Genomic DNA, 64,296 nt, shown 5'->3' with positions numbered 1-64,296 from the left:
ACCCACTGAGCCACCCAGTGGGTTAAGCCGCTGCCTTCGGCTCAGGTCATGATCTCAGAGTCCTGGGATCGAGTCCCGCATCGGGCTCTCTGCTTAGCAGAGAGCCTGCTTCCCTCTCTCTCTCTCTGCCTGCTTCTCCATCTACTTGTGATTTCTCTCTGTCAAATAAATAAATAAAATCTTTAAAAAAAAAAAAAAAAAAAGAAGAAAATCTTGGTGAAATTAGTATGTTTACATATCATCTCATGGCCTTATTGTATAAAAATATGGCTGTAATTGTATAAGAAGAAAAGATCACCTACTCAGTAATTTTCATTTCTCTCAGTTCTGTATAGGAAAAACACATTTAATGCATTGATGTCTTTTGAAAATAATTTTACTGACATAATAGCTTAATGCTTACTCCTACCTGGAACTGAACTTGGAATTACATCTATGCTCATACAGCATTGATTTTGCAACAGACTGATTTGTAATTGCTACATTTTTACAATAAAATAATCTGCACATAAGAAGAATGGCATTTGATTTCTTTGGGCTCCATATATAACTTGGACTCTTAGTCTGAATATCATGTATTTTCAGATGCTTACCCTTAAAACTGAGAATACCAATATTACAGGGATACCATATTATTTGTTTAAACCAGTAGCCTTTACACACAGTTTTCTAAGACACTCTGGACCAGAACTTTTCATCCTACTGGGAAAATAGCAAATTTTCCAACTTTGAAAGTTACTTAGATCTCTTGTCCATTAGTTCACTTCCTTATCTGTCTATGAATTTTTAAATTAAGAACCTCTGGTTCTTTTCTTTTTTTCTTGCCTATCATCTTTGCCTATCATGCTTAAATGGAATACTCTAGACTTGAGCTCTTGAGTACTGAATGAAACCTTTTTTCTTTGAAAATCCTTATTCCCGTCACCTCAGCTCTTCAAAACCAGTTTTACTCACTCTCAGAAATTGCCCCAGATCTTGGGCTACAGTTAACTGTTGGACCCCTAATAGATACAAATTTGCAGTCCTTCAGCTCAAACTTTTTTTTGCCCCCCCGCCAAATTCTCCTGCCTAAATCCTTCCTATATTTGAGTGTGATTGGAAACTGTTCTGTTTGCCAACATAGAGAGGAAAATTGTCCATTTGTGCCTACTGGTGAATACTTTCAATTTAGTGACTTTACTGTAGTTCTGGCTTTTTATATGATTAAATATATAAGATAAACTCATAAAAATTAATGTAATTTGACATGGGGGAAGGAGTTTATTTGAAAATTGGTTATAAACACAAAGATGGGTTTTTGAGATAATTTTCTGCTTTGGTCTATTCTGTCCTCTAGAAATAAGTTAGTAGTTAAAAATCACATATATCTAACATGTTTCTGGTATGTAACAATCTGACACCTATAAGTGTCTCCACTTTTGTCCCCTGGAGACCTCTTTTTGTAATTTTCAAAGATAAATATTGATGAGGTTAACTTCCTCAGGTTTTGCTTCTGGGCAGCAGTACCCAATTATATTCCTTTTAGGTGACATTAAAATATATCCTGAGAGTTTCTGAACCAAATTCATAAGGAGAATAAAATTAGTAAGAGGTAGTATGTTACAAAGGCTTTAGAACCACAAGAGACCAAGATTCAGATTCGTGCTCTGCTGTTTTCCACCTGTGGTATTTGAGCAAGTTGCCTCACCTCTCAGTATTAGTTCCCTCATCGCTAAGTGGGACCATTAATTGTTCTATCTCCATAGGATTGTATGGTCATTATTCAAAATACTGATTTTGAACACCCCTTCTTTCCAGCTCAATACCCCAGGGCCTCATCTTGGTCAGCTTCTGCCTTGTAACAAAGCACTTCACAACTCAGTGACTTGAAACAATAATCATATATCACTCATGTCTCCAAGTCAGCTAGGGGTTGGCTGATCTAGGCTGGGCTCAGCTGTGGCAGCTTGTTGATGTGGCTCTGTGTCACACGTCTCTCATCCTTCTGAGACGCATAGTGATGGCTAGTTCCTAGTGATGGCAGAAGTGCAAGAATGCAAGAAAGGGAAACCTACTCTTTTTTCTTTCTTGGGAAATTGAGATTGCACGAGTGAAATCCCAGTTGCACAAGTGTTTTCTTTGTTTGTGTTATAGCCACTAATACTTCACGGGCCAAAGCAGGTCATGTGGCTAAACCCAAAATCCAAGTGTGAGAAATTGTACTCCATCCATGGAGGTGACTCTGTGTGTGTGTGTGTGTGTGTGTGACTCTATCTGAACATTAATCTACCATAGACTTCCCCTCCCATTAGTTCTTCCATCCTATTGGGATTTCTAATCAATTCTCAATGGTCATCACCCTCTTTGTGTCCTTATTTCCCTTCTTACTTTGTTTACATTTGATCTAGTTCTAAATAATAACTACTCCAGAACCCAGCCTTGGTCAAGGATGCCTCTCAATGACTCAATTTCTGCACTGGAAATGACCAGGACTAAAGCAAACCGCAGCCCTTTTGACGGGGCTTTTAAACATTTGACCACAAACCTCAAGTGGGCCCCCAGTGCTGCCTGGAAATCTGTTTTTCTCTCTTTGGTAAACCCTTCTTCTTGGCTCCCCCTCTCCCTTCAGCTCCTTATTTTGCCAAGGATAGAATAGCTTCCTTATCTTTTCCTCCACCAGAGTCTTCCAACTTGCCAGCATCGACATCACCATGCTCTCCTTTCCTTCCTGTTGACAGAGATGAACTCTGTTCCTGCTGAAGGCCAGACCTCATGTGTGCACTGACCCCATGCCTTCTCTCCTGCTCTTGGATCCCCCTTCCTCTCCTACCTCATCCCTGTTAGCTTGCAAACCTGCTCTTCCAAATCTCATCAAATCCTCTCTTGTCCTCATAGGGCTCTCCTGTTATTGCCTCCTTTGTTGAAAAATACTTTAAAAGAATTTCCTTTACTTACTTGCTATACTTCTTGTCTTCTGTCCTCCCTTGAAACTACTACAATCATGCTGCCCTCGCCAAGGTCACCAGTGGCTTCCATGCCACTAAAATCCAATACTCTCATGCAGTAGTGCCATTTCTGGGTATATATACCCCAAAGGAGTGAAAGCAGTGACTTGAAGAGATTTGCACCCAGTGTTCATAGCTACATTACTCACAATGTCCAAAAGGTGGAAAAAAACGTAAGTGTCCATTGATGGATGAATGAATAAACAAAATTTGGTATATCCAGACAATGAAATATTATTCAGGCTTAAAAAGGAAGGAAGTTCTAACACAGGATAGAATATGGATGACCCTTGAAGACATGACACAAGGGAAATAAGCCAGATGCAGATGGGCTAATATAGTATCATTCCACTTACATGAGGTTTCTATGGTGGGGAGGAGGAAACACTTAGTGTTTAATAGTTACAGTGTTTTAGTTTGGCAACAGGAAAAAGTTCTGGAGATGGATAGTGTGGTAATGTTTGCACAACAATGTGAATGTATTTAATGCCACTGAATTGTATACTTAACAATGGTTAAAATAGGGGTGCTTGGGTGGCATAGTTGGTTAAGAAAGTGACTCTTGGTTTCAGCTCAGGTCATGGTCTCAGGGTCATGAGATTGAACCCCATGTCCGGCTCCACACTTAGCATGAAGTCTGCTTAAGACTCTCCCTCTGTTTCTGCTCTCCCCTCTGTTCTCACTCTCAAATAAATACATATTTTTAAAAAGTTTAAGATAATAAATTTTGTATATATATATATTTTAGCACAACAAGAAAAATCCAATGGTCCATTCTCATTCTTCACTCATGTGGTCTCTTAGCAGTGTTTGACACAGTGGGTCACTGGAAACTCACTCTCTCTCTGTCTCTCTCTCTCTCTTTTTTTTTTTTTTGCATAAGAGCTTTTTTGAGATATAATCTACATACCATAAAATCCAAACAAAGTATATAATTCAGGGGTTTTTAGTGTATACAGAGAGTTGTGTAGTCATCACAATTGATTTTAGGACATTTTTGGCACTCCCCCTGCCCCCTAGAAACCTTATACAATTAGCAATCACTCACCGTTCCCCCACCTGAATCCTGCCCCAGCCCTTGGCCATCACCCATCCAGCTGCTGTGTGAGATTGGCCTCCTCTGCACATTTCACTTACATGGAGTCCTACAGTGTATGGTCTTTTCGACTGGCTTCTTTCACTTACTGTAATGTTTCCAAGGTTCTTACATGTTGTAGCATGTGTTAGTACTTCATTTCCTTTTATTGCCAAATAATGTTGCATTGTATAGATATGCTGTGTCTTATTTGCCCGTTCATCAGTTGATAGACTTGTGGATGTCTCCACCTGTTGGCCACTATGATATGAATAATGCAGCTGAAAATGTTCACATGCGTGCTTTTGTGGGGACACATGTTTTCATCTCTCATATCCTTTTAAAGGCATTTTCACTTAACCTCTGGCACACCACTGTCTAAAGATCAGCTCCTGGCATTATGTTATGTTACGTTATGTTACGTTACATTATGTTATATTACTGATTTTTAAGATTTATTTATTTGAGAGAGAGTCTGTGCACGAGTGGGAGAGGCAGAGGAAGAGGAACAGAGAAACTCAAGCAGACTCCGTGCTGAGCGTGGAGCCAATGCAGGGCTCAATCTCACAACCCTGAGATCATGACCTGAGCTGAAACCATGAGTCAGACTCTCAATTAACCATGCCCCCCAGGTGCCCCTCAACTCCTGGTATTTTAAAATTGATTGCTTGCTCTTCTGAGAAGAGGATTAGGTCTGGGCTTTTAAGCTCTGGGAAGGATCTTGTTCTTTTCAAAATCAATGTTGGAATTTTGGTTTAAAAATATGTTAATTTGGGGGCACCTGGGTGGCTCAGTGGGTTAGGCCTCTGCCTTTGGCTCAGGTCATGATCTTGGGGTCCTAGGATCGAGCCCTACATCGGGCTCTCTGCTAAGCAGGGAGCCTGCTTCCCACTCTCTCTCTGCCTGCCTCTCTGCCTACTTGTGATCACTCTCTCTCTCTGTCAAATAAATAAATAAAACCTTTAAAAAATATGTTAATTTTGTGTTTCCCTGATAAAGGAGTATCCTTTTAACTGATCTACTAAGGAAATGAGTTTTAAGAACTTAGCACGTGCTTTTCTGAGAGGAACATGGCCAAGTTGCTTGGCCATTTCTTAGCCTCTTAGTTCATGGGACTGCAAATCAAGTGGTCGAATTTCACTTTAAATGAGCTGATAAGACAAATTGAAGGCTTTAAAATCCTTACCAGAACTTTTAAAGATGTGAAAGGTTGGTAGAGGTGAACTCAAAAAGTTCTGTATACTTTTGAATTTTGGACAATTTAAAACACATAGGAATATACTGAAAGTTTTCTGTGGAAAGCTGTATTGTGATCTTTTTTATAAAGGATCTTAGTCCCTCATTTGGCTGCTTGAGAAGTGAATTTTACCTTGTTGTTTTAGGTTTTTGTTTTGCTTCAGTATTGTTTGCTGAAAGTGGGGTATTTTAAGCAGCTCTTTGTATTTTCCGTTCTTCAGTGAATTGTGTCATGAAGCTATATGTTTAAGTAAAGTTCACAGTTTAAAGAGTATAGTGGGCTGAATGATGTCCTCCAGTAGGATGGCCCATGTCCCCCTCTGGAACCTGTGAAGGTGACCTTATTTGGAGAAGAGTTTACAGGTGTCATTAAGTGGAGGGTCTCAGGATAGGATCCTCCTGGATTATTCAGATGGTTTCTAAATCCGGTGATGAGTATTCTTCTAAGAGACCAAAGGGGAGAAGGAGGGGCAGGTCACATGCAGATGGAGGCAGAGATTGGAATCTTGTAGCCATAAGCAAAGGAGGCCTGGAGCCACCAGAAGCTGAAGGAGAGAAGGAAGGATTCTGTCCTAGAGCCTAGGGAAGGGCATGGCCATGCCAACACCTTGATTTCAGACTTCCAGCCTCCAGAACTGGGAGAGAATGAATTCCTCTTGTTGTAAGCCTCCAAATTTTAAGCCTTCCATTAATTTGTCACGGGCAGTACTAGGAACCTAATTAGAAAGAGGATGCTGATTCATGGTTTTGTAAAGGGAACACTTCTTGAGTGGCTGAGGGAGAAATGCTTTTGTTCTGTGAATTGCTTGAGGCCCCTGTTACTCCCCCACCCCAGCTGCTCTGCCCCCACTTCATTTCTCTCCGTCCCCTTGCCTCAGCTTCTTGGTTCTGCTCCTTCCAAGCTCTGCCCAGAAGTTCCTCGTTACTTCCTGTTAGAATATTTCCAATTTTCTGGACAATCTCTTCTTTTAGTGGGACTGTGGGTTTTGATTTCCATTGACATGGTACTTAACCTCTTTAGATGGCCAGGACAGGGGTCCCAAATTCAAAATGTACAAGCATTCTGGATGTATGAAAATCAAAACCAAAACCAACCATAATGATGCAAGAACAAAGCTGAATGTCTGGAAAGAGGTATGACTGGTGACCAAATGCTGTGCCTCAAGGGGCTGTTCTTACTTAGCTCCAGGAAATTATTGCCACAATGTATTGAGGAACTAGTGTTGACAGATTTGATTTTTTAAAAGAAGCTGGAAATCTGGATTTTTCTGTAAATCCCCTGATTTTTAGATAAGGTAACTATTCATAGTAAGAAACAAAACCAAACCTCAAAACAGTTAGCAAAAAAAAAAAAAAGTGCATGTGTGTGCAATTTTGTATGTGTGTACCAAACAAAAATATATCTCTAAGGTCCTACTGGCCCATATATTCCATTTTGCAAGGGGACCCTCTGTCTTAGGATGTAGAGGTGGTGGGTAGGATCATTGCATATATTTCTTGCATCTTTGGGGGCTTTTTAAAAATCTCCATCTCCAAAATGCTAAGCAACAGAAGTGTCCTCAAAGGTTTTATAGGTCGCTATCGCTTTCCTGAGCCTGCCTTGCCGAAATTAACAACACGGGGACACTTGAACATGTTAAATATTTTATTCACATTGTTTACAAACTATATCCACCTGGAAAACACATGAGTCCAAAAATAGATTATTTTACAGTAATTCACATTTTTTTAAAAACAAATTGCTACGAAGTGAAGCTCTAAGCACGGAGGTCCTCAGCCTGTCTCGTGGTTCAGTGCCTGGTTGCACAGAGCCCCCCAGCTCTACTGGGGTAGCAGTCCTCAGGGCAGACAGCCTCATTGCACGTCACCAGTGGCTTCCCTACCAGTGAGCGATGAGGAGATGTCAGTGCACACTTTAACCCGTGAACATTTACTGATAGCAATTCACCGTTCCTTCTTTTGTCAAGGAACTAGTTTTAGAGCTTGAGTACATGCCAGGAAGACAAAACAAAGGAGACTTTTCACGTAATCAGCCATTACAGAGTTATCAGGACCTGGCCCGTTCTATAAAGGTTGAACGTCTGGGCTGCAGACAGAATGAACCAGCTACAGTTTTGTGGTGTTGACGGCTTGGATCAGAAACAGTAGTGATTTGGAAATTGGTGCGAGGATCTGTGGACTAACTCAGCTACCCTCCCTTCCCACCACCACCAGGAGAAGAGGGGAAACAAACTCAGTAGGAATTAATAATGTGCCTAATTTTAAGTGTGTGGCCCTAGAAAGATAGCCGTGGGAGTTGGCTGAATGCCCCCAAAGATACCGTGGTTCAGAAGCTTATTATTTCCCTATGCTAAATCCAATCATGCCCTCCAGAATGGGGTCCAAAAAAAAAAAAAAACAAAATCAAAATCAACAAAGCATGTCCCCTTTTCTTTTATTAATTAAGAAACTTTTCTATGGCATTTGGCTTTAATGATTTAAAATCTACAGTAGGTCTGTCTTACCCATATCTCACTCCCTCCTACCAAACTAACTACCAGAGAGTCACTTTTCCTGTTTTTCCTTTGCGAGCTGCCACAGTTAAATATGAGAAAACTTTTGAGCCTTTGGAAGGGGAGGCCCTGGTTGAGTTTCAAATGGCAGAAGTGGGTCCTTTTTCTCAGAGTAGCACCAACAGCACGGGCTATCGTGTTTCTGCAACTCTCGATTAGGGAAGGAATGTTTGATCAGGGAACCACAAAAGACGTTCCTTCCTTCCCTTGGATAAGAAAACACAGAATTCCTTAAAGGGTGGCTTCACCGTGGGAGCAGACAACAATAACTCTGAATCCGAATGAAAGCTGAGAGGTGGAGAAATGTTAGCACATTTGCAGGTTAACACAACGACACAACAACAACAAACAACAACAACGAGACTTTCAAATGTCTATTGCGATGCGATTGTTTGAGAAGACAAGAAATCCGTAGAAGGAGCTCGATGATGGAGCAGATCATAGCTTGTCTTCCTGCCACCCGTGTGCATTTTTTCCAAACTTGTACACTAGCCTTCGGTCGACCCGTTCCAAAATTCCCGTTTTGTAGTAGTACCTGAGAAAGTCAGCAGAAGAGAAATGTGGGGAGACACGCACCCCGGGAAGACAACAGAACAGAAACACTCTCCTCATTCCTCTCGGGTGACTAGGCTAGTTTTTGGTAACCCTGGTATTTCCACACCCCGTTATCAGCTTACACTTAAACCTTTCCCAGACACCTTGAAGGCTAAGCCTCACCACACTCAGATCAAAACGCATTTTGTGTGTGTATGTGTGGGACGGCCGGCATTCAGAGTGATCCCCAGGGCCACTGCCAAGAATGAGAAGGATGGCGTGTCCGTTTACAAACTATAATCCCACCTGTAACTAAGAACCAGAGTGTTGTCTCATGACCTTTCGATTATCAAGGAAAAAGCTGCAAAAACAGTTTAATTTTCTATGGCTGGCAGTTTTGTATAACTCTGCCCGAAGGCTCGTGGTGTTTCACGCTATTAACTCACCTCAGAGCTCGGCTCAACTTTTCATACGTCATTCTGTCATTTTTCTTCCTTTGTCCCCACATCTTTGCCAGGGCTTCTGACTTTACTACCCGAAAAATACCTTGTTCCCTATCTTCCCATTCCAGAATACCGCAGTTTTCTTCAGGAGAGAGAAGCAGGTCTCGCACAAATTCCCATAGATGAGAACTTTGGAGGCCTTTTGAGAAAGAAAATAAAAGTTACTTAACAGTTCAAAAAAAAACTCTAAGAGTTGTACCATTTCTCCTTTAACTCCGAGAATTGCTACTTTTTAAATGGGGATATTTTCCATATTATGACCAGGTGCTCTACTTGGACCTGCATTGGGCTATGAAATGTTTCTCTTCTATGAAAGCAATTGTAAGGGACACCTGGCTGGCTCAGTCAGTTAAGTGTCAGCCTTCAGCTCAGGTTATGATCCCAGGGTCCTGGGATGGAGCCCCGCATTGGGCTCCCTGTTCAATGGAGAGTCTGCTTTCCTTTCTACTTCTACTGTCTCTCTCTCTCTCAAATAAATAGAATCTTTAAAAAAATAAAGCAATCATAAAACACACATACAGGGACAGCAAATTTATACCAACTAGAAATACCGTGGCTCCCAGCCTGTCCTTGCTCTGTGGAACTATGGAATAATTCTTAGGAATTAATAAAATGACAGTCATATGATCTTTCTGACAGACAGTATGATGGTACTAATATCCCACAGCCATGCCAGTCTGGCAGACTGATCCTACAATGAATTTTTTCATGAGAAGCTGGTGTTTCTTTTGGTCCATTAGAGTTGTCATTAAGACCGGTTCTAGTGTCCAACCACCTGGGTTTGGGGCCTGAATCCACTTCTTTGTAGCTCTGTAATCGTAATCTCTCCAGTTATCTGTAAAATGGGACCCGAGGGTTACCTACCTCATGGGAGAAGTTGGAGGATTATGGTTTAACAATAAAGTGACTGGCACCAAGTGGGGCAGACTTGATTCGGCCCTGGGTAGGTCTGTCTTAGGGCCAGGAAAGGCTATGAGAATTGCCAACACACGACATTTACTATCGTCCCTGAGGACTTAAGAGAGAAGGATCCTTGGGGCGCCTGGGTGGCTCAATGGGTTAAGCCTCTGCTTCGGCTCAGGTCATGATCTCAGGGTCATGGGATCGGCCCCGCATGGGGCTCTCTGCTCAAAACGGAGCCTGCTTCCCCCTCTCTCTGCCTGCCTCTCTGCCTACTCGTGTCTGTCAAATAAATAAATAGAGAGAGAAGGACCCTTAGCAGACCGGGAGAAATAAACCCTTATTCAGAAATTCACCATGGTTAGACAATTTCTTCGCTTCGCCATTTTAATTCTCACAACACCATGTCCAAGTGAAAAGAAATGTAATTCTGATAACAGTTTATCTGCTGTTTTCTTTGGGGAACCCCTGGTCCCCTTCAAATGTTCAGTGTCCAAACTTATTAGAGTGCTTTGTCTCCTGAACGGTTTTAGGAAATTAGAAATGAGGAAGGGCATCGCTACACTTACTTGTTCTACTATGACTGTGACAGTCTTGACTTTTGATGCCACTTGTTTTCAAGCAGTTAGAATCAGCATCTGCAATAGAACGAGTTACAGCAGTAGAACGAGTTCAGACCTCCAATCACACCAGAATGAGCCACTATGAACTGGACACCTTTGTGGTAGGAGATCCCACAGGAGGCGCTTTGGGGGTCATTAGGAAGTCGGAGGGGTTTGCCTTTGAAAGGGGCGTCATTTGCATTCAAATACAAGGGACCTGCCTGGTGCCAGGTTCTGGGCTCTGTGCTGGGAAAAAGCGAGAACGAGACAGTTCTGGTCCCCATGCACTTGGAATTCAAGGACTCGTGGGCAAGGTACAATACAAGTCAATCAAGTCACCCATAGTGAGTGTTATGAAAGCAGCAAGACATGGGGTAGAGAATGAAGGGTTGGTGGGGGCTGCCCGCTTAGAGTGTCCAAGGAGGGCCTCATGTGCAGGAGGCATCTACGCTGATGTGAGAGGGTGGGAGAGGCATCCAGAGGGAAGGAGCAGCACAGAGAACCAGTGAGGCATGTGATGTTCCCAGGGGTGGGGGGCAGGTGGTTAGATGATGGTGCTGGGGAAGCCAGCTGCCCAGAGAGCCCACGGGGCCTTCCTTGCCAGCCCACAGTAAGCACTTGGGATTTTGTTCAAAGAATAAAGTGAAGACTTGGGAGTTTGACAAGATACACATTTTAAGAGAACTCCTCTGACTAGTGTGTGGGGAACACACAAAAGGGACATGAGTAAAAGCAAAGAGACCAGAGCTTAGGAATAGCAGGAAGCAAGGCATCAACTCAATACAGAACTCCGTCTAAGTAACAATCTGAGACATGTGCACAGCATTATTTCAAAGGAGTATATGATTCCAAAAAAAAAAAAAAAAAAGAGGTAGTGCCCAATCTCCCCAGCCTTGCCGCTCCCCTGGCTCACTTTGCTCTGGCCAACTGACCTCCTGCCTCTTTCTGAGACTCCCCCTCACCTTCTACCCCAGGGTCTTTGCACGTGCCCTCCCTCTGCCCTAAGGCCCCTTTCTTTGGATATCCATGGGTTAGGCCCTCCTCTCAATCTTCACTCCAAGTCACCTTCTCAGTGGAATCACACACACTTACTCCTACCCAGCATTCTGTGTCTACTTCCCTTATTATTTTTTTGGCCACAATACTTATCATCATCGAACATAGGATATTGTGTGTTTATTTATTTAGTTCACTCTCTGTTCCCATCAGAAGTCAGGGATTGATGTTTCCAGAGGTATCCCCCAAACACGTAGCCCTGAGCACAGCACATAGTAGGTGCTCAGTAACATCCTGGGCAGCCGCTAGACCAGATGCTAGTCTATAGCAACCATATACATGGTATAGTCTAGTAGGTATATTATGTCATAATCTGGATGAAAGAATAAGTATGTTGTCAAGGAAGGGAATGGTGTCTCATGTACCACACTGCTGCCCAGGGCAATCTCAGTGCCACTGGCTCATGTCATTCCCTGGCTTACCGTCCTGCGGTTACTTCCCCATTGTCTCCCAGATGAAGGCCGCCATACTTGTTAGGACTTTCACAGACTGCTCCCCTTCTCTGCTGCTGCTGCCCAACTTCTTCCCTTCTGTTGGTTTAGAGGGTCCCAGTGCTGCTTGGCTTTCTCCTGCCTCAGGGCCTTTGCATGGCTCCCTGCTCCCTAGTTCCACTGAGCTAACTTGTACTCTCCGGACCTCTTCAGAAAGTCTTCTCTGAACTTTCCATCTGGGTTAGATCCCCTCTCTGTTCCACACACTAGTGTGTTCCTTAGTATCACAGCACTAGTCCACACCAATAAGGACAGACCTCATCTCTTCTCTACTATAGAGCACTTTCTAAATGCCACGTGCCTGTAAAGTGCTTCACATACATTATCTGTTTCAGTCCCTGCAGCCACCCTATATGGGACTAGAACTACTTCTATTTTATGGAGGAGGAAATTGAAGCCCAGAGAGTCTAAGAATTTTATCCAGAGTCGTGGAGGCAGGGCTTGAACCAGAGCAGGTCTGTTCTCAGAATTACTACTCTATCTTGTCTTTCATAGTAGGTGTTCAGTGCATACTTGGTGAATAATTATTAGCTGTGTTTGGTGAGTGTTTAGCATCGCCAGGCACTCAATTTCACCTGTCCTTGTGATGAACTTCTATTTCTGTGCCCATTTTACAGAGAAGTAAATGAATGCACAGTGAGGCTCACCGCAGCTCATGCACTCATTCGCTTATCCATTCATGAGCGTTGAGCCACAGTGTGCTCACTGGTGCCGGAGGCACAGGCCAAAGCAAGTCACTCTTCTTAGGGACTTACATGCAAGTGGGTACAAACATCTAATGAACAAGCAGTAACTGTGGAGAATACTGAAGCAGGGTTAGGGTAGGAAGACCTCGGGGGTAGGAGAAGGGGGGTAAGCAACCTTGCACTCTTAATTAGAGCCAGTGGACAAGACCCCTAACCAGGAGTGGGCAAGCAGCGAGCCCCGGGGAAGTTTGCAGGACACAGTTCTGGTCACGTGCCTGGCCAGGGGCAGAGCCCAACTTTGCACTCAGGCCCGCTGGCCTTAAGCCCTCGGCTCTAGTAGCCTCGGCGCATGTCCGGTGGAACGAACAATGACAGGAACGCGGGCCTTCAGCTTTCAAGGTGCCCTCTGCACCTTTCACGGGCTATGGGCTGATAGCGCATCGATGGGGAACACCAGGTCCATGCACCCAGGCAGGGATGTGCAAAGCCCAAATGGAGGCCCCGGCGGACTCAGCTGACAGAGCCGCCGGGCGGAGGGGGTGCGAGCGCTTGCGCAGGGCCGGAGGGGGTGCAAGCACGTGGGCAGGGCCGGCAGGGCCGTGACCGGAAGCGAGCGGGCGGCCCTTCTGTCCGCGGAGCGCCGTGCTGCCTGGCGCCACCTGCAGGGCGCACCGAGCGCTGCTTCACCTTCGTCTTGGAAGAGCAGAGAACGCCAGCAGAGGCACGGGATAAACCCAGGTGAATTCTGAAGCAGTGAAGAAGACCGAAAGCTTGCCCTCAAATGCCAAAATGGCAAGAAGAGGGAGGGAAACCTCGTCCTTTTCATGTGTGGGATTTCTCCTGTGTGCCGCGGATGAGGGATCTTTGGCTTGGCTGGCGAAGCCCAGGATAGGTAAGTGTGACGCGGAGTTGTGTGGCCCGTGGAGGGTTTCTCCTTGTGGGTCTTGTCAGAGATGTCCCTATGTTGTCGGCTCCCAGTTCCCAGTGGTGGCTTTGATGCTACTCCCGGGTCCAGCTCACTCTCCTGGGGGTGGCCGTGGGGGCAAAGGCATAGTAGCCGTCACCGGCACAGCTGGGCTGAGAGGGGTCACCAAGTCACAACCTCCATGGCAGCCCAGGGTCCCCACTGAACTCCCCTGCAGATGTCCCCTGCGCACTGGCGACAGTCCCCCTGACTCTGAACTATCTTCCTGTCAGAGGGGTCCCCGCAGCTGGGCGGTGCCTGGTGTGGGGCAACATAGCCTGGGCTCTCTGCTGTCTGTGTGACTTGGAGAGGTTCGGTGCCTTGAGACTGGAGACTGTTGAAAAGTGGCCACAGGATATATTCTTGGTCATTGACTGAAGTCCCGAAGCAGAGACGGAGGCTGGAGGGTCAGTTTCCAAAGCCAGCTCTTGATGTCCCCCAGGCCATGAGGGCTGCTAGAGAGCCCCCGCTCCGTGCCAGGAGGAGAAGACCTAAGCCTCAGAAGAGAAGGCTCCTGGGGCAACCCGAGGCCTGCAGGCTTGGTTTTCTGGCATTTCGGCAGAGGGGGTGGGAAAAGGGTCCAGGGTTGGGGGGGAGCAGAGACAAGTGGCAAGTGGCTGGGGGTTATCACTTGGGCCTTCCTGATGGCTTCAGAGCTTGTCGGGGCTGGGCCCTTACCACAGGTACTGAGTTAAAAATCATCTTGTTCTCTGGGTCACTGCAGACCTGGGCGCAGACCCAGAAGAGTCTGGAGCCTTGGATCTCAGCTGAGGTGGGCAGTGGAATGACGGGAAGGGTTTGGAGGCATGTGCACCTGTGTGTGCGTATGTATGTGTGTACATATGTACATGTCTATGTGTCCATAAGTGCATATGTGTGTGCATGTGTACATGGGAGTGCATACGTGTGTGCATGTGTGTGCATATGGTGAATGGCCCAATGTATAGAAGCACAGACTTCGAGAAAATGAGTTGGAATCTCATCTGTACACTTCTTTGCAAGTTCCCGCTCTTCTGGTTTCCTCAGATGTAAATGGGGGCAAGCATCCTACCTCAAGGAGTTAGAATGAGGATTCAGTGAGTTAGAGCAGGTAAAACCCTCTGCCGGGCGGTGCCCGGGGCACAGGGCTCCATAGGTGGTCAGGGTAGATGTTCATCTTTGCTGCAGACTGATGGGAACGCTGCTGCAGCCCTAGGATGTCAGCTGTCCGTGTTGGCCCGGCCTTGGCCTCTGGCCAGCACATCTCCTTTCTGCGTTGGGGGTGACCGAGATCACGAAACAACAGCCGGGCCATAGGCATCGTGATCATACATCCTGGATTTTCTAGAACAGGCTCATTGGATAATCTGTCAGTCCATTGTCTTCATTCTTATTAGACCACATGTTGGGGGCTCTGCTTTGGGAGAGCTGTTGGGGAGCCAGAGATGGGCCTCAGGGGCCCCATGGGAAGACCACGGTTTCCTGGCTGTGGCAGTGGAGGCCGCGATTTGGCAGAGCTGTGGTGCTGCTTTTTGGTGTGCTCACGGACCACTTAGCCCTGAATTTGGTCTAGAAAAGGTGCCTCTCTCCTTAATAAGCCTGGCAGGGCCTACATGGGGCAGAGCCTGAGGCAGCTGCCATCATGAAGGGTTTGTCTCCATAGAGATGCCAGTTCAGAGCCTGTGTCTTATCACCACCTTTATCTCCAGAAAATTCTCTCTGTCTCTCCCATCACCTGGTCTGGGCCTCCACCATCACTCTGCCTCTTGGATAGCAGCCTCCTGGCTGGGCTCCTTCCTGACCAGATACAGCAATCTGGAGGGAACCTCTTAAAATACAGATAAGGTTTTATTGTTTTCATGTTTCAGTGGCTTCCAAGTCTGCTCAGAATGAAATCCAAACTCAAAAGCTGTATGTGACCTGCTCCTACCCTGCTCTTGGCCTCAGCTTCCATCCTTCCTCCTCTTGTTATTGCTGGTGATCTACAGGGTGGTATCCAAGAGAACCATGAAGCTGGAAATCTGAGCAGTCCCAAATGGTAGCCACTAGCTGCCTGTGCTATTGAGCACTTGGAATGTGACTCAGCAGCTGAATTTTCACTTTATTTAATTTTAATTAAACGTCATGGCTGCCTGTGGCTACTGCTTACTGCATCGAGCCTCCTGGTATGAGTTTTTTGATTCTTCCTCAAGGACTCCAAACCCGTTCTTGCCTCAGGGCCTTTGCACTTGCTGCTCATACCCTGTACCCTTTTCTTCCCTCTTCCTGGCTAACTTTTGCTCATCCTTTAGGCTTAATTTAAATAGCTCTTCCTCCAGTTCTTCCCTTGTCCCCAGTTGAAATGTAATCTGTCCCCCATCACACAACACGTCACCCTGTCCTTTTCTTTTGTAGTATCATCATACTTAGCCATTGCAAACTTACGACAGGGATTATTTGTTTGATGTCTTTCTCTCTCTCTGCTTGCTTTATGAGGGAAAGACCAAGGTTGCACTCATTGGTGTGGTCGTGGCAGGTGCCTGGGCCTGGCTCGTGGTAAGTGTATACTACATGTTTGCTGAATGAATGAAAAGGGAAAGGCAGGGATGCATGAGGGGAAGAAGTGCTTCGGATTTAGCCTCACCTTCCTAACCTTGTCACCTTTAATCTCTAAGCCTTAGTTGCTCTGTGGTACAAGGACTTGTCTTACAGGGTTATGAGAAAGATTACCTGAACTTTACCAAGATTCTAGCATGGGGCCTGGCTCATTAGAAGCACTTGGTGAATGCTAGCTGCCATCATTATTATTACTGTTATGTTATTTATTATTATTATTATTATTGCCATGACTCTAGTTGGGGTTAGGTCTATACTCAGGTAACAGCTTTTAAAGAACTTATGGGACACACTATCTCTGCAGAGCTGTGAGGGAGGCAGGCTGGCAAAAAGACACCCATTTATAGGCAGAGACACTGGTCAAACTCTCCGCTGCTCAGGAGTACGGCAGGTGCCTGCCCTGGGCTCGAGCCCCTAGACAGAATCAGTGATGGCCCCTGGGTCTCAGTGGGCTCCTTTCTTTCTGGGGGGGGCTTTGCCTGGACTGGGCTGGGTAGTTCAGCAGGGTTTGTACGCCACAGACCACTGTGGATGGATGGGAAGGGGTTCCAGGCCGGGCCAGGAAACTCCATGGGAGCTTTGCTTACAGGCAGGAGGAGAGGCTCTGCCCTCTGGCCTGAGAGTGGGGAAACCTCACGTTGAAGGCAGAGCTGCTCCTGGGAGGGCCGTGAGGGTCTGTGGGGCATGGCGGGCCTCTCTAAGTCTGCAGCGTGGGCTTGATGGACCTAACTATTCCTGTGCTAAAACTCTGAATGAGATAACCTGCTTTAACCAGATAACCTGAATCCTCAGTTGATTGCTTGGGACTCTCAGGACAGGAAAAATAAGTCATAAGAAACCATCCTTCCATGTTGGTCCCTCTGAGGCCTCGGGAGTCCCCCCCACCCCAATACTCTGTCCTCCCTCTGCCGTTAAAGGGACTGAAGTCCACAGAGGGAAGGGGCCTGCCCAGGACCCACGTCTCCCAGTGACCCCGAGGCCAGGGCCATCTGTGGCACTCAGGAACCAAAAGCAACAACATCATCCTGTTTAAAACAATGAAAGCCTAAACCTCCACCTGCAAAAGCGAGACAGTGTTAATTCTCAGAATCAACAGGCTGCTGGAGGGCCTCCATCACCTTAGAATTAAAAAGCTTGGTGAGCTCGTATGGAGACATTGTCCACTGCAGAGCCCCCTGGGGTTAGTCATTATGGTAATTGTTGTTCACAGAGAGCCGTACTTGGAGCGTCTGGGTCACGGACACTTCATATGTACTGTTTCTCTAACTCACCACAACCGGGGAGGGTCGCTCCGTTTTACAGACGGGAAACTGAGTCTAGGGGAGGACGAGGAATCCGTACACCCAGACCCCACGCTCTGCCCTCCACATTTCCCCTGCTGTCTTCTCCTGGTCTGTGACTGTTTTAGGTCATCAACTTCTTGGTTGTGGTCAAAAAAGAACCGTCAAGCCCATGCGCCCACCGGCGGCCTTGGGCACTGCCTTGGGCCGCGTGAACCTAGTTACTTACAGTCTTTGATGGCAGCCTTGGTCTCTTCAGTGTCAGTAAAGAAGGAGTAACCTGGGAAGGAAAAAGAAGTCCACAAACTGTACCAGACGATCCTGGTTTCCCCGCCTGGAGAGGGGCTGCCTGGGAGAAGGGGGACACTTAACTATCCCCTCTGCTGGGTAGTTTTATTTCAGAAAGAACCTTCGAGAACACCTGGCTCTTACTAGGTCATGTTGAAGGCACCTTTGAGAGAGGACAATCTCCTAGTTTTTAAAGGGCTCCCGCAGCAGGGCCCGGGGCCAGGCAATCCAGCAGGGGGACCTGGGCCCTGCTGAAGTGGGCTGTGTCACTGTCTGCAGTGTGACCTCACTCAGTCTCCGGGTAGCATGTGACAAGACTCCCACTGAGTGAGTTCCCCTTCCGCTTCAGCTCACAGGGTCTGTGGTCTTCGATGGGGCTTCCGATCCCTTGGGGGTTTGAATGCCATTATTATCCGTCAGAGGGGCAGACGGACATAGGAGGCTTAAAGGTGTGCAAGAATCAATGAGAGGCTATAATAAGAATTTGGGAGATTATGTTGGGGCCTTGGTTTGCTCCTCTGAAGAATGGGGTGGGTTGGGTGGGGGGATTAAGAGTCTCACATCAAGTTACCACAAGGAGGCACAGGCCAAGGGACACGTCTTTTAGCTTGGTATCCAATAGGAGTAACTTCCACTGACTGAGGAAATATATATATATATATATATATATATATATATACTGTTTTATTCAGAAAATGTGCCATTTTCTGATGGGTTCTGGTCAGCCAGGGCTCCTGGGTACACTCTGCCTGGAGGGCTGCCCAAGAACAGGTTGGAGGACTGACTGATGAGGGACCCATTCCACTCCCACTGTGGAAGCCACCCACGGTCCCCTGTGCTCCCTGCTGGCCTCACCCTCCAGTGACCAGTGTCCCCTCGTTTCTGGGCCCTCGAATTCTATTGAGATGCCTCCTGAGCCAGATATCACACTGGGCCCTACCCCTGTGTAACTCCTTCTGCTGTCCGAACTGCTGGAGTCCTAATCCAGGTAGTAAAAAAAGGCCTAGGTAATAATCAGATTACCATCTAATTTATTGTACAAATGCAGATGCTTTTGAGAATGAAGCGCTGGTAATAATTAGTCTGTGGTAACAGGTGAGACAGCGTGTCCCAGGAACACTGAGATGCTGTAAACTCTGGTCTCAACACATGTATTATGATCGCGATACACAGTGTACATTCCTGCTTGAGGAACATTGAAGGAGGAATTTCCGTGTGGAGCGGAGTGGTGTGTAGGTAGATCTACTCCACACGGTAAGGACCCTGGCCTGAAATTCCTCCACTGGAGTTGGCCTAGTGACCCCAGGGATGCCTCAGAATAAGAAGAGGCAAAATACGGCCTGTTGGAAAAACAATTGTGTTTGGCTTATTTTGTGTGGGTCCTGAGGTGACGGTGCCCAGAATAGGGATTCGGGCATGTAACAGTGTCAGGGAAGGGAGGCGCCCCGGCTGAGAGACCCCAGCACAGGGGCTGCAGGGGTCTGGAGACAAACTTGTTTGGCAAAGGCTGGCGATGCCAAGCTGCATCCCCTTTCAGGATAGAACACGTCCCTCTCTGTGGCCCGGGGATTCTCCGGCAAAGCGGTTCCTTCAGAAGGTTCTGAGTGGAGCCCCTCCCTGAGCTGCTGTGATTTATTCAGACTTTCTCCTTTTTGCGGAGGGCCCACTCTATGCTCTGGGCCACTGCTCCTGGCACGGCACTGTCACTGGCTGTAACAAAGCCAAGACTGGACAACGATGGACAGCAGGTATGTTGGTCCCTTCCTCACCCCTGGTGGGTCATGGTTCCCAGGTCAGAAGCTGAGAAGTAAGTGGCCCAGGGCCAACATCTATAGCTTTCCTGCCCTTGGGCACCCATGATGGGGGAGAGCAAAGGGAAAGCAAAGAATTTTAGAGTTGGAAGATTCTCTGTGCTTTTCTGGCCAAACAGGAATCCCTGCCTCAGCATGCCATCAATCAGGGGGCTATTAGTCTGCTTGATTATCTCTAGTGATGGGGAGCTTCTTATCTTTAGTATCTTCCTGAAGCAATCTTTAAAAAAAAAAAGAGGCTAACTTTTAGAAAAGTCTTTCTTAAAATTGAACTGAGATGTATTTCCTTTATTTTTTAAAATATCTTTCCCCTTGGTTATATTCATAATGACAAAAACAGCTGCCATTTACTACATTTGCATCTTTATGTGCTGCTTCGGGTCCTGTTTGACAGAGTCCTGTCACCTGTGAAGGTGTGTGTCATTATCCCACTGTCCAGACGAGACAGAGGACCTGTGACTTCAGAGAGCTGGAGTCAGGGTTACAACCCAGATCCTTCCAAACTGAAAGCCCTTCCTTTGTGTTGACTTTCCATAAAGCAGCTGTGTGTGCTGTGTGACCTTGAAGAAGTCACCTGATCGCCTGGGGCCTTAGTTCCTTTATCTGTGACATGGGGACACAGAATTACATGTTCTCAAAGAAACCCTTCCAGTCTGAAAACACCTGTTCATCCACATTCTGGTCTTGTGGGGCCTGATGAAATATTAACTAATCCCACTGGCGCCACCTTCCGGCCATTTGATCCTTGACCATTAGGCAAGCGCCGATGAAATGTCAATTAATGGTCTCTTCTGGAAACGGAAAGAGAAAGGGTCTAGTTCATTTTCTTCTCCTCCTGCCTAATGAAAAGTCAAGCAGGAACCCCCTGTCCCCCCATGTCTTCTGGTGGCAAATCTTAACAGAATACATTTTTTTTGTTGTATCTGCCTGGTTCCTGAATGTCTCTTTAGGTTTTCTTTTCTTGCTAAGAAAGTACTCAACTTGCTTCCTTGTAACTTGCTCCCTCTGACCTACAGTCTCTAATTCTAGCAAACAAGCACTCCAGGGATTGAGAGATGTGGGTTGAGGGGCTTTCCAGTTCCTGAGATCCCCGGTGTGAGTGTCAAGGTGGGGAAGGGCCACCTGCGATCACGTGGCCCCCCCCCCACCCCTCTCCCCCCAAGACCCGGTCCCCGGTCCCCGGACACTGACCTTGCGAGCGGATGTTCTGGAGGATGAAGTAGAGGTACTCCCCGCAGACGCCGGCTGCCTCGATGAACTCGTCCTGTGTCATGCTGCACAGCTGCGGGCCACTGACGTTGAAGTGGCAGAAGGAGATGCAGTTGGCATCCAGCTTGTACTGGTCGCAGCAGAACTGGAGCCATTCCCAGACATGGCGCTTGGTCCAGTACTCGGGGTGGACGGACGTCCAGTAGGAGTCGCAGGCTATGGCAGGAGAGAGAGACAAGTGAGGGATTGCGGTCCCCAGGAAAGTGTCCGGGGGCCCCCTGAAGGAGGCTCCCGTTAGGTTACCATCCACATCCTTGCCTGTGAGTTAAAAGGGCCTCTGGCTTAGGGGTGTTCTTCGGGGGCCCAGGTTTATCTACTCTACTGCAAAACCCAGAAGAGTCTGGATCTTCTGGGTGCGCCTTGGGCCAGTAGAGAGACGGACCCGTGAGAAAACCTGTCATGGCTTGGGAGTGCTGGGGCCTAGTTTTGGTACTTGGAAAGGGGGACTAGAGGAGAAAGGGAAGAACGAGGCCCTTCAGTGTGGTTGGGTTTCAAACAAGCCTGGGTTCCAACCCAAGCTGGGTTGCTTTTGATCTGGGCAAGGCCATAGACAGTCAAGCCTCAGTTTCCTCATCTGTGCAATGGGTATAATATGCCCAACTCACAGGGCTGTTACACGGTTTGGAGTGGACCTGTGTAGGCTGTGTAGTGCCCAGAAAACGATCAACCAGTTTGAGAGTTACTAAATGCCTACTGTGTGCCAGGCACAATTTGAAGCCGATTTGATTCCCTCGTCTCTTAGGCACAGTTGCCAACACCAGCTGCCGGTTTGTGCACTGCCTCTGGTCCTCTTGGGCCGAGGGCCTCAAGCTGGTGAGACGTTGCCCAGAGGCCCAGGGAGCTGTGGTTGTATCATTGCTTTTGTGGTTTTGATGATGTTTTGAGGAATTTCCATCCCAAAGCTGAGACACTTTACTCCTTCAAGGGAGCCCCATACAAACCCAAACAGAGGTGGGCACCATTTTGTCTGGGAGGCTGAGAAGTGGCCATGGGCCTGGCTTGGAACAGAGATTGGGTGTACCACGGTTCTGTCCCAATGCAAGGAGAAACAGAAAGGGTGGCATACAAGGGGTGTGGAGGAAGTGAGATACCAGGCACTTGGTTAGGCCCTTTGACACACAAATCTTGTGGCTGCCATGGTGCTCATTCCTTTATTCATTCATTCATTCATTCATTCAATAAATGAGCTTTAGTCTCCTCATTGGCAAGATGGGATAATGATAGCACCTATGTCATAGAGTTGTTCTGTGGATTAAATGAGCTACTATATGCGGAAGTATTTAGAACAGAGCATGGAATATTCTAATGCTATTACTAAGATTGTCACTGAACACCTGTTACGTGTGAAGCAACAAATTGTGAGCTAAAGATTCATGGTAAGAAGTTTGGTCCTTGTCCCCTGGAAGATAACAGATTATGAACCTGAGGGTCACAGAGGACTTGCCCTAAAACCCACAGCTAGTGTGTGGCAGAGCTGGGATTTAAACCCTAGTCAGAACTTGAAAGCCATCGCTCTTCCCATTCCGTCATTACTGGTCCTCAGAGCGTCAGGGCAGAGAAGAGATAAAACATGGAGAGGCAGGGGCAGACAGAGAACTAGAGAGAGTGAGAAGGCATGAGGAGAATGGTGGAGAGGAGAGTGTGGCTCAGGCTATGTGAATGACAGAAAAGGTCACTCATGAGCTAGACACCACAGCAAATATCAACCAGGCTATTCTGATTCTCCCATAATGTTGCACATACTGCCACTGTCCCCAGTGAGTCTGTGGCACTTCCAGTCCCAGGGAAGAGAGATGTTCTCTGCCCTGTTCTCACCTCTTTCCTTTGAAGCTCACCCTGTCAGGGGTATTGCTCCCTTGGGAGCAACTCCTGTGTGTCAGCTGCTTAAGTTCCTGAAATCCTCCCAAACAGGTATGATTTCACAAAGGAGGAAACTGAGGCTCGCCCTAAAACTCAGAGCTCTCCTGGAAATCTCCTTTCCCACCGTGGAGTGGATTGAGGGGTTATCAACTTAAATAACAGAATGGTTTTAATTTATCTTACTTTCTAATCAGAATTTTATATGCATGTGAGTAAAGATTTGGTACTCTGCCAGGATGGTTGAGGTCAAAGTTGTTCCCTGTCCCTGGTGGGTAAGAAAATTAGGGGGCTGGCTCTCTCCTTACTTGCTGGTTGCTGCCTAGCACTGGCCTAGTAGCCTGCGGGGGGCCCCTTGCGGCCAATAGGGTCTCCTGAGAAAATAGGGCAGCCATTCTCCAGTCTGGTCTGCACTTTCATCTACTGATTTCTGGCTTGAGTAAACCTAGGGGGCCTTTGACATTCCTGGTATTCTGATGAGGGATGTTTATGAGCCTTGAAATTCTACCGTCCTCGGTCCTGAGCTGAGCCCCCAACAGAGATGGCTATCGGTGTGCAGCACTTGGAGGACACACTTTATTTCTTTTCATGGAAAGATTTCGCCAAGTCTCCATTTCCTCCTCTCTCTACTTCCACCCTCTTGTTATTTTCTTTGGCACGTGAAGAGGGCCATGTTGTTTCTGGAAGCCAATGGGCCTAGAGGATTCGGAGAAACGCCCGGGTGGGGGTGGGCACTGCCATGAGGAGGTGTTGCTGGCAGGCTCACCTTCCCTTCAGCTCTTTCCTTTGAAGCTCACCCACAGAGCAGGCTTTGTGTGTGGCTCCTTCTGGAAGGAAGCCAGAGCCAGAGCCAAGCATGGCGGGTTCTCCTCACCAGGAAAGGCCTTCCACCAGCCTTGGGAGCTGAGAGGAAAATGGTTGTTCTCACTACATGGAGGGGAAAGAGAGCCAGCATCATGGGGTGCTTTCTGGTTGTGGTGTGTTTCTATGGTCCTGTCCTCACTAGAGGGGTGCAGAGGTGAGACCAACAGAGGTGAGCAAAGCCTGCTTCATCTGGCCTCTGCTTCATCTGGCCCCATCATTCCCTCAGGATTGCTCCTGGCCCAGAACAAGGGCTCCATCTACCTTCTCCTAACTGGTTCCTACTCATCCTTAAGACCACAGCTCACGCCCCCATCTCAGAGTGACCTCCCATGCCCACACAGCCTCCTCGGGTGTCCTTCTCAGAAGGATTCATGTCTCACCACCCCCGTACCCACCCCCCACCCCCCTGCCAGCCATGAACTCCACACAGCTGGCCAGATCTGCTTTGCTCACCCTGAATCAGCAATGCTTGGGGACGGGTCTGCCCTGCTGTGGGTGCCCAGTGAGTGTAACTGACTGGCCGAATGACAAAGGCTCATTATCCCCACTTTATAGGTGAGGAAGAGGAGGTTCTGGGGGATTATGTGACTCGATGAGGGCCATATGGCTAGTCAGAAAGGAAGTTAGGTCTAACACAATTCTTATCTCTTTAAATGTGAGAATTTTGTGTCATATCATGGCCTCACTATTCTTGGTTGAGGAGGACCAAGTTGGACATACATCTCCAAGAATGACTAAAAAAGATTTGGACAAGGCATATGTACACATTACATATATATATTAATATATATGTAATATATATGTATATATATTATACATTACATATATATAAAATAAATATATATATAATAAATATATATAAATGTAGAAGAGATATATATATATATATCTTTTACATATATATAAATTTAGGTTACAAGAGGTTTAAAAAATCAGAAAAAGGATGAGACACTGATAATGACAAGGTTTGCAACCTCTGTGGTGATATGAAGACCCTATTGCCACTTGGAAGAGATAAACTCAGGGTAAATAAAAGAAGGGTTATGCGCCCACAGGATATGTTATCTTTAACGAATTGTGTTGTCTGGAAATACAAAGTGTTTTTCTCAGTGCATCTAGCATTTATGAAATAACCAAAACCCTTTGGAGAAGCTGAGCATTGAAACCTTTCTGCCTGTGTGGACGGGGTTGGGGATGAACCACTTCCCCTACCTGGTGCCCTTAATCTAAATGTCCACAGGCCACTATTAAGCATGGTCTCAGTCAGCTCCTTTGAAGCTGGAAGTAGGTCAGGACATTTGTTCAAGGGCCAGCTACACTGGGAGGAAGAACTGAGCCGCTAAGGGGGTTTTCAGCAATTCTGGGGGAGGGGGTGGAATTCTCACAAGTGATGCTATAACTTGGGATGTGTTTAAATTCAGAGGGAGCACTTAAGCCGGTAGAGCATGCGAGGCACACCCAAATGCCCACACAGTCAGCAGGGAATGTCCCCAGAAGGTGCTTAGAACAGAGGCAGGCATGCAGTAAGTGCTCATTAAATACCATTCATGTATGCTTGTTAATATTGGGGCTAGCCATATAACTACTTTATACTTTCTCAAATACTTCTAATATGTTTGTGTGTGTGTGTGTGTGTGTGTGTGTGTGTCTGTGTAGGTCAGCCACTTTGTTCCTTTCTAGAGATTTGGGTTTATTTTCTTTACAAAAACTGAGGAAGTTATATTATAAACGAAGCTAATTTGTCCTTGAATGGCCAGCGTGAGTGAGGTGGCCAATGCTGCTCAAAATGTGGGGATACTGGCCAGTCTGTGTGATTGTGTAAAATGCTTGATGCTCAGGTCACACATGAGACCCATGCTTCTGACACTGGGGTGAAGGGGCAGGGGCTAATTCCCATCCCCCTCACCTTCAGTGGACAGAGGGTGACAAGGGTAACTGTACCCACATGATTAATGCCTGTGCATCTCCCGTGGAAATGCCAGAGAGTAGGTCCAGTAATCCACGACTTTCATTCTTTGTTACAGACACCTGTGGTCTTCTGAAAGTGCTCTTAAAAAAATTCTAGATCAGTCCCTTTGCCATCTCTTCCAAATGGATTGCTGCCCCTGAGCCCTTTCTACATTGACCAGCACTGTTCATTTTGGGGGGAGCCTCCCTTGAAGCAAAAATGTGGGGGAGAGTTTGACTTTTCTTCTTACAACAAAATAGATATGCAGCAGAATGCAAAATCGGTGGGACTGGAGATTGTGAGAGTTGTTTGAGCTTAGAGCTCTGAGTTAGGTCCCCAGACCTTCTGCAGGAGAACTCGGTTTTTCTCCTCTGCTGATCGGGGAGCCTCGATGAGAAGCTCTGTGAAGCCCAATGAACCTGCCAGCTCCTGGAATTCCATTAGACTCTCATTCCCATCCTCCATTCCATGGTTCCATCAGATGACCTGAAGAGGATGGGACCCGCAGGGAGGAGCCTGGAAGAGAGCTGAGGATTGTGTGGATTAAACTGAGTGTGGGCTGGAGGCTGGACCTCCCTGATTTGCAGTTCTGCCTCCTCCTCATATTAGCTGTGAAATCCTAAAGGAGTTTCTTAACCTCCCTGGACCTCAGCTTCCTTCTACAAGACAAGAACAGTAGTGCATACCTTGTAGGAAGTTTGTTGTGAAAAGGAAAAGAAATGGTACATGTAAAGAACATAGCCCAGTTGTCTGGAGGACAGTAAGCCTTCAATACAAGTCACCTGTAATTCATTACTATTTTGGGACTGCGTTTGTTCTCCAGGGAAATGAGGCCTTCCTCCCTCTGAAGCCTTGGTCTAGCTGAGGGACAAGCAGAACAAAGCAAGCCCAGGGCTCGGCGTGGGGAGGCAGACAGTCTGGGTCAGAGGAGGCCCGAGTTAGACAGCCTGGACCATAATTAGTATGATTTATTAGCATAGGGAGTTGGGAAAGTTTTCTGCCTGGGGCCGCACTGGAGAGAGCCAGCGAGTGGACTGGGTAGCACGGGACATCATCAATTGTGGCTTTGTCACCGAAAGGAAGGAATTTATGGGCAAGGGGAGCCTGAAATGAAAAATTGCTTCCAGGTTTCCTCCCAGAGATGGTTGAGCTCCATCCAATAGCCTTTTTGGCATTCATTCCAAGCCTGTGGAATGATTTAGACCATGAGATGGTGGAATGGGAGGGAAGTCCAGAGTAGCTTAAGGAACTGGATGGAGAAGAGACTAGAAGGGCAGGTGGGGGTCAGCACAGAGCTATGGCCTGGGGCATGTGGGGTTCGGAAGGCACAGGGGTTGGGAAGAGCACCACGCCCTGGGTGGTCCCGAAGCCCCAGCTGCCCAGAAGGCTCAGGCGTGTGGAGGGTGGGTTGCTGGTGGCGAGTGCTGAGGTCTCTCTCGGGGGCTGCTCCCAGGACAGGATCATGACCATGGGCCCACCTCACGTTCTTCAATGATTTTGTTTTGATTTAGAAATTCTTAGACTCTTGCATGAGCTTTTGGACTTCTATACCCAGCACATGAATCTTGCTGAGAAAAGCCCATGTAGCACCCAAATGCCTTGTCCCCTGATCTTCTGGATGTTAATACCCGGAAGGCTTTGCACCTTTTCAAATAAAATTCCTTCTTTAAATAAAATTTCCCAAGGTATAGCAACAGCTGACACATTTTTCGAGCACCTAGGATGCAGCAGTTAGCATGCTGTCCTCTGTGCTCATGTGAACCCTCCCCCCCACATGCCACCAAGTCCTCTGAGGAAGTGGCAGGGCCGGAAGTAGGTCATGTAAGTGTTCTCCAGCTCCTGCTGCTGGAACTTAGTGCCTTTGAGGTGCAAGAGCTTTGCTTGACGGCGGGGATGGAGAGCGGGAGCTAGAGCCCGGCCTCCTGAACCATCACCCAGGGCCCTGAGGGACCTCTCAGGAACCCCTGGAATGGCCCTAATCTAGAAAGTTCTGCTACAGACAAAGTGGAAACCAGAATCCAAAGCAGAGGGGCACCGCATGTCGGCGTGGTCACCTCAGCAAACAGGAGAAGGGTGGGTGGGTGTGTGGAGGTTCACGGCGGAGAGCCAGACACAAGGTGTGAGGCCAGGGTACCCCATGACTTGTCAGAACTTCAGCGGAGAAATCATCTTTAAAAAGTATCATATGCTTGTCAAGGTCAGACAGCCGGCCCTGCACACTTCGATCAACTTTTCCTGTATCACTAGTTCTTTATTTTAAGAGAGCAGAAGGGAAGCCCCGAGGGCGTTAATGAAATTCTAGAGTATTTTGCAATCTGTGATGGTCCACTCCAGGGTCTTGCAGGGAGGCCAGGCAGAAGGCCTGCTTCAAAGAGCAGGTCTGATCCTTTGTGGTTAGCGCATGGCAGGCCCGGAATCGGCTGCTGTCTGCTAAAGCCATTGGAAAGGTTGTGAAGACATCTGGTTTTCTGGACTAAGCTGATTATTCCTCCCTGTCCTCCTGTAGACATTGTTCTTCTAGTGGACACATCATTCCGTTCTCCCTTTCTTTTCCCTTTGGTCTCGAAGTACCTAAGCTGTCACATCCTGAATTGGAAAAGATGAGACCGGGCCCTTTGCTGCTTTGGTTCAGTAGGAAAAATGAAGATGGGAGAGAGACCCAGCTGTTTTTCCACTAGCGGGGGGAGTCGTGAGATGTTCCTGGCAGTGGTGGGCACCTACTGAGTGCCTGGCATGTCATGAAACACTTCATCTGTGACATAGCAGGCCTCACAGCCCAAGGCGGCTGATGTTTTTCCAGTTGGGAAAGTATATCTCCAAGTCATTAGGAAAAACCTGCCAAGGTCATGGCGTCAGTGGTTCTTGGCTGTGTCGGCCTGGGGAGCCTGGACGTGGACAGAAAGCTGCCACGGGGACAACTGTGAATTCAAGATGGGATCTCCTATGGGGCTGGGGGATGTCTCACTGGCCACAGACCACGGGGAGTTTGCAGAGCAGTGTAGAGAGGAGAGTCTGTTGTCTCCTGCTGCCTCCCTCTCAGAGAGGACTCGGACGGAGGGGTCATCTCTCTCGGAAGGAAAACACAGAGGCCAGACCAGATATTCTTTCCCATGGGGCGTGTTGGCTCTGAGGACAGCCACGGCCTACAGGGCCTACCCAGTGTCCAGGCAGCTCTCAACTATCCTGTCACATCCAACTTCTCTCCAACTTTAGGAGGTCAGAGACAGTCAGCTCCTTCGGGAATCCAGAGAGCCATATGGCCATTCAAAAGCTGGGTCCCCCCACCCAGGGAGGGTGACTCCTGCGGGATATTCATGCCTTGGTGGGACTTAGTCTTCTCTCAATGGGTGGTGGGAGAAGAGGGCTACAGCTGTGATGCAGGAATCAGAGAAGCTTCTGGAAGGGGTCTTAGCAATGACCAAGTCCAACTTCTCATTAGACTGTTGGAAATGCAGAGGCCTCACACAGGAGAAGGCTGTGTCTTTATGTCTGAGACTGTCAGGTATCAGCCCCATTGGCAAGCCTACTGGTGATCACTTCTGTTAACCCTTCATTTTTGTTGTTTTTTTACTGTGGTAAAATAGATCTAGAACTTAACATTTTAACTCTTTTTTAAGTGTAGAGTTTGGTGGCATTAAGTCAATTCACAAGATTGGGCCAACCATCACCTCTGTCTGTCTCCGTGACCTTTTCATCTTCCCAAACTGAAACGAGTCCTTCATTTTTAAACGCCCGTTGTCCTGCACCTGACTGTGGCCCAAACACCTCCCACATATTAACAAACACCCTGGTAACAATTCTATGAGGTAGGCGTTCTTGCTGTCTCCTTTCACAGATGAGAAAACGAAGGCACGAGAAGCTGCGGTGCTACAGTTAACAAATCTCAAAGCCAGACTTTGCCTTTAGGCGGCCCGGCTCCGAAGTCTGAGCTCTGGATGACTATAGAAACTGCTCCAAGGCCTGGAACTCCTCCCTGGGGCAGGCAGTCCACCCCCTCCCGCCACCTCTCCAGCTGGCAGAATGGGCAGGAAGAGAGGGCCCCCGGGATGGCAAGTCCCTGCTATGCACGTGTGGACAGAAGGACCTTCTCCCTGGACCCCACCATCATGGGACCCAGGGGAGACAATGGGGACACAAAAGCTTTCGTTTTCCTCCTTCAAACTTAGCCTCAGCCCAATATTGAGGGTCAGAAATAGAAGACATTCTTCATTATCTTTCTGGGGATCAAAGAGTTTCTTAGGCCTAAAGGAGATTTGGACTGTGTATCTGGCTGACTCAGAACCCTTCAGAGAGGGTGAGAGACACACTGTGCGTGTGCGTGCTCCTGCATTGGTGGTGCGAGCAGGAGTGGGGCTGGATTATGGAGGGAAGCACCCCAAGTGTGTCTGTGATGCCCTAGCCTCTGGTCAGAGGCAGGGGCTTCCTTCTGATGGGGGCCTTTGCACAGCATCCTCAGAGGCTTGGTCTCTCCTGGACCCAACTGCCTCCTGCCCCCGAGTGTGGGCCATGCCGAGCCAGAATGCCCAGGGTTAAAGCCTGGGAGGACTGACAACTCAGTGAGGACTTACCTCACAAACCTCGGGCCATGCACCTGCCAGGTTTGCTGGGTTGTGCAGTCACCTGAGCACCGGGGGACAGAGGCCCTCAGGGAGATGCTGGGGCCAAGTCAGCAGGCCCTCCTCTGGCACGGGATCTGCACAAGGCCCCATGCTTCCTTTGTAGGCGGAGGAGACCCGCCAAGAGAGGAGGAAAGGTGGGAAGGCAGGCCTGGTGGACAGCGTGGGGATTCATGTCTACCGAGCGCATGCTTTGGGCCGAGCCGTATATTTTACGCAGTTAGGCTCCCTTACTTCTCACAGTGATTCTCGTCATCCCTGCTTGAGGGATAAGGAAACAGAAGCTCCGAGAAAAACTGTCATATTCATATCAATAGCCGCAGGGTAACGTGGTTAGAAGATGATTTAGAACATGACTGTGTAGGATAGTTGAGAGTCCAGGTGCTCAAGTCAACTTACATGAAACCTAAAGAGCTGTAACACCTTGGATACGTCATTGACCTCTCTGTGCCTCCGTGTCTTCACTCATAAAATGGAAATAATAACCGTTCATTTCTCATAGGGCTGCGGTAAGGATGAGATGGGTGCTTGGCACAGGGCCTGAACCACAGCTACTGTTCTGCAAATGTTAGCTAAATCCATGATATCAAGAAGTCACAGTGTACTCGGCTCTGGGCTAAGGTTTTTGCTTAAATATAATAACTCCAAGAAATTGATTCAAAAGCGCTTGTAGAGTCCCCCAAAGGCCACAGAGCTGGGAAGAGGTTGGAGGATTCTGGTGCTTTTCTCCCTGCAGAAGCTTCCTCTCCTGCTGCCCACATCTCTTCCAGTCCTCTGCCCTGAACACCGGTGAGAGCTGGCACGTTCCAGCTCCCAGCATGGCCTTGCTGCCTCCTAGAGGTCAGCACCACCTCCCGCCCCGGGTCTTCCCAGCTCAGATGGGCTTCTCCGGGTTTACGCACCTGTCTGATGCTCAAAGGTCGGGTAGTACTCTTCATTGCTGAACAGATCAGTCCACGACATCAGAGGGTCGCAGAAGGACGTGTTGGGCAGGAAGGTACTGTGTGTCACCGAGTCCAACATCACCCTACAAAGGCAGGAGAGGGCTGAGAGGAGGCAGACAAGGGCCGCCCCCCACCGCCTTGGTTTTTATTAACAAACATGCAGCCATCTAGGAACCGGGCAGCCCTTTAAGTGCTTGCCACAACGACGTTACTCAATCCTTGCCCCATCCTGTGAGGTTTGTACATCTGCCCCCATCTTATATACAAGAAAATCTAGATAGTGGGGTTGCAGCAGTTGCCCACGTAACATGGCCCGTAAATGGTTAAGTTCAGGGTTTGACATGGAGATTCTTAGGACGCAATGCTGCCTCTTTCTTTACTTTTTCTATTGGCTCACATGTGACCCCTGAACGCCGGGTTATAAGGTTCAGCCATATGCTTCTGAAGGCTGGGCAAGTGTGGCTATATGTTAATACACCCCAAAACCCTTACCCCCAATTCTGAAATCCACAAGCTCTGAAAAGGAAAGTATGTGTGTGTGTTTACAGACTCATTTCCCACAAAACACAAAACAAAACGAAAACCAGTCCTAAATTAGTTATTTAGTTTTATATATTGTTACATATATATTACATCCATAAATCTATATTCAGGCATATAAACCACGTACTAAACATAGATACACACACACACACACACACACACACACACGTATATGTATATAAGCAACATATTGTAACAGTGTACATTATACATATGCGATATAGTTTTGTAATTGTAGTTATAATTTTGTTTATTCTACTAGATGAATATTTATAAGATACATAAAATACATATGCTTCCTGGAAGGAATACCCTGACAAGAGGATTCTGTATCCTGCAGCATATACATACTGTATAACCTTCCTAGTACCTGAGGAATCCTAAACTCTGCAGCACATCTAGTCCCAGGGTTTGGGTTCAGAGAGCAAGAACCTGTGATAGTTGGAATATACACTTACTACGCTTTGGGCTCTGTTCTGAGCACTTTACATCTGTGTATTGATGACTCATGGTCTCCTCGGAACACACTCTGAGACAGGTTCTTTCTCGGTGATGAGGACAGATGCGCTAAGATTTTAGGTCATATACCGCAAACCATCCAGTGGGCATATGGTAGAGTTTGGGTAACAACTCAGGTTTATCCACTTAAGAAGTCCCTCCTTTTTTTTTTTTAAAGATTTTATTTATTTATTTGACAGAGATCACAAGTAGGCAGAGAGGCAGGCAGAGAGAGGGAAACAGACTCCCTGCTGAGCAGAGAGCCTGATACGGGGCTCAATCCCAGGACCCTGAGATCATGACCTGAGCCAACGGCAGAGGCTTTAACCCATGAGCCACCCAGGCGCCCCAAAAAGTCACTCTCTTTATCGTAGGGCTCTCCCGCCTGCATACACTGGCGAGGAGGAAGATTTGGGAGAAGGTGTCTGGTTGAGGCTGAAAAGATGGCAGAATGGAATGGCCAAGGCTGCTTTCGTCTTTCAAGTTTGCTTTTTCCCATATTCTCACAATTCAGGGAAAAAAATGAATTCATATTTGGTAGATTAGAAAAATTGGTTTGCCCAAATTCTCTCTTCTTATCATCACAATCATGTTGATGAGATAGGGTGTTTCTACCCCCATTTTGCGAAGGGGAGCCTACAGCTCAAGGTCACACAGCTGGTAGGTTAAATGTCAGAACAAAGATTGGATTCTGGATCTTGAGATATTAAGCATATAGAATTTTCAGATGGCCGGGGTCTTAGTAATCACCTAGTTCAGTGTTTTGCAAACTTGATAATCATTTGCCTACCATCCCGATAATTTACTTAACATGCTAAAAAAAAAAAAAATCCACTTTTTTTTTTTTTTTAAACACAACTACATTTATTTAAAAGGAAGACTTTTTATCACCACTATAGATGGAAAGTCTGTCTCCTTTCAACATGCAGAAAAATAAAGATGGGATTTAAATAAAAACTGTTGGTCCATGCATCACCTAAATCAGAGGTTAGCAGACTACAACTCACAGGCCCAATCCAGCCCACCACCTATGTTTGAAATGGGCTGCAACTGAAAATGATTTTACATTAGTAAATAGTTACATAGGAAATGGTTATATATGTACCCACTTACTATAATCAGTTTTGCTTTTTGGTCTGTATATCCTAAAATACTAACTACCTGGCCCTTGAAATAAAAGTTTGCCTACCCCTGACCTGATCTATTTCCTGTATCACACGAGTGGTGTGAGTGCCACGTGTTGGTGTGAGTGCCAGAGTTAGTCCAGTCTTTCCCTTCACTCCATTGTTGTATAGCTGAGACAAGTAAGGCCCAGAGACTTTGTGCAACTCACTCAAGGTCACACAGCCAATGGATGTCAACATTATGTTGTAGCAAGTTCTTAAGGTTTCTGAATTTTGGATCATCTGCATCCTTTTCTAGAAACACTCACAGTCACTGGGTGTGGTGCAAAAACAATGAATACTGTTACGCTGAAAATAAATTTAAAAATTAAAAAAAAAACCACTCACAGTCACATCTGCCTACAGACTTTTCCCTAACACACTTACATATTAAATGGAACCCCAGTACTGAGAAAGGCAGGGGTTGTGTGATTCCAGAATCAAAGGGCAATTTTTTGAGGGTGCTTACAAATCTACCATCATTAGCTTCCTCAACTGTGCATGAGAACTGCTCTCCTGTGATAGAGAAATAACCAAGTTCAGATTCTCATACTCTGGTACCCTTTCTGGGCCGTCACTGGAGAGTCACCAGACCCTACTGGGAAGCCTCCTTTCTGGTGCCCAGAGAGGGTTAACCAGCCCAGTGGATTATCATGTTCATGGATCTCCCCCTGGGAGCCGTATCAAACAGAGGTCAAGGCTGCCTGAGTTTAGACTCTGATTTTCCCACGGATTGGCTGGTTTTATATCCTGAGCGGGAGGTAGGATGAAGAGGAATGGGGGTGGGAGTTTTTGAGGGAGGGAAGGGCCCCTGGAGCCCAAAGCCCCTCTTCTGCATTTTGGACTTGACCTCAGAAAAGCTCCCGTAAGTGTGGGCTAAAGGTAAAATCTCAGAAAACTGAGGGAGAAGAGGTCTGAACTCTGACATGACCTTCCTGGGGGTGTTTGGAGAAAGGAGGGGTGTAGTCCCCATGGAAGGAAACAGAACTGTTTCCAGGTCTTCCCCTTCATTTAGAAATCCTCCAGGTAAAAAAAACACTATAGTAGGCGTGGGCACTTTCTTGCTTAACACCTGACATGAATAGTTCTCAAAAGTCATTTGGTAACTTGAATTTGATCACCAAACATTAGGAGTATTTCTGATCAATAGGCTGTTTACCTCTTTTAAGGATTTCTCTTCCTCTTTACACCAGCCTGCTCACTTGACCTGCAAGCTCCCTACTGCTGTACACAGCATTCGATCTGATTCCCCTTGGTAATCTCTTCTATGAGGAATTATATCCATTGAGTTTTCTTAAAGGACTCTCTCAGGTGTACCAAGGGCTATTTTTTTTCCCCTGTAATTATTTCTTGCTTCTTGGAAGAAATTTTTTTAATAAAAGCTGCAGATTTCTTTTTTATTTTATGCTGTTACAGTAGGAGAGCGTATTATTAACTCTGGGCTTTCCACAAAAGCCCTTGGCCACTTAGCCAGCATGCGCTAGGTGTGAGTTCAGGAATAATGGCTGCTTTGTCTTCACTTAGTTTCCTAGGCCCTTGAAAGTCCTTGCAATAATTGAACATTTTAGCTCTTAAGAGTTCCTTAATGTAGGTGGAACAGGGTGAGGGTGATGGGGGGAGAGGGGGAAGAACCAGCTGTTTGGGGCCCATTTCTCAGCTAGTACATTGAGGTCCAGGAATATGTAGACCCAGGCTCAAAGTTTGACTGGCATTCCCAGGTAGGTGATGTGGACCTTAGAGGGGAAAAAATTGGTTCTTGGGAGTCAAAATATCTTAGCCATTATTATGTCTCAAGACCCTCTAAAGGGCCACCGTGCATAAATGGTAGGGGGTAGTGACTATGATAAAGTTATTTTAAAAGCCTCCTTAGTTGGGAACGACAATGAAAAAATGGTTGAGAAGCACTGGATTAGACCTAGAGTCAGCAGCAGGACAAGAAGGGAGATTCGGCGTGTGTGTGTGTGTGTGTGTGTGTGTGTGTGTGTCCCAGGCCTGCTATCCTAGGCCTATGTTTTGGGGTTTTGAGGGGCACCTGGTTTGTCATCCTATAAAGAGCACTGGCTGGGAGTTATGATTCTGCCTCATGTGCCTCTGCTCTTGACCACACTGGTGAGGGGGACTCTGAGACGTGCCCTGGCTCCATGATTTTCTCCAGACGTCCACCTGAATGGCCCAGCACATCCAAACACGGGCGCGCACTCATACGCATATATGTCGGTTATACTGGATATTGTGGTCGAGCAAGCTATCTAAATTGGAGTCAAATCCAGCCACTACAAACGGAGATTTAACTTTAGTTCTCCAAAGTCCCCTGATTTCCTCTTCCCCTTTCCCTCCCATGTCCACTACTTGCAGCAGTGGGCCCCGGGCATTCTTTGCCTGGGCTAGCCCGGTCCCTTAGGTGCTTCAAACCCTCACTCACCCCCTGCCCATCCACACACCCACCGCTGTTAGAATCAGTTTCCCCCAAACACCACCATAGCTGCTTAGTGAGCAAGGAAGTTTCAAGCACAATCCACACAAGGGAAAGGAAGCCGGTGGGTTCCGTTCCACGTGCAAGAAAGCCTGACTGCAGGGACCTGTTGGAATGAGACAGTGATGGTGGAGAAGCTTGGGTCCCCCATGGCTCCACTGGCTTCCTAACCCCTCTGGGAGCCGGCTCACTCACCAGGTGTGCACAGGGAAGCGTCCACACAGTCAGAGGGACAGGCCTGTGGGCTTCTTGCCCCTACACGAGTCAGAGGCAGCAATCACAGGTGTGGTGCCCATGGCCTGATTAACCAGGCACCTCTGCTCAGCCTTCCAGAGAGAGGGGAAGGAGCAAACCAGCCAGGCTTGGCCAGTTTGCCAGAGAAGGAAAATTCCTTCCTGACCCTGGCAGAGATCATCAGCTTCACTCTGGGCATGTGACCAAAAATCCACCCAATTAAGCATCTACACATTGGCTGTTTATGCACTAAAACATCACCAGACAGAACAAGGCCATGAGGGTAGAAACCATGGAATGGGAGGCTAAGAAGGGCCTTTCCTGATCCCGCCATCTGGGCAGTCCCATGGGGAAGAAGTTTTTCCTCTTCCAAAGCCTCAGCGAAATCTAAGTGTCCACAGGGTCCCGATTCCTGGGAGCAAAGCAGGGTCAATTTCCTACGCTTTGGACCTCCCGAAGGAAGGACACATGGGGGGAAGTCTCGGTGGGTTATTTTGACACTTGCAGTTAAAGAATTGGGGTGCTTGCATATTTTTCTTCTGAGAGAAAGCAGAACAGCTGCGAGAATGGACTTGTTCTTGTCTTACTGAGGGGACTCCTCATCTTCCTCTAGCTTGTGTAGGGAGCTTGCTAGTTTGTCCTTAGGTGTTTCTCCAAAGGTGTGGCAAAGATCCACAGAAGGTAAGCCACACGGTTTACCGGGGGTTCTGATGCAGAGCTCATCAGCTTTGGATGAAATCCTTGAGGGGTTAAATCTTACCTCTGCCACCCACCCACAAGGGCAAGGGACATGGGAACATCTAGATGTTTTATTAGTCAGCCTGTCAGAATTCTTTATTTTTGTTTCACACAAGGGGCGGTCTATAAAAACCCATGCTCTTCTCTGAGCTCATCTTTAAAATGGGATTTTAACATGCCATCCTCAGGATGTCCTGCGGATTTATTAAAATCAGATCATATATGCAAGAGGGTGTAATATCTTGATGTCTGAGCCAAGGCAGGGGAGAATCAACTGTCATCAGTATATCAAAAAGGTTCTTATTCTGGTGACTTCTGAGAAAGAAAGACAACCAAACTCTGAAAGTGCCTGCCTAGAACACCTTGAGTCACGAAAACCATTCTCAGTGACAACATGAGGACAAAGAATTACATCTTCACTCAGAGGAACAAACGATCCCTCTCCCAGGATCTTTAAACTAGACTAAAACACAAAGCTGTCTCCCTAAATCACTTGACCTTAATGACCTCTGACATCCTTTCTTGTTTGTAAAAGTTTTAGTCCATCCCTGGGTCCCCTTCTTCAGGTGGAGAAGGGGGCATGTGCTACCGGTGGCGGCCAGCAGGGGGCAGGTGCCCACAAACCCCACGTCCTGCAGAGTCTTTGAGAAGATCTGAGAATACAGTGGAAAAACCCTAACCATTGCTTTTCTGGAAGCCGTCTACACTGAGGTGGTGTAGGAGGGCAAAAAAAAAAAAAAAAAAAAAAAAAAAAAAGGGTTTCTTTTAAGCTATTATGTATGGACAAATTCCTGAAAAAGGCCCCAAACTGTAACAAGGCAGCTCTCTTCTCTGTATCAAGGGGGAGCCGTGGGCAGGGCCAACGGCAGAAGTGGGAGTTTCAGCCAGGGGGCTGGTGGGCTTTCCTTGAAGCTGACTATTTTGGGTGCAAAATCGAGCTCCCCTTCCTACAGACAGGTTTAGGAACGGGTAGAGAATTGAGTACCTGTACATATTCTCTGCGAGTTGCCCTTGGTTTAGCGCATGGGGGTTCCGGGAAAGGGGTGGCTAGACAGCCTGAGGAGGAAAAATGACTGTCCCAGGCGAGCACTTAAATCCCCGTCAAAGAGCTCCCAGGAGGCGTTGTGACTGATGAAACTGGCATTTGGGGGGGTGGGTGGTGATCCGGAGGTGCAGACCAGATGAACAGACCCAGGCCCCAGCCCGGGGCTCTAAGCCCTGACGCCCCCTACAATTCATCGAAAAGAGCAAAGAAAAGGTGCTTACTTGAGGACAGCGGTGGGTGACTAGGTCCAAAGAGGAGGCTCTCAAGGCAAGAGAAGGCGGGCGCTCCCAGCACCAGCGTACGGTGGAAATAAAGGCACCTGTAGCTTTGTGATATAAGTAACACCTACAGACAGGTCCGTTTGGTTTTTCAGGTTTACGCACAGCCCCTTTGATGACGGTGTCATACAGTGTGACAGGGCTCCTTGGAGGGGGGGAATGGTTCTCACATGCAGAAAGTTTACCTTTATCCTGTTTTTGTACCCAGCTCACCCTCCCTGCCCCCCCGCCCCCCCACCTCCGTCGGCCCCCGCCCACCCTCCCCCACTTTCCAGTGGACTCAGTAAACAAGATGAGAATTCTTGCCTCTGGGAGCTTTGCTGGAAATGCCCTGCGTTTGCTGGGAACTCTCGTTGGTGCAAGCTGGAGAGGAAAGCAATCCAGCCCTGTTGCCTGTCTCTGCCGCCTCCCTCCTGGGCTGGCGGAGTCCTGCGGTTGTGGAAATCATGTCATTCTCTCAGTTTCCCCTCCGCGAGGCAAAGAGCAGGGGCAGGCTGGGGCAGGGGTTAAGCACACAGGCTCGGCTGCTAGGTGGTTGGTTTGGGATTCAAATTCTAGGTCTGTCATTTTCTAGCTTGTCACCTTGAATAACTTAACCAGCTAGCTAATAACTTAACCAGCTCTAATGCCAACAAGAGTGCCTACCCACTGGGCTGCTGCGGGTGGGGGGGTCACATGAGTTCATGCGAGGGCAGCCCCTTGTGAGCTGTTTTCCTCGAGGGAGCACATCAATAAGAAACCCCCTTCTCTACCACTCCTCCAGCCTGTGCCTTGCTACTTGATGAAGGTGACAGCCAGCTTGTAGGGACAATGTGGGGCCTTTCTTCTCCTTTGTCTCTCAAAGCCATCATTTACCTGTTTAACTTCTAACATTAACTTGTTTAACTTCTAGCATCTTCAGATGCAATGAGCCACGGGAAGGCTTTCTCCCTTCCCCTCCCTATGGATGGAGACACAGAAAAGTTTAGTGGCCCAGGCAGGTGTCTGCAGCCACGAGGCTGGGGGCCTGTGAACTACCTGCTTTGTAGTATCCACGCGCCCCCCTCCTGCCCCAGAGCAGAAACTCAACCTAATTTAGGCTGTGAAATGCAGTGTCCCCGGTTGCCTGCGGACAGCTGTTTATAGCGCTGTGCCTCTTCGCAATGTGCTTCCAGCTCTCTTGAGCAGCCAAGACACTGTGTCCAAACGGCAGACTCCAAGCTTTAAAGTGAGAGCAGGGACTTGTTTGTTGGGTTTTCTTGGGAACTCTGGGCACAGCTACAAACACACAAATACAAACCACATGGTCTGCAGAAACAAAAGGCAGTTCATTGGAGGACTCGGGGTGTCATGGAAAAGTTGCTGAAGGAAGATAAGGCCACCCTAACTTGCTGTGTAACCTCAGGCAAGTCCAGCAGCCTCTCTGGGTGTATTTCCTCTCCGGTTGAAAGGTGGAGTTTGGATTAGAAGCGCGATCTTCAAATTCACAGGGACAAATCCTGGAAAACTCCAGGGGGTTCTGGGAGTCCCCAGGGGGCATGCTGGGGATGGAAGGCCAGGAGCCCAGGAGGTCAAGCTCTAGACCTTTCCTCCCTCATTCAATAAGATCACCTCAGCTTTTATATAAATCTCCAGGGTAGGATTTCCTTGGAACAAAAGAATCTGCGATGAAAGGGAGTCTGCACAGAACTGGATTAGATGGTCTTTGCGATCCTTTAAGCTCTAAAATTCTGTGGTTTGCCTCTTGCTCCTTGGTGTCTAGGGAACCAACCCGGTTCTATACATCACATCCCCTGTGCTGGGCACTTCCCATCTTGTCACTGGTTTCTAAAATGATTCTTATGTTTGGATCTGCACATACGCTCCTCTTGGTAGAGAGGTTTGCGAGGAAAGCATCGTATTCTGCTATTGTATTTGGAAAACAGTCTTGGAGAAATGACACCTTTTCCCCCTTATGCTGTCTCAGCCCAACTACTTCAGAGTGAAAACTTTTCTGGCAGTCAGTGCGTGTGACAACAAACTCTGTTTGTCTCCTGGTCCTGAATGCATAATATGGCATCTCTGAGGGCCTATGCGGGAAATTACAGGCTTCTGGACCGGTGGATAAAAGGGGTGATTAAGATAAAACCAAAATAAAAGAGGAATTTGACTCTAATTAAGTCTAACTATCACATTGAACCTAAATTTGATTGGAGTGGAGATCTTCGACAACATCAAACACTTAGTTTATAATGACCATATTATGAATGTTGATAGGAGGCAAGAGATGGGGTGGGGGATGGGGGAGAGGAAGGCCGAAGAAGGTAGGGAGCATTTTAGAATTTCCAGCCTGTCCTCCTGATGTCTCAACTGCACAGTAATAACAGGTAACGCTTAATTAGGCTCATCAGAGCAACGTAGTGACTAAGACTAGATTCTGGAAGGATCTGGTCTCCTGTTCGAATCCCTACTTGGCTCACCTGCCAGCAAGGTGAGCCTGGGAAGCTTATTGGACGTCCTTACCTCCTAGTTCCCTCATCTGTAAAGTGGGGAAGAAGGGTACATCTCTTACGGGGTTGTGGGGGGAACTAAATGGAGTAAAACATGGAGGGAATGAGGGGAGCGCTACGTAAGTGGGAAGCGTGAGCTCTGTTACCCACGCGCTGTTAGATTCGTCTTTACACGAGGAGGCCACTAGACTTTGGTCGCTTTAATGTCTTGGGAGCCTGCACACACAAGCCACAACCCAGGCCAGACTCCATCATGAATGCATTGATATTCCAAAAAATGAAATTTAAAAGCCACAATCACAAACTGCCAAGTAGCCTTTCCCAAATAAGGCAAGAGCCTAAGCTCTAGCCTATCAAATAATTCCCTTACTTTGCTTCTGTGCTTCCATTCTGCTCTGTAAAAGGCCTTCCCTTAGCTCTTGTCAGTGGAGGGCCACTAACCCCTTTCAGTCTGGCGATGCCCAGCTGGGGATGATGTTTGCTCAAATAAACGCTTAAAAATCTTTACAAATGCCTCAGCTTATCTTTTAATATATTTGTGCTATTAAATTCTCACAACTCTTTGATGAGGGAGTTACTTATTATCTCTGTTTTACAGATAAAGGAACTGAGGCACAGAGAGGTTAGGTAACTTGCCCATGGTCACACAGCTCATAAATGGGAGAACAAGGGTGTTAGTCCAGGCTGCCTGCCTCCAGAGCCTGTCCTCTTAACTACCATGATAACCAATCTGTGATTGCTCCTGGGGTCGTTGTGTGTGGTCAGCGAAGAAACAATCATATACACACGGGGCGTCTACCATGTACCAAGCATTGTGCTAGAATGCTCTTCTGGCTCACCTTGGTTATTTTTCACAATAACCCTGGGAATTAGCTATCAGTACCTTCTTTTTTGCTTGAAGAAACAGAGGCTCCAGTCCTGTTGGGTGTCACCCAACTGGGTGGTGGCCAAACCTGGGCTCAAGTCAGGCCTGCCTAGTGTTAACAACACTGCAGACACAGGAGCTCAGGTTGCCCTGAGCCTCTGTCCTTTGGCTCTGGCCTCAGCACTGCCTTCTGAGGGGATCCTTCCCTCTCTTGGTTCAAGATCTCTAGGTCTTATCGCTATTGAAGGCATAGTCTGTCTCTCACTGTGGAGTGGAAATTCTGGTACCTCATTGATCCCCAGTCTCCAGGGTGTCCCATGGTTCTTGGGACAAAGAAGACACTCAACACATATATGTACCATAGAGTACCCTGCCCTCTTTAACCTGGGCCAATGTTTCTGGAGTCATATCTTCTCCCCTTCTATGTGCCACTCTCACCACCAGCCCAACCAGCAGCAGAGGCTGAAAACACAAGGAGGTTAAAAAACCACATTTAGGTAAATTCACAGATGATGTCATTAGCATCAGGGTGATGGTGGAATGCATGAGTTTGGGATCAGGATCCTTGTCTGTATTATCTTGATGCCATTTTTAGAAAAGAATCTGCTGGAGAAATTCTACTTTTTAATGCTCTCTTGGCTCCAACATTGAAGAATGAAAAGTGTTTGGGGCGCCTGGGTGGCTCAGTGGGTTAAAGCCTCTGCCTTCGGCTCAGGTCATGATCCCAGGGTCCTGGGATTGAGCCCCACATCGGGCTCTGTGCTTGGCAGGGAGCCTGCTTTCTCCTCTCTCTCTCTGCCCGCCTCTCTGCCCACTTGTGGTCTCTGTCTGTCAAATAAATAAATAAAATCTTAAAAAAAAAAAAAAAAAATGAAAAGTGTTCTGTCAGTGAGTGTGTATGACAATGAACTTCGGGGATCTACCACCTTGAGAACATTCAATGAGGCACAAACTTTTCGTTCCTCAGTGAGAACTCATTGAGGCCTCGGGTTCCTCATCTGGAAGTACTTACTGTGATTTCTGGAACATAGTCAGTTCTCACCAAATGGCGGCCATTGTGGTCTCTGGAGAGAAGTGCGGATGGTGGTCGAGATTGCTGACCTTTGAGCATTACCATACAGAGAAGGATACTGTTGCCCTTCTGCAGTGAATAATGGTAATCACTTCTATTTCTCAGCCCTTAACTAGGTGCCAGGAAGTGTCTAGGCATGCTACAGGTATTAAACCATTGGATTCTTACATCATTCTTCCAACACAGGTGCCATTATTATTATTATCCAAACTTTTCTAATGAGGAGACAGGATTTGGTACCTTTGGAGGAGGCAGAATCAAAGTTGAAGAGATACCAGTTTTCTTAGGCATCCTGTTTTGCTGGAAGGATTCTTGAAAGGAAGGACAAGAATTGTAAACCCATTGTCCCCTAAAACACCCAGCATGGACTTAACCACAAGAAGGTGCTCAAGAAGTTCTGGTTGGTTGATTATGTATTTGCTTTACTTCCTCTTGAAGTATCTTTCCCCAGCCCCTTATATCCATCTCATCCTTCAGCTCTTCATGCTGGCCTGACCAGGAGCTGGTCAGTAGATGGAAACAGTGAGGTAGCTCCCCTGACAGTCCCTCCTTGGCTATGAGCCTCATGAAGGCAACGGATCTTTGTGTGATTTCTAGCACTGAAGGCATTAGGGAGGTTAAACAGTGGCAAAGTCAATGGTTGGCAGATGCGTAATGAAAATGAAGATAAGAATACTGATTTTGGAGCAGCTCTTTCTGCCCACAGGTCCCATCCCTATGCTTTAATAAACTACCATTTGCACAAAAAAAAAAAAAAAAAAAAGAAAGAAAGAAAGAAAAGAAAAGAAAAAAAAATACTGATTTTGTTTTCATTAGGTTGAATTATTATGATAATTTTTATGAAACAGCTATCACACCTGCATAACTGTATTTCTAGTCTCCCTTTGTGCTAGAAGGACACTAGATAGTCAAACTAATCAAAATTGCCACGTTTTGGGTCAGCTTGAATATATCTGAGGCAATAACAACTTTTTAAGGCTCAGATCTGAGAGGTCCAGCCAGGGGAAGCCTTCTCAAAGGCAGGGCTCATAAAGACAGACTTTTCTTTCATTGTCTTCCTACCAAACATCAGTTCCCTGGTAGGTAGGATGGCTTGATTTCTGAAAGAGTTATTGAGGGTGACAATTTGAGAAATGGCTTCATCCATTTCTCAAATTGTTCTCCATGCTGTTGCTTGGAGGACATAGTGCTGATGGTACTGCCATTGAAATCTTGGCAGAATGGACCAGTGCCTCCAGCAATGGCTAAATAGTTTGGTTAATCCAGGCACCCCATTAATGAAGTTCAACTTTCAGTAGAAAATCAAGCAGTTCCATCTTTAAGGACTTACTCTTCCCACAGTGAGCTGACAGCAGATTTCCCGGATAAAGTTAACTATTTGAACCTCAGTTTCCTTGCCTGTTAAGTGGGAGTGATCACACATGTAGTTTGATAACGTGTGGGACCACGCTGTCTTGCATGTCTCCAGACTGAACTCCCTCATGCCGGTTGTCATCCAAAGGCATGTCTTTGGTCAAGGAATGGGGGCTGGAAAGGGTGTGAGGATGGAGAGTGGAGGGTAAGGAGCGTTGCTAGGGGAAATCTGTGGCCAGACTCATGCTGATCTATCCTCATCAATCAGCCGAGTCTTACTTCTAAGACACTGTTGATTATAGTGTACATCATTGATTTAGATCATCATCTTGGGGAAAAAAGCATTGTGTTAAAGGTGCAGATAGATTCTAAAGCCTATCCTGATTTCAGAAATATTAAAATGTGAATGTGATAAACATAGTAATTAAATGTATATGTATTTATATTTATTCAATATCTATTCAAAAATATATATTTGTGTATTTAATATATATACTTATAAATATATATAAAAATACTCTATTTACTCTCTCTCTCTCTCTATATATATATTTATTTGTTTTAAATGGGCTAGTATGCTGAGGATTATTAAAAAGAAACTAAGACCCAGTTGTGTCACTAACAGAGAATTCATGAGGAAACACTTAGAGGAAGTACATAATTCCAAGCCAAACTTTGAATTTGGGACTGTAGGATTTCAGAGAGAGTGTGGACAGCAAGGGCTGCCGCCATCAGAAAAGGCTTCCTGTGGGTTGTGACATTTGAGTTGGGCCATGAAAATTGGAATGACTAGCTAAAAATGGTTGCTTATTATGTGCCAAGCACAACAACTGAAGGAGTAGGGCTGTTATTATCCTCATTTTACAGAACGGCAAACTGAGGCTCAAAGATCTTCAGTAATTTGCCCAAGGTCATAGAGCTAACAAGTAGCAGAGCCAGGATTCAATCCTTGCATGGCCTGGCCACTGGGGTCTGGGATGTGTGGGATGACCAGAAGGAGAGGGTCTTTCTGATAAGAGGAAGCCTGCAGGTGAGTAGGAAGAGAGCACGAGGCAGGGATCCCCCAACACTGCTCGTGCAAGGTTGGCCCGGATTTTGAATCCTGGCTATGAATGAGGGGAGTCTCTGGCCAGTTGCTGAGGACTTTGAATTTGAGGAGGCTCCCCAGATCCTGACTGCTCTTCTGGGGCAATTTTGTGCAGGTCGGCAATGAGACCTTGTCAAAAGCCTTGATTTTTCTCCTGCTCATTGTCCATGTATTTTTTCTAGGATTACACTGTTATTTCTTAAAGGATTCTGTTGCTGGGTTTTCTCCTTCCATCAAATGTGAACTAATATTGTTTCCACATAGCTGTTTCCTTGCAATCCTTTACAACTTTCTACAGTTCAATTTGCCATTAAAAAGTACAGTGGTCTGAATTATACTGATATTTCCCGAGTTTGGTTTTTTCCAGGAGCTCATTTAGAGATACAGTCTCAGTTATAAACAGAGAATGTATAAGAATTTTGGCATTATGCTTTTTCTAAAATTTCAGTCTATCAATCGTATAAATTTTCCTGATTTATCCCTTTATCAGAATATGTCATCATACCGTAACAGAAATCCAGTGATTCTCAGTACCTATAAATTGGAGGGGAGAGCCCTCAAATTTAAGAAGACGCCCAGGCTCACCAAGAGGCTCATATCAGCACTAACTCCCCTGAACCTTGACCTTGTAAATCTGGGGAGGTTCCAATTGGAAACTTGTCGTTCCCCAGGGCGCACATCCGGGAAGCACATTACTGGGGAGGAAATGAAGAAGGGTTTCTTCTTTGGTTCTTACCCACATCTCTTTTCATGAAACAATGTTTCTATTTCTTTTCCATGTGTGGGAAGACCCCACAGGTAGGATTCAGTTTCATTTTGAGTCAACAGTTGTCCCTTTTGTTCTAAAGAGCCAGTGAGATATGGCATACGGCTGAACATTTTCAGGTGATATAGCAACTAAATGTGGTGTTGCTTGAAGCAAAAACCAAATGAGAAAGCAGCAAAGGAAAAACCAGCACTAGAAGAAGTGGGTAGATGTGGGTTGAAATCTCAGAGCTACCACTTGGTAGCCAGTAACATATCTCCTTGAGCCACGATTTCCTTATCTAAAAGCCTGGGTGAATAAACTGTTACTTTCTAGAGTTTGGGTGAGGAATAAATGATATAATGTAAGTAATACTTCTCTCAATGTCTGGCATATATTAAATAATAACTTATGGCTATACTACTACTACTATAGATTATTATTACTTTTACTATTAAACTTATCAAAGCCTCAGTTTCCTGATCAGCCAAATGAGAATAATATTAGCTACTCACTAGATTAATTGAAATAATACGGGTGGGTGCATCTGGCTCACAGCAGATATTCATCCATCCATCCATTTTCAGTCCTTTATCTGGTATCCATCAAAAGTTTATGGGGCACCTGGGTGGCTCAGTGGGTTAAAGCCTCTGCCTTCAGCTCAGGTCATGATCCCACGGTCCTGGGATGGAGCCCCACATCGGGCTCTCTGCTCAGCAGGGAGCCTGCTTCCCTTCCTCTCTCTCTGCCTGCCTCTCTGCCTACTTGTGATCTCTGTCTTCAAATAAATAAATAAAATCTTTAAAAAAGAAAAAAAAAGTTTATCAACCTTGGGAGTTAGGAGAAGGCTACGGTATTTGGCAAGAGTTCTTAATTATCTTAAATACAGCAGTACTTTTTAGAAGATGTTTATTTCCTCATCCAAACCTTGTTTCCTGAGCTCCAATAGGCCTCTCTGGGTCTCTAATGCTGCAAACAGAGTGGAGCGAAGGGTGGAGAGGGCCAGGTTGGCCCTCTGTGGTCAGTGGCTCTCCCTCGTAGACGGGGAACCAGGCCTGGGAGTGTTACCTGACACACTCCTGGCTGCTGACTGTTTAACCAAGTTTAAACCAGAACGGAGACTGTATGCGGCACCAAGGAGGTCATTTCTCCCGCCCTGAGGTGGGTGGAGTTGACTTCAGGTCAGGCCAAGCAATATTCAGGAGGAGCCCGGCTCTTTGGGGATCTTTTGCAATTGACAAACTGGTTTGAGGTAATGGACATTAAAGGCATGCCAAGATAGGTCTGGAGATAAGATTTGAAAACGGCTGACAATTAGGAGCTAAAGAGGGCACGTGCCGGTGGAATCTCATTGGGGGAACTCTATAGACAAGTGCAAATAAGGAAAAGCCTGTTTTTTGGGGCGAACGGAGTTCTGGCCAATGCAAGGTATAGTAGAGGAACAGACACAATTTCAAGTCCAGTTGTGTGAACCTGAGCAAACACGGAAACACGCAGACACACACACACACACAGGCCATTAATCCTACCACATGTACTCCCATCCTTCATGTAGAGAGCACACATAACACTGAGATGCCACTTCTAGCCACACGCCCCAAATCCACCATGCCTCCCCGACATCCTGTCCTCCCCATAGACCAACCCCACGCAACACAGAACACCCCCCAAAGCCATGCACACATTACACACACAGCCATCAGATAAACATAGTCTCCTTAGGAAGCCGATTAATAAAACTATGTTATCTTTAATTACACTTGACTGATAATAATGTCCTCAGAGCTGCACGGTTAGATTGGCTCAGATCGTAACATCCAGATTAGGGCTGAACTCCCTTTGAACTCTCGCCACTCTGCTGGGCTCTCTACCTCAGAGATTATAAATGGCTTCAGCTGGATTCGCCCCATGGCACTAGGAGGGTAAGTAGAATTCCAGCTCTCCTTGGTTCTCTTTTCTTTCCGACACTGGGCAGATGATATCTCTAAAAAAAACCCCACATGGCCAAGACTGGGAGGAAGGCCCAATTCAAATGGCCGCCTCCTGTTCACCACTGTGAGACCTGGTGGGTCTACTTTCAAATCCAAGTCCGTCTTCCCCAGAAGAATTCACTGTGAATGCTGTCTTGAGGACTGACACTTGAAAGCAAACAGTGTAATTCCTGGATCTTGGGCTCTTAGGGACAGGCTCTCGTGAGCCATAATTAACTCTTTAAAGTCTTCACTGTGTCCTGCAAATAGTAAAGTATCTGGTTCTTTATGATGTAACGCTGAATGGAGGCAGCAGGGAGGCCTCTTAGGCTAATTACACGTTGGAATGAGGTTAACGACATGCCAGAGATTCTTTGCACGGCTCCCCTGACATTGACAAGTCACTTGGTAACACGCTAGGGCTAAAGACGGTGATGACTTTTAAAGAGGGTGGGGGCTGGAAACTGAACCAGACGGGCTGCTGACGTCATTCCCCAATCTTGTTTCTCCCCTGAGATGAACCTGCTTTCCCCACACCCCCATTTCCAGGAGCTAAGAGATCTGGATTTTAAACTGGCATTCAGCACCCTGTGCCCAGAGAGGTGCCGTGACTTCTGCAAATGTCTCAGCTCTCTCTCACCCATTTTATAGCAGCTGAATTTAGCCAGGGATGAAAGCTAAAGCCCACCATCTGATGGGATGTTTGGGGCTGAGTAGAAGGTACGTCGGTACAAATAAGGTGTACATCAAAAAGAACAGCTGGATGCCAGGAAAATGCCCAATTCACAGGAATGAGAGTTGGTGCCAGCCACGGAAAGATCTTCACGTTATTATGATCCCATTCTTCCGGTGAGCACACAGGCAATTCAAAGTCATACAGGGACCACCTGGCAACTGCTCTTTCTCCATCCTTCTACTCGTGGCCAGCCATTGTTTTAGTCACCTGCAGGGCTGTCCCAGCAGTCTCCAGTCTGGATCTGAGGGTGCCACATCCTGCACTGCCCATTCCCCAGCATTCCGTAGCTGGATGAAATGGACTAAAAACGAGTCCTCTCTGTAGACCCGAGAGGGAGACAGAGCTATAAAATACCATCGCGCTTCATAAGGAGACTTGTCCTATCCCTTAGCAGTGGTGGTGAGGGGCTGGTTCACGGGTTAGAATGGATGGAGAGGAGCCTCAAAGTTTCCTTGAAACTTGAGAGAAGACACTCTCTTTTCCTCCCTGGAAAAGGAGCCATTCCCTTTTCCTCCGGGTGGAAGCACTGGGGCAAGGCTAGCTCTGCCCACTGCCCCCCCCCCCCCCCACACACACCTTTCCTCTCCCTGCACACGCGGACACGCAGCACCCACCTCAGATCACTCGTCCCGCCCGGCTGGGCTGGGCTCGGGTCCTCCAACGTTGTCATCACCTGGTCCCGAGAGGGCCCCGGTGGGGTGGGCCCCTCTTCAGCGAGGACATCGCATGGCTGCCTCCAGGCAGGGGCTGCCTCCGCTGGGTCTCCCAGCCCCACGCAGCCTCCCAGGTGCAGCAGGGTCCCGGAATGGTGGGTAGGTTGTCTACCTCCGCCAAGCGCAGGTGTTAGCAGGGGGGTAGGCAGGTCTCTCGTGTTGACGGAAGCTACAAACACAGGGAGACCGGCCCCAGCAGAGAGGCACCTGCTCACGTGCAGAGCGCCGTTGAGGTCTGGGCACGGCTGCAGGGGGCTGTCCACGGCCGTGGTCTCCAGGGGAGGCGACGTGTGGCGACCGGAGGAGCCAAGGAGAAATGTGTCAGACGGAGTTTGTCAGCACCTCAGCACCCTGCCAAATGGTAATTACTGGAGCCTCGTGCCACCCAGGAGAGGGAGGGCCGTACTTTATCCCCAGTTTATGGAAGGGTAAGTGGAGGCCCAGGGAGGTCAGGCAACCACTTTAGCCAGTCAGTCAGAGGCTAAACTTGGCCCTGAGGGGGGCTGACTCAGAGGTTACCAGGGGAGCTTGGGTGAAGCCAGGCCTGGGGGAACAGTCATAGGCAGGTCTGCCTCATGGCCGCCATGGGCCCCAACAGTTCTGTCTTCTTCTGTCCTGCTGGGGGCTCCCTTATCTCTGGCAGCTCTGCTTCCTCTTCAGCTCTCATCTGACCCGGCTCTCTCTGCTGGCCCATTTAGCATTTGTATAGAACACAAGGGAAAATGCTAGTCTCCTAAAGCACTGTATGAAGAAAAATATTCCCAGCCAGCTCAGTTAGGTCAGGCACGTGAGCCTCTTAAAGCTCTGAGAAGTCTTCCAGAAAAGAAACCTGTTTAATTTTTCTTAACCCAGCATTTCCCAAACTGATTTGAACAACTTTTTCTAGTAACACCCATTAACATATCACCCAGCTAGTGTTTCACCAGATGCACGTTGGGAAATCCTAATGGAGCCTGTCAGCTCCCCAGGAGAAGGGACTGTGTCTCTTTCTCTGGGGTGTTCCCTGCACCACCCACTGGTGGGAGGCTCAGGAAATTGGGCAGAATTGAGCGGTACAGTCATTTCCCTAGTTCCTCAGACATGAAAGTCTGAGGTCATCATTCCTCAGAGCCTCTGCGTAAAGCCAGCCACCATGTCATGTTGAGTCGACCGCTCTGCGCCCCTACCATGATACTTTTGCATGGTTCCCTCTTATGATCAGTCCCCATGATCTACCACCTCCACAGTGAGGCCTTTCCTGACCACCCTTTCTAAAATGCGGCACTTCCTCTCGGGGCGGCCATGTTGCTCAATCCCAAGGGGTGCGCTTTCTAGTAGACCATCACACTGGTGGTACCTGATGGAATTATGAAATATGACATCCCCCGATTCTCAGTTGCCTTATTCATGTTCATTTTCTTCCCAGTACTTTGTACTATTTAACATGTATTTACTTATATATATATTTTTTTTTAATTTTTAATTTTTATTAACATATAATGTATTATTAACCCCAGGGGTACAGGTCTCTGAATCACCAGGTTTACACACTTCACAGCACTCACCATAGCACATACCTTCCCTAATGTCCATATACTTATATATTGATTTACTTAGTGATCATCCTGAGGAAATCAACTAATTGTACAGGTTGCTCGCTGCTCGAGGGGACTGGGCCAGGCATTGCCTTGGGTCCTTTGTATTATTCCCAAGTCCACAATGAAATAGCAAACTCCTGCATACAATAAGGGAGAAAATTGCCTTGAATCATTTGTATGAGAGGGATATCTATTTGTCCAGATGTGTACCTGGGCGCTATGTCCACTCAGCTGGGGACCCTTTGTCTCATTTACACAAAGGTGTAAGGCGGGTCTCATGGTCTATGAGGGTAGGGTAGTCTCATGGTCTATTCCATGTCACCTCCATGACCATGGGTGATCTTTTTTTTTTAAAATTATCCAAACCAGGGCAATTTTGAGGAGAAATATGGCACCATTTAATCTTTACTTGGGGACAACAGACAAAAATTAGGACTATCCTGGACAAATCAGAAGATAGGGTCACCCTGATTGTGTGGAGCAGATTTTATCCTTATTGTCTATAGAGTATAAGGCACATCATGTTTGTGGAAAATGACTGAGAATGACTCCTGCTGTACTCCCCAAACTGGGCTCCTTGCTTCAAGTCTCTCCCTCTTCTGATCCATCCTGCCAGATTAATTCTCCTAAAATACCACTGCATGTGCACATGTCTCCCACTTCAGCAGCGCCAAAGCTTCTGCAGCTCTGTTTCCCAAAGTGTTCTCAGAGAAGCACTGAATCCGGTTACGTGACTGACTCATCCCAAGGAGCACGTGACTCTTGATCTCAAGGTTGTAAGTTTGAGCCCCATGTTGGGCATAGAGCCTACTTTAAAAAAAGAAACACTACATCTAGTGAGATGTGTTTAAAAAAAAAAAAAGAAACAAAAAAACAAGAGGGCTAAGAGTTAATACGTTAATACTTGGGAACATTAGGATATCCACGATGACATGATAATGGTGAAAGAAAGAATTATAGAAAGGAAACTTGCTGACCTTTGTTTAGCTCAGTGATCCCAAAATGCATTTGAACCTGGAATTTCTGTTAATGACTTACTGCATCCAGTGGACTTGGATGGGAAATTCTGGAATACTTTTCAATAGGCCAAAACCCTTGGTTGGATATTCAAAGACAATCACATCTGAGCCCATATATTTTTCACATGGAGCTCCTGCAAATTCTCCTACAGGAAACCTTGGTCCATTCATTCATCTAGTAAATGTTTCCTGAACACCTGCAATGTGCCAGGCCCGTTCTAGTTGCTGGGAACACAGAGTTGAACAAAGCAACCAAGGTCCCTGTCCTAGAGCTCATAGTCCAGATGACAATGAAGGAAATTAGGGAAGGCCTATCCAAGGAGGTGACAGTTGAGCTGAATGTCAGTTGAATGACTTTAGTGTTAGCTACATTGGTTTGCTTTCGGTTCCCTGAAGACTTCCAGTACATCTTGTGTGACTCTGAGTGTTGGATCACACTCTCCTTTAAAGTTGGACTTTTCCTCTCTATTCTCTACTTTTCTTGAGTGGAGGATTATTTTTCCTTGAGTGGTTCCCTGTAGTATAACTTCCTCCAGGAGTCTTCTTGGAGACATCTGAATTCCCCCAACATGTTGACCTGTCGCACATTTCACCCTTAGCACAGGCTACCTGGTATTGCCTTGTATCTCTTTTTTGTGTTTTCCCGAGTTGGTGACCTAGACTGTAAACCTTCGTATACATTAGGAGCTCAGTAAATGTTTGTTGATGATGAAGATATATTCTCTAACACAGGCTAGGTAAGAAATGGGTGGTGACTTTTATGTCCCAAGTCAAATTGGACTAATGGCAATGACTGCCCTTGGAACTGTTTGGAAGGGTCCCGATGCTATGTGTAAAGAGTGCCATAATCTGTTAGAGATGTTTTCCATGTGTGTGCATATGTGCATGTGGCAGGCAGAGCATAGGCACACCTATTTGCTATTCCTGAACTAGACGTTGCAGAGGTTCAATGTTATCAGCTCAAAGGATACTCAGTGAGTGTAAGACTGAAGGAATTCTTAGGTAAAAGTCTCCGTAATATAGCCAACTCTCAGCCCAGCCTCTGGGTGTGGTTCTTTTTTTTTTTTTTTTTCTGGATGTGATTCTTGCCAATGTTCTCTTTCCAGAAGAAAGAAGGGAAACTGATAAGACAGTCGTTATGATTATTATTATTGTATTATTATTATTATTATTATTAGAGAGGGAGAGAGAGAGAGAGAATCTCATGCAGGCTCCATGACCAGGGCAGAGTCCAATGTGAGGCTCAATCTCACGACCCTGACATTGCAACCTGAGCTGAAATCATGAGCCTGATGCTCAACCAAGTGACTGACACAGGTGCCCCATATATGTTCTTATAAGAGAAACACGCCATTTAGAGACAGGTGCACAGAAGAGGCGAGGTAATGTGGAGATGGGAGCGGAGACCAGATGATGCGGACTCAAGCCAGAGACTGCTGTCAGCCAGCTGAAGCTGAAAGAGGCTGTGCTTGGAACGCCTCAGAGCCCTTGGGGGGAGCACGGCCCCACTCACTCCTGATTTCAGACTTCCAACCTTCAGAGCTGCGAGAGAAGAAATCTGTGTTGTTGTAAGCCACTAAGTTTGTGGCAACTTATTAAGGCTGCCCTAGGAGTGCAATATACAAAGTCCTATATACTCTCTGCAGAAAATGCAGGCAAAATCCCCAAAGAAGAAAGGTCCCAGCAATTCCACAGTTAAGTAATTCTGTGGTTAAGGAACACACACACACTATGGGATTATTCTAAACAACTTTCCATGTCTTATTGTTCGTTAGTATGATGTTAATGACTTCCATCCTATTCGTTCTTCTCCAAGTGGTATAACCAAACCGATAATCCTCCTGTTTGATGTTTTGGTTGTCTCTGCTGCCAACACCATTGCAGATCTTTCTGATGGTAGCAGCTGGGGCTAGGGCAGGGTAGGCACCTTTCCAGTGGCTCGAGTGTCCTGAGCTTCCCAAAGCTGTGCCAGGGAACCTGCAAGTGGCAGGAGCCTGGACGGGGTGGGGGCAGGGAGGGGAGGGTGCACAGGATGGGCCAAGATTACTAGCAGGAGGGAGTGGCTTCAAACCCACAACAATACTTTTTTTTTTTTTTTTTTTTTTAATGAATAGGATTAAGAAAAGATTTATGACCCTAGTGCGAAGAGCAGAAGGGTGTTTTCAACTTTGGATTCAGAGAAATGAATGTAGATTGTAGATTTATGGGCAAATATAGATTTATGGCTATGCCATAAATATTGGTTAGAGGCTGCCTGTTGCTTCAGCCCTGCTCTCACCCCATGGGATGCAAAGCTTCACAAAGCCATTTCCTGCATGAAACACACCCCTGCCTGAAAGGGCAATGGGTGGCCATGGGGCCTTCAGAAGAATCTGGAGCTATCACAAAACATTTACTGGGAAGAATACTCATTACACTTGTAATTGGGAAAAAAAAAACAAAACAGTTTGTGTTTCTTCAGTATGTAGTCACAGTCTCATGCATTATCATGTCTCCCTATCTCCATTTGGGAGGAGTGTGACCTAAATTGGTGGTGGAAACAAGGAACGAGCTTAGAAGGAAGTGGTCCGAGAGGGAAGTTCTGACCCATGGTACCGCCATGAGACTTAAAGTGAAGCCTGAGGACATTATGCTAGGTGAAATAAGCCAGTCACAAAAGGACAAATGCTGTTTGAGTCCACTTGGATGGGATAGTCAGGTTTATAGAGAGAGAGAGCAGAATGGGGGTGGTGGGAGAGGCGGAAGGAGGAGTTCTTAACTAATGAGAATTTCAGTGTGGGAAGATAAAGTCTGGTGATGGGTGGTGGTGATGGTGACGCAACATTGGGAACATGTTTAATGTCATTCAACTGTATACCTAAAAATCATCCAGGTGGGAAATTTTATTAGATATATGACCAAAAAAAAAAAAAAAAAAAGCTCTTGTAGGAGTCCTAGACAAGAAGGTGCAAAATACCCAGAGGGTCACAGGAAGACAAAGGGCCCCGTATACTGGGGAACAACTCCCTGAATTTACACATCAAGGCTATACCAAGCACTTTCTGTACCCATCTCATGAATTATCTAGGAGGTAGGGGATGATTTTCCCCATTTTACAGACGTGGGGACTGTGAGGTTTAGTGGCTTCCCAAGGGGGTTCTCGGATAGACCAGCTTTTAAATTCCCAAAGGAATTTGAACCCAGGCCTGACATGTGCAGAGCCCACTTTCATTTTATGTATGGAGTCTTGACCTCCACAAGACGTGCTTTGCATATTTGTTTCACTGAATTCACATAGCAACGGGGCCAATTTGTTATGCTCGTCTTGTTTTATAGATGAAGAAACCAAAGACTTGGATGTTAAGAGGTTTGCCAAATTTTGCAACGAGGGAATAGCAGGGCCTGGATTTGAACCCAGGTCTGCTGGGATTTGGTACCCATGTGAGGTTTTTCTATGGCTTGCTGGTTTAGACCAAGCTCCAGGGTAGACTTTCTTCTCCGTTCTCCTTTCAGTCTGGCTGTCTGGTGCCGCAGGAGTGGGGAAGTTTCTTTGCTTAGATTAAAGATGGTCCCTGGTTTATAGGGTCTTTTCTCCAGCTACAAAAGTTGGGGCAAGTCCTAACTGGACTGTCTTCATTATTTTTCTACAAACTCCTGATACCAACATGCTTGACTCTGAGACAGTGTATTACAACGAGGTATTGACTCATCTGTCTCGTATACCAGGTTAGAGGCTCTAAGGGACTAGGGGATCTGACTTCTGCTTCCTTGGTGCCCAGTACTGTACTCAGCGTAGGAAGGACTCATGAAATGTTTGTTGAAAGAATGAACAAATTAAACCAGGGGGCCGATGAACGATTTTTATGAACTCTCCACCATAAGCCTGATCTGGTCCATACATAAAATAATCTATGAAGAATGCTAGTCTCCTTTTGCCCCTGACCTTGGTGTTCACTTCTATTTATCCGAGAGATACTGACTGAACCCTTGCTAGGTGGGCTGGGAAAACAGAAATTAATATGATAAACCCCTGCTTTTAAGAAGCTTAGAGTCTAGAAGAGTGGTGCAAAGTTACATACAAATCCTTAGAATAGTCACAAGGTAAACAGTGTTGAGTGTCCCAAAGAGAGATGGGATTTCTGGAGAAGAACAAGAATGGGGACGAAATGAAGTTGTTAAGATTCCAGGCCTTTGCATTCAGGCAGGTTACAAGCTGCGTGACTCTGGCAAATTATATAAATTCCCTCAGGTTCAGTTTTCTCCTGTAAAAAAAAAAAAAAAAAAATGGTGGGGGGAGATGGGCAGTTAATCAGTCGAATTGTGTTTCTCCACAAGATGTTGAAGTCCTAGCCCCCCGTACCTGTGAATGTGACTCTATTTGGATATAAGGCATTTATTGATGATCAACTTAAGATGACATCATTGGGCTGGGTCCTAATCCAATATGACTGGTGTCCTTATAAAAACGGTAAGTTTAGGGACGCCTGAGTGGCTGGGTCAGTTAAGTGTCTGCCTTTGGCTGAGGTCATGATCTCAGGGTCCTGGAATCATGTCCTTCACTGGGCTCCTTGCTCAGCGAGGAGCCTGCTTCTCCCTCTGCCTGGTGCTCCCCCTGCTTGTGCTTTCTCCCTCTTTCCCTCTTTCTGACACATAAATAAATAAAATCTACAAAAAAAAATTAAGTGTATGTTTAGACTCAGAGACAGACACATACAGAGGGAAGAGGATATGAAGACACAAGGAGAATGCCACCTACAAGCCAAGGGAGGCCTGGGGCTACCCGAAGTTAGAACAGATTCTCACTAAGCATTTCAACATCTTGATTTCAAACTTCTAGCCTCCAGAGCCATAAGATAATAAATTTCTGTCATTTAAGCCACCCAATCTGCAGCACCTTGTTATGGCAACTCTAGCAAACTAATACAGGGCCGATGCTTATCTCACGGAGATGTGGGGATTAGATGAGATAATATGACAAAGTGCTTAGCACAGTTCTCAGTATAGTAAGGGCTGGATAACTGTGGGTAAGATGAAGGTCCTGGGGGTGGGGGAATCAGGCAAGGCCTCCCAGGGGCGGGGGGACTCAGATCAGGGCTGAAGGGCTGCACAGACTGTGGGCATTGAGAAAGTGTAGGAGGTGGGATTCATGGGACCAAGATTTGCAATGAAATCTTGCTCCCAGTAAGAACGGAGGCTGAGCTCTGAGGTACTTGCCTTCTGGCCCACGAGCAAGTAGCCATTGGGGAAGGGGGAGGATTCCTGTTATTTTTGCATTCCTTTTGATAACGACCATTCCAGTTTTCCTTTTGAAAAGTCACCCCTCCTCAGCTCTAGTCATGGCTCTGTCCCTCCTTGGACTGGCCAGATGGCCTCGTGATGAGTACAGGAGGTGGCAAGTGCCCCAGACAGGGCCAGTCAGAGTTCCCATTGATAGGACTGGACACTGAGAGAGGGAGAATTTCTGTTCTTCCGGCATGGGGAACATGCTGGACATGTTCTAAGGACAACGAATCTGGTGCATCTTGGGGCTGTGTTTCCTGACTGAGTGGAAGAAGCTGTCTTGGGATGAGGGATGCAGGCTTCTGTGCAAATGGAAGTAAATCTGAGAGTTGGAAAATGGTGGAGTTGGATGGATAGAGTGAGTGAGAGAGAGAGAAAGAGAGAGATCTGAAGACAGTGAGATAGTGTTTGTGGCCCAGGATCCAGCATTCCTGAATCCATGTGTTCATGAAACTTTAAGTTTGTTTGTTTTTCTACTTACAGTAATTTGTGTTGGTGTTGATCGCATGTGTCTGGGAGAATCCTGACATAGTCATGTTTTTAGGGGCTGAACTTTCCCCTGGGGAAGCAGCTCCTGGGTGTGAACTTCTAAGAGGGTGGTGAAGGTGGTCATGGTGGTGATGGTGGTGACAGTGGTAATGGTGGTCATGGTGGTAATGGTGGTGAAGGTGGTCATTGTGTGAAGGTGGTGTTGGTGGTGACGGTGGTGACGGTGGTCATGGTGGTCATGGTGGTGAATGTGATCATGGTGGTGACAGTCATAATGTTGCTCATGGTGGTAATGGTGGTGAAGGTAGTCATTGTGAAGGTGGTGATGGTGGTGATGGTGATGATGGTGATGGTGGTGAAGGTGATGGTGGTGATGATGGTGAAGGTGGTGATGGTAGTAATGGTGGTGACGGTGGTGATGGTGGTGAAGGTTGTCAGGGTGGTGAAGGTTGTTAGGGTGGTGATGGTGGTGAAGGTAGTCAGAGTGGTGATGATGGTGAGGGTAATGAATGTGGTTATGGCAGTGATGGTGGTCTGTCACAGCCTGGTAGATCACAGAGGACAGAACAAGCCTCCCCTGCAATTTCATGCTGGGATTGGTGTCTGTCTGTGACTTTCCCTCACATGTCCTCATCATGCTTTGACAGGTATTTGTGTCTTTCTTTTTGGACCCAACTCCTCTGTGGAGAATAAGACCAGTCCTGTGAAGAATTCAGAGGGTTTAGGAAGGCAGGGTCCTTATTTCTCACATTGAATGGAGACTTCAAGGGGTCTGAGTTGAGAGACCTTTGGGCCCCTCAGAATGTCTCTGGAGAGGCATTTCTTTTCTCTTGAGGTGTCAGGGAGCTAGATCTGCTTGGCATTTCCACTCAAGCTTTACGTCTAGTGCCCTTCATGTGTCTACCTCCGTGCTGATTGAGTTGTTTTCCTCATCCAAAGGGATCACAAGAAGCCCTAATGTCCAGATTTCAGTCTGTTGACCTTCGCTTGATCATGCACAAGAACTCCTATGCAGATAGAACTTAAGTTACACTTACATTGATCAATTCCGTGCCAGGAGGCTTGAGGGAATGAGGAGAACACTGTGGCTGCATTTCTTTATTTCTTTCTTTTTTTTTTTAAAGATATTATTTATTTGACAGAGGAACTTGTGAGGGGGCAGGTAGAAGTGGTTGTTGTACAATTTAACGAGAAAGTGACAGGTGAGCAGGTAACTCCCACTCCTCCTTCAGGTCCTCCCTGAGTTCTAGACTGGGTGAGCACCCCCCCCCCCCCATTTCAGGTTCCCAGATTATCTTTGTCATTACAGTCTTCCTAGCTGCAATGATTTTATGGAAATGTTTCCCTGCTGGATTGAGCTTTACAAAATTAGGGCCCATGTTGTCTTATTTACCACTCTGTTCCTGCTGCCTGGGACTGCCTTGCCCTCGACAGACATTCTGTGAATGTTTACTGGGTGAACAGACAAATGAAAATGGGACATCATTTAGAAAACATCCTATGTTTTCCTATTCACTATGTATTCCATATAAATGATGTATTGACTCTTTGATTGTTGTACATATTAGGAACTTTGGAAAGCAAAGTATCAAATAAGTAGTGAGCCTAATATTAGTGTAGTGCAGGGCTTCTTAAACTTGAATGTGCATACGAGGCACCTGCAGACCATACTGTCTAGAGATGGCTGCCCAGAGATCCCAGCCCAGGTGCTCCTCTTATGGTAACTTCTTATGGTAACATTGACTTTCTGCCATTGAGAACTGGGGTCTCTCTCTCTCCTTTCCAGTCTTGGTGGAACCATGACCAGTCGAAGTGACCCTATGAGACTTTTTGAAATGTTTCCTTTTGGAAATCAGCCACCAGGCTGTGAAGAGACTTAATGTCAGGATCTTTCTTGGAGCTATTGAAAATAATTTCTTTTTCTTATGGATTTGTAAGCCTGGAACTGCTGCTGAGGGTCCATGATGTGGGAGGAAACTGCCCAAGAGTGAGACCCATATGTAGGGAAGCAGAGCTGACACAGAGAGACCAAATCCTGATGACTGTTTGAGCTACATGATCCAGCCATGCCTGAAGTCCCCTTAGAGTTTTCAGTTAGAAATGTCAATGATCTCCTTCCCCTCCCTTCCTTAAAAACCACTTCAAGTTGGGTTTCTGTCACCTGCATCAGAAGATTCATGATGGATATGAATGTGTGCCAATCTTCTTGGCAGCACAGAGTCTATAAACCTAGTTTTCAAGAACTATTTAGTGCTATAAAAAAACAAGGCTATTGCTAATCCTCCTTCCCTAAGAATATCCTCGAGGAGCCTTATCCATCAATTAGTATTAATGAGCACATCCCCAATGCCAGCCCTTTGATGATCTAGGCACCCTTGTTTAGATATTTCCGCCTTCTTGCCTTCATGACCCCGACGTTTCCCAGGCTATCCCGACTCAAGAATAATCTACAACTGATCTCAGCATTCCCTGCTGAGGGCAGGACTGGTTCAACTTAGGCAAACCCCTTGGAGCTCCTGAGTGACTCATCCTGAACAGAGCCCCAGGTTTGCCTGGGGACTTTCAGGGCAGTTGTGTGAGAAACTCTAGAATACACATGAGTTGAATACATGGGGACTCAGTGCCAATTTGGAGCGATTAAAGGATCCCGTGAAAGCTGAACCTCTGGAGAGAGGTATATGCTTCTGTTGTATAATCCCCTAAATGCAAAGGGGCAGAGGTGTATCCTCTTTTGATCGAGCACCTGTTCACACCCACTCTTGTCCCTTGGGTTCTTGGCACCAGCAAAACTCCCGTCATCATGGCGGCCAGCCCCAGGCTCTGCCCTATCACCCTGGGAGTGCCTTCTAAAGAATTCGTCCAGAAATGTGGTTCCAGGCTGTGCTGATTACTCTTCGTAGGTTTAGACCTGGCCTCTGGGTCTTAACAGCAGGAATGAGTTGCCAGAAGGATCACATTCTTCCTTCGAAGCAGTTCGTTCTTCTTCATTTCTAGCAGGAAGTGGTGATGAGTTCTTCCCTACATGCCTGTCCTCTCTTTCTAAATCCCCATGTCCTTCAAGACTGTCAAATGCCGCCTTATCTGGGAACCCATCCATGACCCTCCTTTCTCACTAAGGCCTGTCTAGTTTCTACAGCCTTAGAGTTTCCAAGACTCGTTATACAGGCTTTGTTAATGAAGTTTTTGGCACAGTAAGTGTCTGGTGGTGATGATCCAGGATTCAGAACACCTTCTCCGACTCCCATTTTTTTTGTGAGAGCCTCTCACGACTGCCCGGTGGTCTATGTTGTAACCCTTAGGGCTTCAGCCAGTGGATTCCCCCTCCTCCCTTCTGGAGAGCCGGGCAGCTGAACTCCGGAGACCAGAGACCCACTCTGGCCCCTTCTGGCTCTGTGAGCTTTGGGACTTCTAGCTCAGCTTCTCCCTCGCTTACTTTCCTTATCTGGACGAATCCTACTCCTCAACATTGCTGGCTATAGCACTTTGTACAGTGTGGGGCATGTAAGAGCTCAGTCTTGCTATCATGACCATTATTAATCAATACAAATCAGTTGAATATCAAATAGAGGACAGGGAAGAGTTTTAGTTTCCAGCCTCTGAGCCTCACATGGAATTGACTTCTTGGTGACTTGAGACAATGTCCAGACCTTGTTGTGATCCGCTGGGCTTTCTCATCATTGACTCATTTCTCATCATTTGCTCAAAATCTCTTCCCTGCCTGCTTCCTAGGGGTCTGCTGTATACAAGCGACAGCTCCCATTATTGTGTTGCGGGAATCGGGATTAAGGCCAGGAAAATATTTTGCAGTTTTGGCTGAAGGATGGATTAGCATTCTACACTGTTTATTTCTTCACTAGAATTTACTTTGCCAGCTCCCAGCCCTGTGGTCAGGGACAGGAGATCCCTGCTTTACTTTAAAGGAGAGCTGAGGGGGAAAATAATACTGATTCTGCTGTTTCTGAAACAGGAACCATAAAGGAACCTTCAGTGAAAAGTGTGTGGGTTCAGACAATGCTTTCTGGCTGGTAAGGAATGAAACCCCGAGGATTAGGAGGCACACTTCACTTGCTTCATTTTTTTTTTTTTTTTTTTAAATACAGGAACAAGCAAGGGACTTAACTCTTTACGTGCTGGGGTGAAGTTCAGTATTCATAATCCAGTCTTTGGCTAGCAGTAGTATCATGTTCTGGAAATATTTATATATATTTAGCATGTATGGTGTTCAGAATGTAGAACCCTTTGCCTGACCCTAGATGGAAGAGCATTTGTTATATGTAGTGCTTTGACTGTAGAGTAGGATTCTGTAAACAAAACTTTCTCCCTTAAATTCATTCTGCCCAAACAGTCAATGATCAACATCATATATAACTCTGGCCGGCTGGGGAGGCTGGCTGGCTCAGTCAGGGGCACACGCAACTCTTGATCTTGGGGTCATGGGTTTGAGCCCCATGTGGGGCAGAGAGAACAGCAACAATTCGGGCAGGCTGTGGTTCAACATGCAGACCATTCTGTCTGATGACAGGAGTTCAATGTTGATTGCTTATAATTCTTTAGCAAATCTGAGCGCTATTACCACTTTGGGTATTATTCTTATTTTTGCTGGACTCTCCATTGCATCCCCACTAAAAGCCAGTCACCTCTTCCAGTTATTACAATTGAAAATGCCCCTGCACCCCAGTTTCCAAAAGCTCCATAGGGGGACGGCAGCACCCCCTCTTGAGAACGACTATATGAGGCAGTATAGTCTCTAACAGATTGTCTTGTTTGATGATGGTGCAAGGTTGAGTTCAGAACGTCCCCCACTGGACTAGAAACTCCACGAACCCTGCACAGACCCACATCAGGTTTTAGTCTCTGTTATTTTTTGGTGCTTGGAACAGGACTTAACCCTTAGTGGATCCTTGATAGATACTGTGCTGGGGTGGTTGGAAAATAATATAGTACAGTATTAATTTCGCATCACTTAGTCAAGCTGAACTGTGGACCTTTTGGTGAGTAAGGGGGATATTCAAAATATTTAACAAATAATACTGCACAAGCCCTGACCAATAAGAACTCATTTTGGAGAGTCTGGAGGCCCCCTTGCTGGCCCAGGAACCTTTAGCTGTGGGCTCATGGGAAGGTCCACAGGGTCCCCGAAATAGGAGATGTGAAATCAGGGGACTGGGAGGGGACAGTATCAACCAAATTTTAACAGCCAGCAAGGCAATATGAGAAGCTGCTTCTGACTCTCATCAGCGAGAGAGATGGCGACTGCATCGAGTGCAGCACATAGAACATTTTCAGGGCACCCCAGGAGCTATTCATTCATTGACCAAATATCCTGAAATATCTGCACCAAAGGTTCTCTTCCAGCTTCCAGGCTTTCTCCACTTCTTTTTTTTTCCCTGGAAATTTCTCTGCCCCTTGTTAAGTCAATTTTAGTTCAGATTGTTCAGGAAAGAGTGAGAAAGAATATGGGGATACCTCCTGGATGTCACAGATGTAACCCACAGACAAATATCTGTTCCTCGGGAGCCTGGCAAGGTTCCCCACCCTAGCCAAACCTTCTCACCCACCTCGTTCTTGCTGCTGAGACCCTAAGGCTTTTTTCCAAGTGAGCCTTGTCGTCTTCTAAGTCTCTACAATTTGGCTTAGCAACTAACTGGGTAGGAAAGGAGAGATAGTGACAAAAGTTTGGATTCCAGGAGACCTGGATTTTAGTCCTGCCTCTTACCTTACCAGATGCATGATTGTAGGCAAAAACACAATAAGTGCACACTCGAATTGAGTGCCTGTGGACAAATCACTTAGCCCTTCTGTCCCATTTGCTGGAAAATGAGGGATCTGCAGAGGCTGCTCACTAGGACTCTCCCTGCTGCGTCCTTAGGTGGAAGGCATGTCCCTGTTTGGGTCCCACACCCACTGCTCTGGACTCACCTGTGTGGCAAGTGCCCTGGCGCGCGTCCATGGGACCCAGGCTCTAACTGCTCTCTTTGGCTTGGTCCCAAGGGCCTCCGGCCCTAGACCTCAGCTCAGAGGCTCTCCCACTGGAGATGATGCCTGCTTCCTCCTGCTTCCTCCTCATGCCCTCCCCTTCACTCCTCTCTCTTCCTCTCTCACTCGTTCAAAGCTCTTGCTCTTTCTCTGTTCTCTCTCTTCTTCCCCATCTCCTTTCCTTCTTCAGCACTCGGGGGACCTCATTCCCTCGCCAGCAACCCAGACATTAAGTCTTCCCTCCCAGTAGTCAGACTGCTGCTTTCTTATTCTTAGTCCCTGGGAAGTTCCTGCATCCCTGCCTGCCTGGGTTTCCTCAACCCAACTTGTGATATTCCTTCCCCACCTCATCGAGTTGGTGGGACAGTTCAGTGGGATTCTCCCTGTAAAGGACTCCAGCCGTGTCTGGCAAATGGGAATCCAGCTATGTTAGTTGGTATTTCTCTTTCCTCTGTAGCAAGCTGATTTGGCTCATTGAAAACATACGGGTGTGATAGGATTCATCTGCCCTGGAAAGTTTGTGTTTTCTTTCCTTCAGGAATTTAACATATAGGAGGAACCTACTCTTTGAGTTTTCTTTTCTCATTCCGTGGCCTGCCATTCCTATTCCTTTTTACAAGCACGTATTCCACAGCTTGACTGAACTGTTTGGAGTTTGAAGACTCATTAGACATTCTCATTTTTCCTGATCTTTGTATTTGGCCAGAATGTTCTTTCCCCAGTCTATCTTCTTTATCTTTGGTGGTGGGGGAACAAACTGACCTCTTATTAATAGATACTTCAGGAATTGGGTCACATGCTGCCTCCTCCAGGAAGACTTCCTTGGTTGCTGCCAATCCCCAAGGCAGAGTTAAGTGTTTTGTTTTTGTTTTCTTTTTAGATACTCTTGTCACATTGCTGACACCATGGCAGTACCATTATTTCTATTTACTTGTCTCTTTTTTTAGACTGGCAAATCCTT

The 64,296-nt window shown here is 46.7% G+C and overlaps 1 protein-coding gene across 2 annotated transcripts; it reads right to left on the bottom strand.

Moving 5' to 3' along the window:
* Window positions 1-6,926: 6,926 nt before the first annotated feature.
* Window positions 6,927-38,148, bottom strand: ELF5 (E74 like ETS transcription factor 5). 2 transcript variants are annotated; one of them, XM_059388406.1, is made up of 7 exons: window positions 37,950-38,148; window positions 30,993-31,117; window positions 20,728-20,961; window positions 17,667-17,717; window positions 10,354-10,422; window positions 8,828-9,023; window positions 6,927-8,382 (listed from the first exon to the last, which is right to left on the bottom strand). In XM_059388406.1, exons 2-7 carry the CDS (start codon window positions 31,111-31,113, stop codon window positions 8,286-8,288), a joined length of 768 nt encoding a protein of 255 aa, XP_059244389.1. In that variant the 5' UTR covers window positions 31,114-31,117; window positions 37,950-38,148; the 3' UTR covers window positions 6,927-8,285. The 2 variants fall into 2 exon arrangements, with proteins under 2 accessions (XP_059244389.1, XP_059244384.1); XM_059388401.1 differs by lacking the exon at window positions 37,950-38,148 and adding an exon at window positions 35,907-36,061.
* Between the last annotated feature and the right edge of the window lie 26,148 nt (window positions 38,149-64,296).

The sequence above is a fragment of the Mustela nigripes genome, chromosome 1 (assembly GCF_022355385.1).
Source record: "Mustela nigripes isolate SB6536 chromosome 1, MUSNIG.SB6536, whole genome shotgun sequence".
NCBI lineage: Eukaryota > Metazoa > Chordata > Mammalia > Carnivora > Mustelidae > Mustela > Mustela nigripes.
Note: the sequence above shows the minus strand (reverse complement) of the source record. Positions and strands in the feature narration are given on the sequence as shown.

Bases quoted from the DNA above. Each gene is read 5' to 3' on its own strand.
- ELF5 (XM_059388406.1), bottom strand. From the start codon at position 31,113: ATGTTGGACTCGGTGACACACAGTACCTTCCTGCCCAACACGTCCTTC. The intron at 17,718-20,727 runs GTCAGTGTCCGG...TTTCCTTCCCAG, and splicing joins CCAGAACATCCGCTCGCAAG to GTTACTCCTTCTTTACTGAC. The intron at 10,423-17,666 runs GTAAGTAACTAG...GTTCTATTGCAG, and splicing joins CAAGGCTGCCATCAAAGACT to ATGCTGATTCTAACTGCTTG.